The following is a 72,089-nucleotide window of genomic DNA, read 5'->3' as shown; positions in this document are numbered from 1 at the left end:
ACTATGGGGGATGAATTACTATGGGGGATGAATTACTATATGGGGGATGTATTTTCAGTTTTAAAAATGTGGCTCTCAAAATAAATTTCAATCGTGGTTTTGGCGAGATTTGGCTCAGTTGAAAAAAAAGGTTGCCCACCACTGGTATAGGGCACTGCTTGAGTGGTTGTTGGGTAATTGAGCAGCAAGAATCCCGGACGAGCCCCCACGTGTAGCACTGCCCCTTGGGACAAGCTGGAATATATTATGGGTCCTGCGCTCAATAGATCCAACCCTAAGCAAACCCAATCCCTCTGGCACAACTGGTAACGAATAGCAAATACCCCGCCAAGAAATTTGCTGACACAGGGTTAAATGAAACAAGAACAATTTTATGGAGAATGAAATGCAGTGTAGAGGGGTGGGGTTCCCCTTTCAACTTCAAAGCTTACTTTTCTTCTTTTATGCAATGCAGTAAATTTGGTCTGCTACTAGAGGGCTTCACAGCCAAGAGTCTCCGGATGGCAGAGTTGCACTTTAAGCAGAATACAACTGATATCAAACAAATAAACTTACTTATACTCTATCAATGAAATGTATTACCCACACCGGTGTATGATTCTGCTTCTGAGGGGCGTTAGCCAAAAATCACCTCAGAGTCAGAACAGAATGCAATAAAGAGGTACCTCTAATAAGGCTACTAAGCCAGATTCCCCCACTTCAGTCCTTGTAATGGTGGAGCTCTAGTTGGTGCACGTTTAGTCCTTGCAATGAAGTAAATAGCAGCTGAAGGCTTCTTTGGAGTTTCAGCTGGTGTGGGTTACATCCGATTTCACTAGGTTTCTGGGCTGAGAGGGTCCAACCTGTGTCTAAACGCAACACAAAGCACCCCAAGACCAGGGGCAGTCGCAGGATGCAATCTCCCAGTATGTGTCAGTCCCCGGGGCAGACAGTCTCAATTACACTGGTGGTGAGGGGCAAAGCAGGCAGAGGGATCTGTGGCTTGCACAGGGCCCCGGATGGGTGAGATCCCAGCAGTGGGGTGCGGATGTCCCAGTCTATATGCAAAGTGTAAATGGTGTGTCTTACTCTCTCCAGGGGGACAGCTCACCAGACTCTGAACACACAGCAGGGTCCCTCTATCCGCGCTGAGTGCTGTAGTGCCTCCTCCTCTGCTTGGACGGGCTCCACATGTCCCTGTCTTTTCTCCAGCCTGGTGTCTCTCTGTTCTCCCCTTCACTTCCTGCTTCCTCCCCCTCCCAGCGTTCTTTGCTGTGTAGTGGATGAGTCATGAACTTGGCAGAATGCCCAGGTTTTACAAATAGGGGAGAGAGAGGAAGGACTGACTGCTGAACATGTGATTCCTTCTGAATCCTCTTGTACAAGGAGCCTGCTACATGATGGACAGATTATACAAGTGAAAGCAAAGACCTGAAAGACAGCATGTATAATGGACTTTGTGCATTCAGGGGTAAGTTTGTTTCTGGGCTGTCTGCAGTGGGCTCCCTGATTAAATAAAGTATTGGCTGGGTGCCTGGCTGCTGGTTATACTTACTGTTAATTAGATCATGGTTAGCTGTACTGTTGTGATCAATCTTAACTAATCAGTGTGGGATGTTTATCTCAATGTGTAATATTTGTGTTATTGTTCATGTGGGGGCACTGCCCCTATTTCTGCAGTGTATAAATACCTGTGTTGTGTTCAATAAAGAGTTCCACTTTGGCATCTAAATTAGTCTCGTCTAGTCTTAGGTGCAATGCCCGGCTAGAATATCTTGCTCCTGTGTGAGGAAGCGGTTCTCTAACAGAAACGAAAATTCTGGGTGACAGGCGTTCCATCAAACCCTTCCTCTCCTCCTCAACCCCTCCCCCCCCGACACCCACCCCTATCTCCTTCTTAGACCCCATTGCACCTCCTTTCTCCTCCTCAGATCCCCCCATACCCCCTCTCCTCCTCAAACCCCCCAAACCTCCCCTGCTTTTCAGATCTCTCCACATCCCCTTCTCCTCAGAACCCCCCCCCACCTCCTTCTCCTCCTCAGAACCCCCCACACTCCCCTCTCCTCCTCCGACCCCCCATCACACCCCCTCTCCTCCTCCGACCCCCCCCCCCCAACACCTCCCTCTCCTCCTAATGGCCCGTACACACTATACGAAAATCGTACAAACGTATTCGTCCGACGAACAGTTGTGCAATTTTCTAACGGTGTGTACATCGTTTTTGACAGACGATTCCGATCTTATGAACGAAAATTAACGATGGTGCAAACAAACATTTTTGTCGTTTGTGAACAGAACGAACGATTTTCGTTTACTATGTACAGTTATCGTACGAAAAGAATTGGATACGAAAGACTGCGCATGATCGGAAGCTGCTCATGACTCGGAAGAACCCGAGTACAGTAAACACGACGGAATATTCGTAGCCATTGATGTAATTAAACAGTTTTCTTCACCCAACACCCAAAAAACTATGTTGACACTTCACAAATAATGTGTGTTTGCATGTTGTTCAAAAAAAATGTCACAATTAAAAATTATATGTTTTCAAAAATAACTTTATTATTCACAATATTCGCAATACAACATTTTACAAAAATAACCAAAAACCAAGATGAATAAAGTGCACAACATAGTGCTTTATGTCATGTGAGAAAACAAATTTAACAGAACATTAAACATTAAACTACAGATTGGTATAATGATAATCCTGGCAATCTTCGGAAAATTCGGATATGGTATCCATACTGTTCCGACAATTTGTCACGAACGATCCGTTGCTGTGGGAAAACCAATATGGCACCGAAAGGCGTGGCTACAGGTCACACGTACATTACATCATTTCTTCAGCTACGCTGCGACGTCCATACACAATGCCTTTTTATCGTACAATATTCTCATGCATAAAATCACATCGCTTTCGACCAGCAGCGAACGATCGATGATAACCGGACGATCGTTCGTTCGATTTTTGTATAGTGTGTACGGGGCATAAGACTCCCCCAACACCTCCCTCTGCTCCTAAGACCCCCCCCCAACACCTTCCTCTGCTCCTAATACCCCCCCAACACCTCCATCTCCTAAGACCCCCTCTCTTCCTCAGACCCCATCATAGCCCCCTCTCCTCCTCAGACCTCCACTCTGCACCTCCCTTCTCAAATCATTCCACACCCCCTCATGTCCCCCTCTCCTCCTCAGACCCCTCCACATCTTCCTCTTCTCCTCAAACCCACACCCCCCCTTCCTCTTTCTTCTGCACCTCTCTTCTCCTCCGATCACTCCACACCTCTCTTCTCCTCAGACCCCTCCACACCTTTATCTTCTCCTCAAAACCCCCTACACCCCCCTCTCCTGCTCAGACCTCCTCACACCCCCTTCTCCTACACAGACCCCCCCCTCTCCTGCACAGACCTCCTTGCACCCCCTTCTCCTCATCAGACGCCCCACCTCCCTCTCCCTTGACCCCTCCACACCTTTCCTCTCCTCCTCAGACCCCCCTCCTCCTCCGTAGACCACACCCTCTCTCCTCCGCTTAGCCCCCTTTCTCCAATACAAGGTGGAAATTTGTGCGTTGCAGCAATGTATACAAAATCATGTTTCCCTGCAATGCACAAAAGCACACAGCTCTTTTTCAGCTGTGGCTTCATTAATTCTTAATGGCACCCCCAAAGCCCCACCTTCTGCAATCATCTGCATGCATTAAAATGCTTAGCAACAAAGTACCATGCATTTTGTTGTGTCATGATTTGTAAAAGGGCTCTTTTGTGCATGTTTTGCACATCGAAATGAATGGGCTGCCCTACATATGCTGCACAAAATCCCACACCTCATCACATCTGCAAAGGTGTGAATGACAATTCCTCTGAAGAGCAATTTGCATTGTATCACTTTTCAGAAGGCATTTGACAGGCAGTGAGGACACATTATGTCTCCTCTTCACTGTCATTTTTAACCCCCTAAAATCTGGCATCACTGTGCCAAAAGTGCACACCTTGCAGGCTACTGCAGCTCAGCCCCATTCACTTACATGGGTTGTGTTCAGCAGGCAATACTGTGTGTCAAACATGACAGGGGATAACTTTTTACACACGTGTGTACATCACCATACAGCTGTCTTTGCAGCTTGGGAAGGGAGAAGGCAGTAAAAACAGGGCCCAACCTCTTGTTTTTACTGCCCATCCCAATCCCCACTGAACAACAAATGTAAACAAGGCCTTCGAGTTTGTTCACGTGAGTGGATGGAGGGCGGTAAAAGCAAGCAGTTGAGCCCCATTTTTTATTCCTCCCAGGTGCTGAGGTCATTATTAGAGGGAGGATAAGGATATTAATGGGGAAGCATAGGACATTCATTGGGGAAGGGAGCACATTCATTGAGGGGTCTGAGGACATTCATGGGAAAGTGGGAGCTGAGGATATTAATGGAGGGGGGGCTGAGGACATTAATTGAGGTTGGCTGAGGACATTCATGGGAAAGTGAGAGCTGAGGATATTAGTAGAGGGGGTGCTGAGGACATTAATTGAAGGGGGCTGAGGACATTCACAGAGGGGGCACTGAGGTCATTAATGGAGGGAGGGGCTGAGGACATAGAGGGGGCTGAGGAAATTCATGGTGGGGAATGAGGACATTAATGGAGGGAGGCTGAAGACATTAATGGGGGGGGGGGGGCTGAGGACGTTAATGGAGGGAGCGGGGTCAATAATGCACATTTGCATGTGTACTACATGGGGCAGCCCATTCATTTTAATGCTCTACACTAAGCCACATGGTGCTGCAGCACCATGTGGTTTGGCATGCAATAAAATGTGCTGTAGGTGCTGATGTGTGGGGGTGCTATGAAGAGGTCAGTGTGGGAGCTCCAGGCCACACAGAGTCTGGCGGGGCCGTCAGTCACTCTGTGGAGGGGTCACCAATTTAAGGGGGGGCACTGATATAAAGGTTCCCCCGTATATCAGTGTCCTGGATCCCCTCTTACATCAGTGAACCCCTTTACCTTAGTGTGTTCACTTTGCAGATTTTAATATAGGGGGCAGCTCTGGTGACCAGAGAACCGCTTACATCAGAGTTCCCAGCATCCCTCCTTACATCACAGTTAGCAGTGTTCACCCTTACAGTGCAAGGGAAACCTGGCATTCCTTCTTACATCATGGTCCACAGAGTTCCCCTTTACATCAGGGTCCACAGAGTTCCCCTTTACATCAGGGTCCACAGAGTTCCTCTTTACATCAAGGTCAGAGGAGTTTCTCCTTGCACTGTAAAGGAGACTCTGATGTACTGTAAAAGGGACCTCTGATGTAGAGGCCTCTGGGGATGCTGGGAACTGTGATGTAAGGGGGACTCTAATGTGAGTGCAGGAAGGGGGCCCACTGCAGAACATGTGAAAGGGTCACTCTGCAGAATGGTAATAAAGGGCCCCACAACAGTAATAAAGTGGCCCAGGATCAATGGGAAGGGGCTTAGGTCAGGTGGGCCCTTTGTGCTTTCTTGCACTGGAGCCCTGAAGGTTCCAGTTACACCTCTGGGGGGCGCAGTTTGCCACCTTTGCCCTGGGTGCTGCAGCATGGAAGAGCATAATGAGAGCCATATACAAGATAAAAAATTAATAACTATCTACACCTACTATGTAACTTTGTAATATATGTAATAAACTAATATAAATATGTTAATTGGATGTAATTTTGTGACCATACATACACGTTTAAAACGTTGAAAATACAAAAAGAGAAAGGGGTGTCAAACAGCCTCATAGCTGTATTACTTTATTCAATGAAGAACAAATAAAAACAATAAGTCGTGCACTCACAAGTCCAGGGGGGTCTGGCATGTAAACTAAGTGGAGGAAGTCCATTGAAAAAATAGAAAAAATACATAAAACAAAACACTGCCTGTGGGTGTCTGCACTTCTTGTACAAGGGCTGATCTATTTGTGTGGATACAAAACGTATGGTAGGAATTTACATGTACACACAAGTATATCTGGTCATGGGACTTCCTCCACTTGGCTATTTGCCAGTTTCCCTCCTAAACTTCTGAGTGCATGACTTATTGTTTTTTTGTGTTTCATTGAATAAAGTAATACTATGGTATAAGGCTGCTTGTGCCCCTTTCTCCTTTTGCATGTTCAATTTGCAGCACTATCTTTTGGCATATCCTCAACCCCATGGATATTTTCTAGGTAATGGGGAAAGTTCTGGCACCTTTACAACTTCATGTTACCTTGATAGCCCCTTACCCTGTATGATCTGCTCCTGCCAGCTTCTTTTCAGTGTCAGTTGGAACTGAATATACAGTTATGCCAGGATTGACTAAAGAACCAGTGGTGGTTGACCAACTTGAAGAAGTCAAGTCTGATGTCTTCTTTGGTAGACCTTTTTGCTTCTCAAGTAAAGGTGAGGACAAAAGTTGTTGTTTTCTCTGAACCCAAGAGACCAGGTAATCACAATGGACATACTCAAGAATCCTTCACAGTTCAGTCTTATGCCTTTCCTTTATTAGGCTTCTACCAGCATTTATTCAGATTTCATGCAGGAGCAAACAAATTTGATTGATTGCTTTTTGCCAAAGAGGTCATGGTTACCTCTTCTCTGTCTAGTTCCTCCTGGACAGACCAGATCTAATCTCCAGTTCTGCATCCTCACTTTAAGACTGCCAGTCTGATTTCTGAGGAAAAATCCTAAAACCCAAAAGGTTTGCCAGAGTTGTCAGAAACACACAACACAACAAACAACTCTGGAACGGACCCCGATATGCCATTTATTTTGGAATTTTTGCAGGATGAAGCAGATAAGGGGAGGAGAACTGGGACTTGTCAACAGGGCTGCTGTCAGAAACCATGGGTCCCCATACAGCCAACCTAACAGGCCCCCCGCCAAACAATACAGTTTATTAAACTGCAGTTATGAATGAACACAGCAAGTAATCAGTACTGATCACTCATTGTGTTCATTCAGGAAAAGACAGGTCTGGTAAATGTGACATATTTACTGGAACCTTTCCCCATTCTTCATCCTGAAGGATCCTATTGTCCTAGTGTTTGCAGCTGCTGGTGGCAAGGAAAGGAGAGAAGCTGTCAGCACTGTGGGCGTAGAGGCACACGGGGGGCCGAGGCAGCAGGGGGAAATGTATGGTGCACAGGGAGGGTAATGGGTGCGGTGGTGGTGGTAGGGGGATTTGGAACTGATCCCCTGTATAGCTCTCTCTGCAGCAGCTGAAACCAGAGAGGAAAGAAGCCAGCTTTCAGCTGCTGCAGAGAGAGCAATACAGGGGATCGGTTGCAATAATTGCCCTCTCCCCAGCCATGCTGATCACCCTCCCTGCCCACATTTGATTCACCCATCTGCCTGGGCCCCCCTGCTGGCCTGGGCCTCGTACAGGAGGACTGGTGGTACCCCCTTATCCATGGCCCTGCTTGTCAAAGAGAGATAAACCCACACTCACTGAAGTTCTAAATACACCCATTTGCAGGAGTTTATGCATATCCTTAGATCAAGTGAAGTAAGAACATATATAACAACAGAAAAACATGAAACAAACACTGGCAAGACAGAAGAAACCATTTATGTGCATAAAACACATCTTACCCAGGGAGTGGTAAGGAGAGTAAAGACCTGCGCTCACAATGAAGGACAAGTTGCATGGTCAAAGATACTGTACATCAAATAAACAAAGAAGAAAAGCTACATAACTAGCCACCCAACTAGTGAGTATGAGAGGCTAGTATAATGAGAGGCTATATGATGTGGTAAGGTAAAGTGTTTCTAAACCCAGTTCCCTTCATTCTCTATATCCGGTCCTCCACAGTACACAGAACATGGAAATGCAATTATATTAGTAAATATAAGCTGCTAAATACCTTTTCTCATCAGCAGTTAGAGCAGTCTTGTGGCTTCTATCAATGTCCGGCAGAGCACTGGTTAGACTTGTAAGAGGAGTTTTGATTCTCCTCTGATAGTCCTATGAGGCTGTATGACCCCTGACCCTTGGTCTGGACAGCACGGTTTAGCCTTGTGCCGATCACGTGCACCCTCCCCCCCCCAAAAAATAACAAACTGGCAATCCGTCTAAATCAAATACTGGTGAAGCACTTCCAATATGACATAACCAATCAAATATCTTATATCTTCATACCATAACCCTTTATCATAAATAGATTCTCCTAGTATTCAGTATCCTTTTGCGAATGTGCAAAAAAACCCCCAAAAAACATATATACAGTGGGGATCGAAAGTTTGGGCACCCCAGCTAAAAATTTGTATTAATGTGCATAAAGAAGCCAAGGAAAGATGGAAAAATCTCCAAAAGGCATCAAATTACAGATTACACATTCCTATAATATGTCAACAAAAGTTAGATTTTATTTCCATCATTTACACTTTCAAAATAACAGAAAACAAAAAAATGATGTCTGCAAAAGTTTGGGCACCCTGCAGAGTTAATATCTTGTACTGCCCCCTTTGGCAAGTATCACAGCTTGTAAACGCTTTTTGTAGCCAGCCAAGAGTCTTTCAATTCTTGTTTGAGGTATCTTTGCCCATTCTTCCTTACAAAAGTCTTCCAGTTCTTTGAGATTTCTGGGCTGTCTGTCACGCACTGCTCTTTTAAGGTCTATCCATAGATTTTCAATTATGTTGAGGTCAGGAGATTGTGAAGGCCATGGCAAAACCTTCAGTTTACGCCTCTTGATGTAATCCCCCATGGATTTCGAGGTGTGTTTAGGATCATTATCCATTTGTAGAAGCCATCCTCTCTTTAACTTCAGCTTTTTCACAGATGGCATCAAGTTACCATCCAAAATTTGCTGAAATTTTTTTGAATCCATTTTCCTTCTACTCGTGAGATGTTCCCTGTGCCACTGGCTGCAACACAACCCCAAAGCATGATTGATCCAACCCCATGCTTAACTGTTGGACAGAGGTTCTTTTCATTAAATTCTGTGGCCCTTCTTCTCCAAACGTACCTTTGCTCATTCTGGCCAAAAAGTTCAATTTTAACCTGATCGGTCCACAGGACTTGCTTCCAAAATGCATCAGGCTTGTCTATATGTTCATTTGCAAAGTTCAAACGATAATTTTAGTGGTGAGGACGTAGAAGAGGTTTTCTTCTGATGACTCTTCCATGAAGACCATATTTGTACAAGTATCTCTTTATAGTGGAATAGTGTACCACAACTCCAGTGTCTGCCAGATCTTTCTGGAGGGATCGTGCAGTCAAACGTGGGTTTTGAATTGTTTTTCTCACAATCCTGCGAGCTGTTCTGTCTGATATTTTTCTTGGTCTTCTAGATCTTGCTTTAACTTCCACTGTTCCTGATGACTGCCATTTCTTAATTACATTCCGAACAGAGGATATTGACATCTGAAAACACTTTGCTATCTTCTTATAGCCTTCTCCAGCTTTGTGCAATCTTCAATCGATATATTAATTCTTGTCAGAACAGCAATACGACTTTCTTCAGCATGAACACACACCACCGTTCCCTTCACCACACCTCATGGGTATCTCCTTACCTTATATCATGGATCCCACTGCAAAAGGAAGCAAAGAAACATCCAGTAGTGCAGACTCCTAGTTTATTTCCATAAGAAAGTTAAAATTCCACTCACATGTTAAGTTCATAGAGGCATGCCACAGGCTATTAGCATACTTGACTTTCCAAAATGGCATCAAAGCTTCACCCAATGTGATGAGGTCAAAGCCCCTCTGACGCATTGCGCCCCAATTGTCTTTCTCAAAGGCTCAACAACACCATGCTCTTATATATCTACTGCAGCCTGATTAACATATGTATTTTACCACACCCCCACCGCCATCTTTGTGGAGACAAGCTGCTCACAAACTAACATCTAACCACAGATAATCACTAGGCAAGAAGTAAGGGCGGTTCTAATCAGAATGTCAGAGATATTCCCTAGTTCTTATGGCAAATGAACAAAGGTAAAATGTAATCTGATTAAGAGCCGAATAAGCAATGACTAATACCTTACAATGCCATAAAAAAAAAAACAGCATTTAAAAAAGGCATATCACAGTATACAATTAAATAATTTAAAATACACACCAGAGTATGTGCAGACTTGCCACCTCTGTTCTGTACTATGACAGAAGGATTGGGGAGAGTAAAAGAAGGGGGGATCAAAGAAGACAGGATCAAAAAGGTGAGGAATCAACTCACTTGGTTTGGTTGATTCAGGGATTCCTCAAAATTTTATATTGTTCCGCCTGGAATGATCTTCCAGATCAGCAATTTTGACCCTGAGATACTGGAGTTCCTCTGTGTTATCATCATAAGCATCAACAATTTTGTTAGATGCCTTAACGTGTTCTCCCAGTTGCTACTCTAAGGAATCAGTGCGCTCCTCAATTTGGTCAATTCTAGCACTGAGATGAAGTGCACAGTTCTCTTTGGAGCTCTGTAGTGACGGTAGCAGGGGCGGACTGACAACTCATGGGGCCCCCGGGTAATAGGGGATCATGGGGCCCCTGTGTCCTTGCCCAAACTCAAAAAAGCCTATGAATAGGGTACCAGGGGCATCTCATGGGGCCCCCTACTGACCCCGGGCCCTCGGGCAGTGCCCAAGTTTCCAAATGGTCAGTCCGCCCCTGGACGGTAGCATGTTTTTGAGGGCATATTTTGAAGCTGAACTACACTATATTACCAGAAGTATTGGGCCAGCCCTCCAAATCATTGGACTCAGGTGTTCCAATCACCTCCATGGCCACAGGTGTATACAATCAAGCCCCTAGGCACGCAGACTGCTTCTACAAACATTTCTGAAAGAATGGGTCACTCTCAGGAGCTCAGTGAATTCAAGCGTGGTCCTGTGATAGGTTGCCACCTGTGCAATAAGTCCATCCGTGACATTTCTTTGCTACTAAATATTCCACATTGAACTGTTGTTATAACAAAGTGGAAGCAACTGGGAACAACAGCAACTCAGCCACCAAGCAGTAGACCATGTAAAATGACAGAGCGGGGTCAGCGCATGCTGAAGTGCACTGTGCGCAGAGGTCACCAACTGCCTGCAGAGTCAACAGCTAAAGACCTCCAAACTTTGTGTGGTCTTCAGATTAGAACAACAACAATGCATAGAGAGTTTCATGGAATGGGTTTCCATGGCTGAGCAGCTGCATCCAAGCCTTACATCACCAATTGTAATGCAAAGTGTCGGATGCAGTGGTGTAAAGCATGCCACCGCTGGACTCCAGAACAGTGAAGATGTGTTCTCTGAAGTGACTAATCATGCTTCTCTGTCTGGCAATCAGATGGACGTGTCTGGGTTTGGTGGTTGCCAGGAGAACAGTACTTGCCTGACTGCATTGTGCCAAGTGTAAAGTTTGGTGGAGGGGGATTATGGTGTGGGGTTATTATTCAAGGGTTGGGCTTGGCCCCCTAGTTCCAGTGAAGGGAACTCTTAAGGCCTCAGCATACCAGGACATTTTGGACAATTTCATGCTCCCAATTTTGTGGGAATAGTTTGGGGATGGCCCCTTCCTGTCCCAACATGACTGTTCACCAGTGCACAAAGCAAGGTCCATAAAGACATGGATGAGTGAGTTTGAGGTGGAGGAACTTGACTGGCCTGCACAGAGTCTTGACCTCAACCTGACAGAACACCTTTGGGATGAATTAGAGCAGAGACTGTGATCCAGGCCTTCTCTTCTGACATCAGTGCCTGACCTCACAAATGCGCTTCTTGAAGAATGGTCCAACCTTCCCATAGACACCCTCCTAAACCTTGTGGACAGCCTTCCCAGAAGAGTTGAAGCTGTTATAGCTGCAAAGGGTGGGCCAACTCAATATTGAACCCTACGGACTAAGACTGGGATGCCCTTAAAGTTCATGTGCGTGGAAAGGTAGGCAGCCCAATACTTTTGGCAATATAGTGTATCAGTAGCAGATAGTGCAGCCAGCGATGTTACTCAGACATGCTCTCCCTCTGTATGAGGCATGTCTACAGCAGCCCAGTGTTGGTTTTTGCAGAGAGGAGCTTTGTCAGGTTAGTGTACAGGGGAAAGAGTGTCTCTTGTACCTCTGTCAGCTGTGGGCAGTAGAGTGGCAGGACAGCTGAGAGATGTTTCCTCCATCTCCTCAGGGCTGTCAGAGTCTGGTGGTGTGGCTCCCTGTATCTTGTGGCCGTGTGCAGCTCCAGCGCCATCTTGAACCAACTGCATGCCCAAGGCTATGAAGAAGTCGTTCACGTTGCACAGTCCAACTGCTTTGTTTTTCCTTTTGGACATTCTGTACAGATCGTCCGCTTGTTATCTCCCTCCTAGAAGCACCAAGAACTCTGTTGAGGCATCAGTAGCTCAGGATTGCAGTGCGTCTGGTGTGTGAGTGGAAAAAGAAGCACACGGGTGGTGCAAACACCTAGCACATTATCCAAGGTTTATTAACCACTTGCCCTCCTGAGGATTTACCCCCCTTAATGACCAGGCCTCTTTTTGCTACTCGGCGCTGCACTAATTCAACTGATAATTGCGCAGTCATGCAATGCTGCACCCAAACAAAATGTACGTCCATTTTTCACACAAATAGAGCTTTCTTTCGGTGGTATTTGATCACCTGTGCGCTTTTTATTTTTCACGCTATAAACAAAAAAAGACCAGAAATTTTGAAGAAAAACTATATTTTTTACTTTCAGCTATATAAAAATATATAGTAAACTCAAAGTTAGTTATAAATTAAGCCAAAATGTATTCTGCCATATGTTTTTGGTAAACAAAATCCCAAAAAGTGTATATTGATTACTTTGTGTGAACGTTATAACGTCTGCAAACTATGGTATAGATACTGCAATTTACGCCATTTTTTTGCTATACAGCGCTGCGCTAGTTTAACGGACAATTGCGTGGTCCTGCAATACAGTACATAAATGAAATTTATCTCCTTTTATTACACAAATAGAGCTTTCTTTTGGTGGTATTTGATCACCTGTGCACAATATTTTCTCATTTTGGTCATAAAAAATATCCAAAAAAACTAAACTTTTGCCATAAATGTAGGCCAAAATGTATTCTGCTACATGTTTTTGGTTAAAAAATTCCCAATAGGTGTATATTGATTGCTTTGTGTGAAAGTTATAGCATCTACAAAATATGGTATAGATAATGGAATTTACACAGCTTTTACTTTCTGACTGCTTATCACATTTCTTGAGATGCTAAAATACCAGGATAGTACAAACACCCTCAAATGACCCCTTTTAGGAAAGTAGACACCCTAAGCTATCTGCTGAGAGGCATATTGAGTTCATGGAAGATTTATTTTTTTTCCCACAAGTTTCTGGAAAATGACAAAACTTTTTTTTTTTTGTTACACGAAGTTGTCATTTAAATGATTTATTTCTCGCACAAGCCATGTGTATATGTGGAATTACACCCCAGAATACATTATGCTACATCTACCGAGTATGGGGATACCACGTGTGTGGGACTTTTTGGGAGCCTAGCCACATACAGGAGCTTGAAATCCAATGACCACTTTGAAAGCCTGAAGGTGCGTAACTTCCTCATTACACTTCCTCACTACCTATCACAGTTTCGAAGGCCCAGACATGCCAGGATAGCACCAAACCCCCCCAAATGACCCCTTTCTAAAAAGAGGCATGGTGAGTATTTTGCAGATCTAATTTTTTCTCACAAGGTTTTGAAACATTTTCCAAAAACTTGTGGCAACAAATGAGATCTGCAAAATACTTACCGTGCTTTTTATCAAATTCCTTGGGGTGTCTACTTTCCAAAAAGGGGTCATTTGGGGGGGTTAGGTGCTATCCTGGCATTCCAGGGCCTCCGAAACTGTAATAGGTAGTCAGGAAGTGTAATGAGGAAATAAAGCTTATTGGATTTTGGGGTCCTGTGCATGGCTAGACTGCCAAAATGTTTCTCACATTTGGTACCCCCATACTCAGGAGAAGTAGCAGAATGTATTTTGGGGAGTAATTCCACATATACCCATGGCATGTGTGAGCAGTAAATCATTTAAGTGACAATTTTGTGTAAAAAAAAAACAAAACTTTTTTTTCATCATTTTCCAAAAACTTGTGGTAAAAAAATAAATTCTTCTATTGATTCAACATGCCTCTCAGCAAATAGATTGGGGTGTCTACTTTCCAAAAAGGGGTCATTTTGGGGGGTGGGGGTGTTTTATGCCCAGTATTAGAAGTTTATGCTACACATTACTCACTCTTCTAACCACCTGAAGACCAAGCCTTTTCTGACACTTTTTGTTCACATGAAAAAAATCAGTATTTTTTGCTAGGAAATTAATTTAAACCCCCAAACATTATATATTTTTTTAAAGCAGACACCCTAGTGAATAAAATGGTGGGTACTACAATTTTTTATGGCACATAGTACTCGTGCAGCGATTTTTCAAAAGCAAATTTAAAAAAAAAAATACACTTTTTTTTACTTTTAATGCACAACAACACAATATATTGGCCAATTATTACATAAAATATAAAAGATAATGGTATGCCGAGTAAATAGATACCAAACATGACATGCTTTAAAACTGCGCATGCCCCATGCAATGGCGACAAACTGCAAACATTTTTAATATCCATAGGCAACGATTTAAAAGCCTTTAAAAGCTACCATTTTAGATTTACAGAGGAGATCTAGTGTTAGAATTACAGCCCTTGATCTGACGTTCACGGCAATACCTCACATGCATGGTGCAACCGCTGTTTACATACCGCCACAGGGTCAAGGCTTGTGCACACAGGTGTGCGCGCATGGGAGGGGCAATTTTTTTTTCTTTATTATTTTTACATTTGTACCTTTCATTTTTTTTTTGATCACTTTTAATGCTATAACAGAGAATGCAAATATCCCCTATAACTTCAATGGGCATTGTCAGTTATTCTTTTTTGAGAAATCTGGGGTCTATCAGGCTCTAGATATCTCCTCTGCCCTTGCATTGTCTAATCAAACCAAAATTGGTGTGATCAGATGCGTTCCCAATTTACAAATGGCGCTGTCTATATCCTGCGAAACTGAAGTGATGAAATGCTTGTAACTTCCGAATTCTTAGGCTATAGAGATGATTGGCACCACTCTGGTCTCCAATCAGGTCTATGGTCAGCTGGCAGAAACACCGGTTGCATTTTCAGGTTCCCCCGATGGCACGAGACTGCCTGAGAAGGCCGTGGAAGGCAGCAGGGGAGGGGGGGCATCATCTCCCGATGCTTGTAAAAGCAATCCTGCAGCTAATTAGCCACTAGGATTGCTTTTACATGAAAGCCCATCGCCGGCTGAAAAAAACGATACCAGAATGATGCCTGCAGCTGTAGGCATCATCCTGGTATAACCATTCAAAGTCCAGTGATGTACCAGTACGTCGCTGGTCCTTGTTGGGTATATATACTATGTTCTTTTTTTTTGTATGCAGCATGACAAAAATAAGAAATCTCTGCAAGAAAAAGTGTGTGGTGCGTCCACCATTAGAACATTTCCAAGATTGAACAAATGTCTAAATAGTGGCACGCTTGAATAAAAATTGTCCACGTATAAGTGGTACCCCATATGAAAAAAGGATGACACCAAGTCCTAAACTATCTTGCCACTGCTCCCCATGTAGTCTGGGCATCCAGGGGGCTCCACGTGACTATCTTTTCCCTTGTAAATCCAAAACTTATAAGTATAGCCTGTTGCCCTCTCAAAGGTCTTCTGCATCTTGACCCCATATCTGGCACGCTTGCAGGGGAGAAATTGTTTGAATAAAAGGCGGTCAGAAAAATTAATGAGGGACTCATCACCGCAGATGTTTTGCTGGGGAGTACAGACATCTGCAAATTTTTGGTTAAGGTGATTTGCGAGGGGCTGAATTTTGTGGAGCCGGTCAAATTCAGGGTTACCCCGAGAATGACAGAGTGTATTGTTGTTGAAATGCATAAAACACATTATACTCTCATATCTATGCCTGGCCATGGCAGCAGAGAACACGTCATATGATGAATCAGATCTGCGGACCAATACAACCGCAATTAATTTTTTTCAGTAATGCCCATGTTGAGGGTTAGGCCCCAAAAAAATGTAAATTCGAAAACCGTAATGAGTTTCCATGCGACTGGTCTGGCAAGGTTAGAATTTGGGTTGGCGGCGATAAATTGTTGTGCATATAAATTGCTTTGATCCACAATCAAAGCATACAGATATTCCGTGAAAAACAGCTCCAAAAATCGAGGAGGTATATGAAAGACCAAGATGTACTAGACCGCTGGTACTCGCCAATTCACCAAAAGGTAGAGCGGCACTAGTACTGGCACTCTGCTGCATATGAGAGTCATCAAAATTTACCGACAAGTGCTAACAGAGATCAGGCCTGATTCTGCGAACACTGCGGTTTTGTGTGCAATGTATCAAGTGACAGGGACCTACTGACACTGCACTTGCTGGGGGAGAAGGGATGGGGTAAGGGTAGGGGCTAAACGCAGGTGCCGGGGCTGATCCCGCTAACGCTGCGTTTTTGGGGACGCTATACTAATGTGAACGCTGGTATAGTGCTGATCTGATCAAAGATATTGATCCGTTCAGACACTATACTAGTGTGAGATGGGGAAACAGCTTTCATTGAACACTGATTGAAGTAAATTAAAAACGTTCTGACTGACATTCTTCAGTTTAGCCACAAGATGTCACTGTTTTTTCTAACACAGCCTCAGACTGCATAGAGATTTCTATATTCATGAAAGGGTGGTATTTTTACACTTGGAGAGTGAAAAGGAGAGGAGAGCAGCCATGCTTGAGAGAGAGAAGGGGGCTGTGTGATCTGAGAATCCAATGCCATCCAGATGTGAGGACAGCCCTCCATAATCAAAAATTCAGTTGAGTGAAGCGGATGGTGTTCAAGACACTGATCCTGTTCAGAGAAAAGAAGATCGCTGCCAGGAAGGCTGATGAGATCGCATGCTTGTTGGAGAGACATCTGTTCTGAGTCACCAGCGGATTCAAGGCAGACCCGGGTCGGTAAGATCGTGCACGCACCTCATTTCAGTATTGGCGCTTTCAGAGACTGAGACAGGCCTATAGTTAGTTAGTTAGGGTCTCTGTTTGTGTCAGGCCACAAGTGTTGTTACTGATCATTGGAAGGACTCCACAACTTAAAGTGACATTTCACATTGGAGAGCTGATAAAATCCTACAAACTCAAGCCAGACTGGCGTTTTGCTCAGACGGAATACTCAGGCACGTGCTACAGGACCAGTTATGGGAGGGGGAATACTGCAGATTTGTGTAAGATTGTAAGCTGTTGTGCTGCACCGCAGGCTAGCCCATACCGTACACCCATACACTGATTCCTGCTCTTTTAGGGTAATAACAGGTAAGGTGTGGCAGCTTAGTTGTGCCCGCCAGTAGGTAAATTACTACACTTTGTACCTTCATCCGTCAGAAGGCGCCGTGCTATGCAGCACAGGGGTCTCAGCCTTTGGGCTGGGTGTATGTAAATTTATTGTATATTCCAGCATTTGTGGTTTTGTTTATTTGCCACATCTAAGTAAAATTCTGTTGTGACAAAAGCTTGTGTTGGGGTTGCTTTCCTCGTTCGTGACTTCACTGTATCCTGGGGAGCCAACCCCGGTACACGGCTTACAACTTGGCGTAGTTGGCAGGATACAGCGACCGTTATGGACGGGAATGCGGCTGGAGATCCTCCCCCGGCGCCAATGGCACCGGTCCAGGACCCAGTTCAGGATGCACTGGTGCAGGACCAAGTTGTCCCAACACCGCTGATACAGCTTGCCCCTGCCCTGCCCGTACCAGTAGGGTACATCCCCTTAGGGGCGCTGTTGAGTCACCTGCCAAAATTTGACGGTAAAAATATGATGTTACTGGACTGAAAGAGTGTGAAGTGCGGTAAGGATGTGTAACCCGACGTCTGAGCTGCGGGCAGAGGTTGCATTGGGGGCTCTAGAGGGTGACGTCAGATGGACAGTAATGGTAAGGCCCGAATCTGAGAGAGATACCCTAGAGAAAATATTCTCCCTGCTGGAGAGAGCCCAAGGGGGGCGTGCTAAAGTAGTGTAGCTGTGGAGCCACAGCGAGAGGGCGAGACCCTGATGCAGTACTCAAATGCCCTACAGGAGACGCTAAATGAAATACAGCAGCGAGATCCAGAGGCCATGGGAGCTTTGCAGGAGGTGGACTGGCGACTACGAGACCAGTTCATAGTGGGGCTCTCCAACAAGTTCCTACAGGACAAATTGCAAGAGATGACCTGGACGGGGCCCAACATGACATTCTACAGCATCTATTTATCCACCGTGGAGAGAGAGGAAGAGTGCATACCTGTGACGGCGAGAATAGTGAGTAGTACCCATGTTACAAGAGGTCAGTCTGCATCTGAAGACCCAGAATCCTTAAAGGATGTGGTCCAGGCCCTGCGGACAGAATTAAGAGAACTTCGGCTGGAAGTGTCCCAGATGAAGGCAGAATCTCCCCGGTCTCCGGAAATGACCTCAGCACCTTGCGCCACCCCACTCAGGATAACTCAGCTGCGGGGGCACGTCAAAAGGGGACCCCTCTGTTGGGCTTGTCGACAGTACGGCCACATGGCCAGAGAGTGCCCAGAACAGATGAAGTCCGAGCCAACGTTAAACTTCCGACCGCCGCAGTAGCTGGGCGTCCTGTGGCGGTACACCACAAGCTAACCCTAACCATGAGGAACACGACCTGTATGCCAGCAGCCTCGTTATGAAAGCCGAGTTGGAAGGCCAGAAGGTACGCTGCCTAGTTGATACAGGGTCGGAATGCACCCTTATGCCTCTGGAGTTCGTTGAAAGACACTTTGGACATATGATGGAGCCGAAAGACAGGAGTGTCATCAAGCTGACGGCTGCCAATAACAGAGAGATGGATGTCCGAGGAATAGTCTGGATGCGGGTCCGGCTGTGTGGGCAAGATGTCGGCAAGAAGGGGGTCGTGCTGGTGGATCATTCGTCCAGGAGAGGGATGGACGTGACACTAGGTATGAACGTGCTGAGGGACCTAGACCACCAACTCTATGCCAAAGAAGGGCCGAGGTATTGGCAACGGGCCACCACACACCGGCCAACCCGGAAGGTTCTACAGCAGATGGTGAGGAGCTGTAGTCTGCAAAGGGCGACATGTCTGGTCGGCCCATTGGACACGTAAGGGTGCCGCAGAGGACCCCGGTGAAGATCCCGCCTCGACATGAGCGAATATTGATGCTGCTGGTTGGGGCTGGACAATGACTGAATGGACTGGAGGTCCTGATCAAGCCCGCTTCCCAAGAAGAAACGCAGACTCATCCACTGGTAGCCCGGGCCCTCGCTATTGTGACGGATGGATGTGTGCCTGTACGCTGCCTCAACTCTGAAGACTGTGAGTTAACCGTCCCTGGGAATACCTTGCTGGCTGAAGTTTACGTGTCTGAAGGGGATATTCCTTGACGGAGGAGCTTCACGCTACGGGCAGATAGGAGATCATCCTGGATCTATGCTGTAGAGGTCCATCAAAGGGAGACCCCGACAGCGGAGTGGAACGGTCGAGTGATCATTGCCCGGATGGGGGTGGACTGCAATATCCTGACTCCAGGACAACAGAAGTTGCTGAAAGACACCCTTTGGGAAATTCAGGAGGCCTTCTCGAGACATGATGAGGACTTCGAGTGTGCCTCCACCATCGAACACGAAATCCCCACCAGCAATGCTGCAACGATCAGGGAACGTTACCGGCAAATCCCGCCTAAAATGTACCAGGAGGTGAAGGATATGGTGGCCAGCATGTTGGAAAACCAGGTGATCCAGGAGAGTCAAAGTCCTTGGGCTGCTCCAGTAGTCTTGGTGCGGAAGAAAGATGGGAGTCTCCGTTTCTGCGTGGATTATCGGAAGCTGAATGCTCAGACCGTCCAGGATGCCTACCCCCTTCCGCGGATTGAGGAGTCATTGTCCGCCCTGAGTCCTGCGAAGTTCTTCTCGACTCTTGACCTGGCTAGTGGGTATTAGCAGGTACCGATGGCCAAGAAGATTTAAGCGAAGACGGCCTTCATCCTACCTATGGGTCTCTACGAGTTCAACAGGATGCCATTCGGCCTGTCCAATGCCCCGGGAACATTCCAGCGGTTGATGGAGCACTGTCTGGGAGATCTCAACTTCGAGTCGTTATTGATATACCTGGACGATGTAGTAGTGTTTGGGGCCTCTTTTGAGGATCACCTCCAGAAACTGCGACAGGTCTTAGGACGGCTGCGAGACCAAGGGCTCAAAATCAAGCCCAAGAAGTGCCAACTGTTTCAACAACAGATAGAGTATTTGGGACATTTGGTCACCCAGGAGGGGGTAAAGCCAACCCCCGATAAGGTGGAGGCTGTCCAGAAGTGGCCCCAGCCGAGTACACTACGAGAGGTGCGGGCGTTCATTGGACTGGCCAGCTACTACAGGAGGTTTATACCCAAGTTTGCTCGTTTGGTGGGCCCGTTAAACGAGTTATTAAGGGGCACTGCAGGGAGCCCGAAGAATCGTCCCATCGAGTGGGGACCCCGGCAACAAGGGGCCTTTGAAGCAGTGAAGGGGGCTCCGATTAGTGCCCCGATTCTGGCTTATGCACAGTTCGACACCCCATTCCTGTTGTACACTGACGGAAGTCTACATGGTCTGGGGGCTGTGTTATCCCAAGTCCAGGATGGACATGAGAGAGTCATTGCCTATGGCAGCTGGGCTCTGAGGGAGTCAGAGCGCAACCCTGACAACTATAGCTCCTTTAAATTGGAACTATTGGCACTGGTGTGGGCCATGACCGAAAAGTTTGCGGAGTACCTGACCGGTGCAGAGGTGACCGTTATGACTGACAACAACCCTTTAGCACATCTGGAAAATGCCAAACTTGGCGCGCTTAGCAGAGGTGGTTGGCTCGCCTCTCTAAGTACCAATACCGCATCAAGTTCCGGTCAGGTAGGGAGAACGGCAACGCTGACGCACTCTCCCTAGTCCCTGTAGGGTTGTCGGCTCAGAGTGCCAATGAGGAGCTAGAGGACACTGAAACTCCTGACCTTGGTCGATTACCCATGTTCCAGGACATGGCACATTCAAGTGGGGTGGCGTCCGGGATGCCAATGGTGCTGGGAAAGACGTTGGCTGATTGGGAGATGTCCAGGATAGCTGCCCGGACCTGTGGAATGTGAAAGAATGGGTCCGGACCAAGATCTAGCCTCGGTCAGAAGAGCGGGCTCGTCTAACTCCCGGGGCCAAAAGTTGTTGAGGCAGTGGGATAAGCTAAGTGTTACCCAGGGCCTCCTGTGTCGGACCATATACTTGCAGTCAGAGTTGCAGTACCGGTGACAGATTGTCATCCCCATGTCATTGGGACCGGAGGCTGCCCAGGAAGCTCATGAGAGGGGTGCTCATTTTGGGAGCGATAAAACGCTCAAGTGGCTCCAACGGCTCGTGTACTGTCCAGATTTGGCAGACATGGTGGCCGAGGCATGCCTTAAGTGTCAGCCCTGCGGGCTGAGTAAGAGTACTGAACTGCGGGCTCCTGTCCAGGCCATCCGGACATCAGCACCCCTAGAGTTCCTTATGATCGATTATGTACAGATTGGGTATTCTACCTTGGGACACTCGTACTGTCTAGTCATGACAGATAATTTCACAAAGTATGCGGTGGCTGTACCCACTAGAGACCAGACGGCAGAGTCGGCCGCTGAAGCGGTCTGCAAACACTTTATACAGGTGTTCGGGTGTCCACAGAGAATACTTTCGGACCAGGGGGCATGTTTTCAGGGTACTCTAATGAATGAGTTGTACCAACTGTATGGGATCGAACGTTCCTGCACCACCCCAGGGAAACGGGGCGTGCGAGCGGTTCAACCGCACCTTGCTCCAGATACTGCGGACTCTGGAGGACCGCCAAAAGGCTCAGTGGCCCGATTACCTACCCGAACTGATGTGGGCCTATAATAACAGGGTACACAGTACCACCGGATACTCCCCACATATGCTCATGTTTGGGAGGGCCGGATGGGAGATTGAAGATCTCCACATGCCCAGTCCGATGGAGCCACCACCAAGAAATACTACCGCATGGGTGCAAGAGCACCGCCGCCGAGTGAGTGCAATCCACAAGGTTGTGGGGAAGCGCCTTAGACAAGTGGTACACCCCAATCCAAGTCCAGTGCAGAAAGAAGGGTATGCCCCGGGTGTTCGAGTGATAATCAAAGCCAAGCATCCGTCTGGAAAGTTGGATGGGCGGTGGGAGGCGGTCCCATACACGGTGAAGAGGAGGGTAGACCCTGCCATCCCGGTCTATGAGGTAGAGCCAATAGGGACTGGGGGGCCCTCACGAAACTTGCATCGTAACGTGTTGAGGCGTTGTAATTTTGATGAACCAGTGTGCGTGGAGGGGATGGCTCCTCCTGCTCAGAGTACAGAGGAAATCCCCTTAGAGGAGGGGGAGGAATGGTGGGTTGTCCCTGCCCCGGTACCCACAGAGGCTCCAACCTTAGCAAGTTTGCCACCAAAGGAAAGTGTTGAGCAGTCAGCAGCTCCTCTCCCATTAAATGTGCCTGACGTCCCCAGTGCTTCTGAGCCTGTCACTCTACGAAGGTCAACAAGGCCCAATGCTGGTGTGCCCCCACAGCGTTATGCCCAGAATGAGTTTGTATGGGGAAGGTTGCCGAGGACGACAACCTCTAGTGGGGTGGCATGTGAGATGGGGAAACAGCTTTCATTGAACACTGACTGAAGTAAATTAAAAACGTTCTGACTGACATTCTGCCCAATTCCCGGATCTTAATCCAATAGAAAACTTGTGGGGTGACATCAAAAATGCTGTTTCTGAGGCAAAACCAAGAAATACAGAACAACTGTGGAATGTAGTCCAATCATCCTGGGCTGGAATACCTGTTCACAGGTGCCAGAAGTTGGTTGACTCCATGCAACACATGTACAGCAGTTCTCAGAAACAGTGCTTATACAACTAAATATTAATTAAGTGATTCAAAGGAAAGCAAAATCTTCAAACATTTTTCAGTTTATATAGTGAATGTTTGAGTTTGTAAAGAAGAATACAAACACTGCTATTTTTTTTGAACAGTCTAATATTCACTTTTCTTCAATTTTTTTAGAGGAACAACACAAATTTGATCTATTTTTCTTCATGTTAAGATTTGGAATAGAATGTGTAGTGTTCCCAATGCATTTGTGTGTGTGGAAATAAAAGCTATTAGAAGGATTTTCAGCTTTATTCACTTTTTTCAACACACTGCTATTATTTTGAACACAACTGTATGTGATTTTACGCACCCATGCTGCACTGTAGCAGTATTTCTGCTATAGGGTGGTCAGGAGGCGGTTACAGAAGAGGTTTCTGTTACGGCTCTGCGTTACTTTTACAATTGCGCAGTCGTGTAACACTGCACCCAAATTAAATTTATGCCCTTTTTTTCCCACAAGTTGAGCTTTCTTTCAGTGGTATTTGATCGCCTGTGAGTTTTTATTTTTTGCGCTATAAAAAAAAAAAAGGCTGACAATTTTGAAAAAACAAACAAACAATATTTTGGACTTTTTGCTATAAAACATGTCCAGTAAAAAAATTTAAAAATCAAATTTCGTCATACATTTCGGCCAAAATGTATTCTGCGACATGTCTTTGCTGAAAAAAAACCCAATGCATGTAAATTAATTGGTTTACGTGAAAGTTATAGCATTTACAAACGGCAGGAAAGATACTGGTATTTTTAATTTTTTTTTTTTCCCTTTAATGGCGGCGATCAGCGTCTTATGGCGGCGATCAGCGACTTATGGCAGGACTGCGGCATTCTAACACTGGGGGGAACTGACTTGGGGTCACTGACATCCCCAGTGACACCAATACAGTGATTAGTGCAAAAAAAAAAAAACACTGACACTGTACTAATGGCACTGGGAAAGAAGGGGTTAACTTTTTTATTCAATGAAAGGGTTAACTGTGTGAGGGGAGTGTTTTAAAAGGGGGCGGGGGTGTGTACTGCACGGGAACACGCTGATCCGGAGAGATAAACTCTTCTCTCCGGATCAGCATGTCAGGAGCTGACAGGGAACTGACAGAAAGCTGAGGTGCAGTGTAAACACTGCAGCTGTGCTCTCTGTCAGTGATTGCCGCTAATCGCCGGGACACAGCAGGTAATGACCGGCCGTGACCCGGCGACTGTGATCCTTAGCGGAGGTAGGGCGGTGGCGCACCTCACGCGCGCCCCCTACCTGTTTTGCAAAAGCACGTTTTAAAACATGGTTTTGCGCAGCCGTGCCGCCCTGCCACCGTATTTCTACAGTGGCTGGTCATCAAGAAGTTAACTGAAAATATTCTTGAAGGTGACAGACTATTTATTTCTGTGAGGTTGGGTTTTGTACCATGGAGTTATTACTCAAGAGTTGGTTCTGGCCAGCTCAGTGGATTGCTTCAAAAAAGGCCTGGATTAATTCTTGGATACACAGAATATAACTGGATACTAACATTTATAGGTAAAGTTGATCCAGGGAATATCCAATTGCCTCTCGGGGGATCAGGAAGGAATTGTTTCCCCTGCAGGAGCAAATTAGATCAGGCTTTGCTGTGTCTTCCTCTGGATGAACTGTGGGTATAGGATTATAACTTTTTTTTTTTAAATGGTTGAACTGAATGGAGTCACAGAATTAGTCTCGACACTTTTTCATATCACCTCGTAGGAGAAACCCATCCAAACAGATGAACATACAAAGTTCCTGCAGAGATTACCCTTGGTGATATTTGAACCCAGGAGCCTGGGCGAGAGTGCTAAATTGTTCACTGAACCCTCAGACCAGACTTTCATGTAGATCTGTATTTGCATGTGTTACTAATGCAATGGGTGGTTGCCTGAAGCCTAGAGGCTTGTAAGGCAAACACCCAGTTTCTGTTTAAAGAGGTGATGGTGGTGGCTTGAAACGTTAGGTGTATAGTGATTACATTATACTTGGGTTGGCAGGATTTCCTATATAAAAAAAACTTGTGGACTTTTACTGATGATGAATTGGGACACTTTCAGTTTTCTCTAGATTTTGTCTGAGACTGATCGCGGTCTGGAGCCTGAGACTGATCGCGGTCTGGAGCCTGAGACTGATCGCGGTCTGGAGCCTGAGACTGATCGCGGTCTGGAGCCTGAGACTGATCGCGGTCTGGAGCCTGTAAACTTTTAACAGATTTGGCTGGAAATAAGTCTCCAATACTGTGTCCAGGTCTAACTGGAGACTGCAGGTTATATGAGTGTGCAGGTGTGTGTTATACGCAAGGACCCGACCATAGCTCAGGGCTCCCATTAGGAGATAGGGGTGTGCTCCATTCAGCAGATGGGAATCCTCCCATTAGTAGGAATTTTGCTCCTGTGTCAGTGGTTACTGGGAGGGATGGTGCCTGATGATATCCCTCTGTCAGTGGGAAGAATGATGTCCCTCTGTCAGTGGGAACAATGGGGTCCCTCTTTCAGTGGGAGGAATAGTGCCTTTGTGTCAGTGGTCAGTGGGAAATGGTGCCCAGCATCGGTATAGTGAGACTCACCATGCAGGCTCCATGTCCTTCACCATTTCTATTATTATTATTATACAGGATTTATATAGCGCCAACAGTTTGCTCAGCACTTTACAAAATAAAGGGAGACAATACAGCAACAATACAGTTCAATACAAGAGGGTTAGGAGGGCCCTGCTCCTTGGAGCTTACAATCTAAGAGGAAGGGGCTGGTGGTACAAAAGGTAATAACTGTGGGGGATGGACTGGTAGAAGGAATAGAAGATTCGGTTATTAGCTGAAGGCGGGATAGGCTTCCCTGAAGAGATAGGTTTTCAGAGTTCCAGAGGAAGGGGGAGGCTCTGAAGAAGTCCTGGAGACGAGCATTGGAGGAGGAGACAAGAGAGCTAGAGAGCAGGAGGTCGTGTGAGGAGCGGAGAGGACGGTTTGGGTGATATTTGGAGACAAGATTGGTGATGTAATTTGGGGCGGAGTTATAAATGGTTTTATATGTGATTGTTAATGTTTTGAATTTTATTTGTATCTCTTGTAATTTCATAGCCTGGACTACATAGAGTAGCTGCCAACATATGAAAATAATTAGACGGGGCAACTTGAAGGGTCTGAGAATAAAAATGCTGTACACGTGGGGGTGCTAGTTTGACCAATAAAGTGGGCGTCCCATCACAGCATTTGACTTGTACAGTAGCTTCATACCTTGGTTTTCTAATTTTTTAAAGGTTTTTTTTTTTAAGTTGTATAGCAGTATATTGTATCTGTAGCTGTAAAAGAAGACTAGTGATTAATAATTGTCACTTGTTACATAGGAAGATTAAATTACTATAGTGCTTAACAACATATACAATGCCTAGAGGTGTGAAATATCAGTCACAGCTGGATGACACAATACATCCTAGCCATGGAAACACCACAAAGCACAAATTGTAACATCAGAAAGTGCAACATAAGGCACAATAAAGAAGACACTTCAAACACAACCGACTTTTGTAAAGGAGAAAAACAGAGCAAGAGGTGAGTTTTGTCTTTTAGCTGTTATGAACCGAAATGATCGCAAACAGTTGAGATAGGTACACAATTCATAAGGTGAAAACAGGAATAATGTTAGCCTTCCAGACCATCTATAAGTAGTCAGATTGATTTACACACCTTAAAGTCACACTTTAGAAAAAAAAATCTCTCAGCCTCCTTGAAATCTCCAAATTCCTTTTTTTTTCGGTGATGTGACTACCTGTTATTGGGTGGCTGTGTTCATTCTTCATGATCCCACTCTAGGATTGTAGCCACTCTCTTTTGCTTGCTCCCAAGATGGACCAGAGACTATGGTATGTTTAGTGTGCAAATAGCACATTCCCGCAACGAACGTGCAATTCTCATTCCAGTTTGGGGGGAAAAGGAAAGGTTTGGGAGCTCCTGGGAGGATAGTACAAGCAGGCAGAGACACATTAAGAAATTATTTAATTTAAAACAGACTACATGGTCATCAAAGTGGTTGTAAAGGCTGAAGGTTTTTTATGCATTCTATGCATGAAGGTGAAAAACCTTCTGTGTGCAGCAGTGCCCTCAGCCCCCTCAATACTTATCTGAGCCTCACCACGATCCAGCTATGTAAACGATAGTCTCAGCTGGCCCGGGTTTCTGCCTCCTCATTGGATGAGACAGCAAGCAGGTGCCATTGGCTCCTGCTGCTGTTAATTACAGACAGTCAGCCAACGAGGAGCGAGGGGGCGGGGCCAAGCCATGGCTCCATGTGTTAATTGGCACATGGAGCAGTGGGTGTCCCCATAGCAAGTTGTTTTCTGTGGGGGCACCCAACAAGAGGGAGGGGAAAGGAGAGCCTAAGGGAGAGCAGAGAAGAGGAGGATCTAGGCTGCTCTGTGCAAAACCACTGCACACAGCAGGCAAGTATAGCAGTAGGTGCCCCTGATGACGTTACTTATGACGAAACGCATAGGGTGGAGCCACGCACACACTCTACCATGCATGCACAACTGGCCAGCGACCATTTTGGAAGTTGGAAAATTCTGATTCTCTACTTGTTTATGCTCATTGATGTTTGCTTTTATTTTATATGAGTGCAACGATATTTTTAAAAAATTCTATTTTAATGGTTTTACACTATGTGGAGCACTCTTCTTTTGCATGTTTCTTACCACAAGTTTGGGTCTCATCTGGAGTAGTATAGTTACCCTAATTAGGGTCTATTATTTGGAGGATCTTTGGTATTTCTCCCTTGGTGGTCCGGAGGAGGATCCGGCTGTCCATGCTTCTGGGTTGTTTTACAACAGAGCATGATTGACCACTCTTAACCCGGGGGGTCATATCTCTCTGGTAAGCCTTTTATGTGAGTGGTTGGTGACACATCAGCTGTCCTTGTATTTTTCTGTTTCATCACGGCCTCTGGGGACTTACCTTTATTTGAATATTTTGGATGGACAATTTTTTTATATTTTTTTGCTGCACTGTATATGTATTAAGGTAAGTATAGCATGTTTGTTATTTTCCAAGAAAAAAAATAACCTTTAGAATTGCTTTAAGTAGTAGAAATGTATAGATTATCTTTGGAGAACAAGGATATCATTTAGTGTTACATTAAGTAATTTGGAATATATTATTAGTTGGTGGTGATGGCAGTCTGTTGGTAGTGATGGATCTGTAAGAATAATTTACTGAGTGCATATTTTGCACTAAGCACACACTCCTGGCAACAGACTAGAGCCATTTAAAACTGGAATCTTTTATTTTGCCAAAATTTGAATGCCTTACCAAATATTTCCTATTTTGGTTAAATGTGATCAATGCATAGGGAGAGGGAAAATATAGATGCTTTTGATGGTTTTAAGAAAGCAACTTTAAATACTTCTTCAAACTGTCCTGGACCTGTTCTTGTGACATACACTCACCAGCCACTTTATTAGGTACCCCTTGTTAGTACCTGGTTGGACCTCCTTTTGCCTTCAGAACTGCCTTACTTCTTCATGGCATAGATTCAACAAGGTATTGGAAACATTCCTCAGAGATTTTGGTCCATATTGATATGAGTTACTGTTGCCTTTATATCATTTCCAACCAGTCTGCCCATTCTCTTTGACCTCTGACATCAACACAGCATTTTTGTCCACACAACTGCCGCTCACTGGATATTTTCTCTTTTTTGGACCATTCTCTGTAAACCCTAGAAATGGTTGTGTGTGAAAATCCCAGTAGATCATCAGTTTTTTAAATACTCAGACCAGCCTGTCTGGCATCAATAACCTTGCCACATTCAACGTCACTTAAATCCCCTTTCTTCCCCATTCTGATGCTCAGTTTGAACTTCAGCAAGTCACCTTCACTATGTCTAGATGCCTAAATGCATTGAGTTGCTGGCATGTGATTGGCTGATTAGCAATTTGTGTTACCAAGCAATTGAACAGGTGTACCTAATAAAGTGGTCTTTATTAGGTGAGTATATATCTCTCCAATCCATGACAGCATGCTAATAAATGTATGCTGCCATGTTGGCGCCAGGAAAGTGGTTCTGCTGTTTGTTGCCTTGTTGAAGACATTTTCCACTTACGTCCAGTTTCATCCAACATCTGTCACCTAGACATGAAATGAGGAAACTCGTCCCAGGGTGGAAACAGACATCAAAGCACTGGGAAAAACTGCTTTTACTGTATTACCGTCTATACTGTAAACAACATACTATGTAAAATAAAATAGATTTTAATATTCCATACTATTAAGATCATGTGCTTCTAATCTCTCAAATAAGTTAATAACATCACACGTTCCTAAAAAATATACATTTCAATAGTCAATAAACACGAATCAATAAATTGAGTATTCACCTGAGTGCTATGCAAACCACATATTTAAAACTGTTCATAAAAAAAAAAAAAAAAAAAGTGTCCAGAAAAATTAAAATAGCCAGTCTCCATGAAGTGCTTTAAATTTCAAATATGTTGGAGTTAGTGACATCATTGCATTTTCATGTATATTATTAGTTGGAAGCTGGCTGGTACAAACACAAGTGTGCCTGTTTTTTGATGGTTGATTTTAGTCTAATAAAAAGGTGTAGCACTAACCCCTTAGGAGTTACTGAAGATTTGGGTCCCCCTATAGTCCTGCACAACCAGGCAACACGCATTTTCCACAGACTTGCATTCCAGAGACCATAAAACTGTTCACTAAGGGAATTGAACTTGGATGGGGTAAGGGATGTATGGAATGCCAAAGAAACAGTAAACTGAGGACAGCTTCCTGGTAACTATATACAAGTCATATATATACATATATATATATATATATATATATATATACACACACACATACACACACACACATATATATATATATATATATATATATATATATATAGGGGTGCTATATATATATATATATATATATATATATATATATATATATATATATACACACACACACAAACACATATAAGCTCTCCAGCCTCTCCTGTTGTACCACCCCATACCCCAGTTAAATACTCTACTTTACTCAGCTGTCTGGAGGAATCCCTGGGCAAGGGTGAACCACTGTCTGTCACTTTAGGTTGAACTGTCCCAGATAAGGATCTTATCAGGTTTCCCACCAGAGTGCTCTTTTGCCCTTATCTGGCTCAGGTGGTATAGGATTAGTCACTCAGTCTCTTTCCTGTGAGCTGGTTTAGGTAGGTTGTAGACTTCGGGCCTCCTGCTGGCCTGGCTCCTTTCCTGGCTCCACAGGTAGTCCTCCCTCCAGGGACTGGTGAGGCTGAGCGTTCTTACTGCCAAGGTCCCAGCCTGTAGGTAGGCCCCTTCCCACTGGGCCTTCTTCCCAGGCCCCTGCATCTTTTCCTCTCTCACATCTTCCACCCGAAGCTGAGCAGGTTAAGTTATGCTTAAGGGCTGTCCTGGCCCCATGCCAAGCCTCCTGCCTGGGTATTGGTCAGGATCACCTACATATGCAGATCAACTGCTCCTCACCCCCACCCACTGCTTCTAGAATCTTCTCCAAGATTCTAGAGCAGGGGGAGGTATCAAGGCACTGATTTAGAGAGTCTCTCAGCCCTGACCCAAATTTAACCCTGCTGACTATACCCAGGCAGCTGCCTTTCTAACAATTATCAACTACAGTAGCTCCCCCTGACTATCTAGAGGGGTGCTACAAAGGTATTTCACTATGAAAGCCTGTCCTGTTCATTTACTTCATTGAAAGCTTCTGGAGCACCTTTTGGAGCTGTTCACTGGACAGTTTATATTTTTTTTTTAGTTTTACAAAAGTGCATATAACTTACTCTTGCAATTAAAGGTGTTGGAGTTGGTGAGTGCTTGTCCAATTGTTCAGAAGCAGGCACAGAATGTAGATGTTTATTCAGACTGTGATACTGTGGAGGCATGGTGTTTTTATTAGGCACATTTTTTGGACACTGTTTGTTTAGGAGAACTTTTATTAATGTGGTATGTATAATGTTCCATTGAATATTTAATCACTTTAGCTAGCACACCTGTATACACCTTATGGACTGGAGCAATTTCTGCTAAGGGCATGTTTATTACTATGTCAGAGATAAAGTAAGACACATAGTAATAAATAATACATGAAGAAACTCATTTTACTCATGTGAAGCTACACCCTAAACTTTAAGTGCCCTATACATAATTACAGAGTAGCTGCAATCGCCCAGTGTCACTCACACTGACACCAATATACTGAACATTTATTTATGAGAAAAACAGTGCTGCGCCACTCCTTTCCAAAAATGCTTATGCATATCCACTTGACCGCAAACCTTAAATATATTTTTAAAGCAGAGGCCCTAGGGAATAAATTGGTGGGTTTTGCAATTTTTTTATGTCACAGGGTATTTGTACAGCAGTTTTTCAAATGCAATAATTTGGGAAGGGGGGGGGGGGGAATACACATTTAAATTTTTCTTTGAACTTTAACACAGTTTGTAACATAACCCAATTTGTAACATATAAAAAATTATGTTACACTGAGCAAGTAGATACCAAAAATGTCACGCTTTAAAATTGTGTAACGGCGACAAACGACGCAAGTTTTACTATCCATAGGTGACATTTTAAAAGCTTTTACAGGTTACAATTTACATGATAAGTCTAGGTCTTGAATTACTGCTCATGATCTGACGTTCGTGGTGATACCTCATATGTGTTGGACGATCGCTGTTTGTCTGCATGCAGGACCGACATGCGCATTTGTCTTTGTGCACAAACATGGGGGGGGGCAGGGCCACTTAATTTTTTTTTTATTTCATTTTTTATTTTTACATGGTTTATTTTTCTATCATTTCTATTGCTGTCACAAGAAATGTAAACATCCCTTGTGACAGCTATAGGCACATGCCAGGTTCCCAAGATTGGTGTTTTCGAATGCTTTAAATTATTTTTAAATACCGCCGTTTAGTTCTGAGTAAACCAGAAGTGATGTCAGGTCATCACTTCCAGGTTACTATAGTGGACAGCCGATCAAAGCTGATCCTGGCTTTGTTCGGCTGGCCAGCCAGCTGGCGGACATGCCAGCTGGTCGCTCAACTCTCCCACAGAGATATATTTTTTTTTATCATTTTTATATGATATATGCTCTTTTCTATCATGTTAGGATTTTGTATTGTGTTAAACTAGGATTGAGGGGGGAGGGAAAATCAGATTATAATGGGGCAGACAGATCAGACAGGGGTTAGTCCTTATTGGTGAGTGGAATGAGAAACATGGGGGGAGAGCTATGGCAGGTGATAAGAAGGTTCCCATATTACAAACAATAATTGGAATTGGTACCATTTGTATGAAAATAAAAAATATTCAAAATACGTGTGCACAAGGTGTCAATGACTTAAAGTCTTCACCAATGCCAGAAGTCTGCCGAGCATGATAGGCGAGTTGGAAGCTTTGGTGCATGAAGAGAACTATGATTTAGTTGGTATTGCTGAATCTTGGCTTCATTCTTCACATGACTGGGCCATTAATGTCCCTGGCTATGTTCTCTTTCGGAGACACAGAGTAAAAAGGAAAGGTGGTGGTGTCTGTTTCTATGTGAGAAGTGATCTCAAAGAGAGTGTGAAAGAGGACCTAGTTGATGGAGAGTGCGGTGAGGCTGAAGCATTACAGGTAGAACTGCACATGAAGGGGAGTACTACAAAGGTAGTCATTGGAGTTCGTTATAGGCCATCCAGTGTTCATGAAGAGATGGAAACTCAGCTCCTTTCACGGGTTGAAAGGGCTGCAAGGGCTGGGACAGTGATAATAATGGGGGCTTTTAATTACCTGTAAATTGACTGGAGTAATGGTACTGCAGGAACAGTTAAAGGGCAAAAATGTATAAACCTACTACAGGACAATTTTATGGTAAAATTTATAGAGGCCCCCAACTAGGAATGATGCTCTGCTGGGCCTGGTAATCTCAAACCATGCAGAGCTTATTACTAATGTCCAAACACAACCATAACATGATTTCATATATTGTTAGCTGTAAACAATAAGTACATATGGAAAAAATAAAAACACTCAACTTTAAGAGAGCTAATTTTCCAAGACTGAGAGGTGCTCTCCATGACTTAAACTGGGAGGGAAGATTGGCATTGATGAACACAACACAAAAACTGGGAGTTCTTCAAAGACTGTATGCACACTGCAAAATATATTCCCATAGGCAACAAGTTAAAAAAGCTATAGATAAGAAAAGAGCTTTTATAAAATAGAAAAATGAAGGAAAATGGGGGCTAAGAATATGCATGCATCATACATACTCGGGGGAGTACAACTGGGGGAATGAATGGTTTAGAAGGATCTGGGGGTCCTCGTAGATCACAAGCTTAATAATGGCATGCAATGCCAAGCTGCGGCTTCTAAAGAGAGCAAAATCCTCTCTTGTATTAGGAGAGGTATAGACTCCAGAGAGAGAGATATAATTTCCCCCGTTCAAAATCATTAGTAATACCTCATCTGGAATATGCAGTTCAGTTTTGGGCACCAATTCACAAAAAAAACATCGGGGAACTGGAGAAAGTACAGAGAAGGACAACCAAACTGATACGAGGCATGGAGGAGCTCAGCTATGAGGAAAGATTAGAGGAACTGAATTTATTCTCTCTTGAGAAGAGGAGATTAAAGGGGGATATGATCAACATGTATAAATACATCAGTGGTTCATATAGTGAACTCAGGGTAGAGTTATTCACCTTGAGGTTATCACAGAGGACAAGGGGGCACTCTTTACGTCTGGAGGAAAAGAGATTTCATCTCCAAATATGGAAAGGTTTCTTCACAGTAAGAGCTGTGAAAATGTGGAATAGATTCCCTCAAGAGCTTGTTCTTAGCAGCTCAGCAGATTGCTTGAAAATAGTCCTGGATTCTTTCCTAGACACATAGACTCCAGAGAGAGAGATACCATATTACCCGGGTACAAATCATTAGTAAGACCTCATCTGGAATATGCAGTTCAGTTTTTGGCACCAATTCACAGAAAACACTGGGGAACTGGAAAAAGTACAGAGAAGGGCAACCAAACTGGTAAGAGGCATGGAGGAGATCAGCTATGAGGAAAGATTAGAGGAACTGAATTTATCCTCTCTTGAGAAGAGGAGATTAAGGGGGGATATGATCAACATGTATAAATACATAAGGGGGGATATGATCAACATGAATAACTACATCAGTGGTTCATATAGTGAACTCGGTGTAGAGTTATTCACCCTGAGGTCATCACAGAGGACAAGGGGGCACTCTTTACGTCTGGAGATAAAGAGATTTAATGTCCAAACACGAAAAGGTTTCTTCACAGTGAGAGCTGTGAAAATGTGGAATAGACTCCCTCAAGAGTTGGTGGCTCAGTGGATTGCTTTAAAAAAGGCCTGGATTCTTTCTTAGATACACAGAATATAACTGGATACAAACATTTATAGGTAAAGTTGATCCAGAGGCTATCCGATTGCCTCATGGGGGATCAGGAAGGATTTTTTTTCCCTGCAGGAGCAAATTGGATCTTGCTTTGCTGTTTTTTTTGCCTTCCACTGGATCAACTGTGGGTATAGGATAACTTTTTTTTTTTTTAATGATTGAACTGGATGGACTTTTGTCTTTTTTCAGCCAGATTAACTATGTAAACATGTAACTATGGAACGCTATCATCATTTAAACATTACAAAAAATATAACATAATATGTATAAAGGAAACCAAGGCCACAAAAATTGAAGACAAACTACAGATTGCAAAAGATAGCAGGACAAACCCCCAAAAATTCTTTAAATATATTAACTGTGAAAAGTGTAGCAATATGTTATATGCTGTGTATGGCCTCTAGGGGTCTCACTACTTAGATACTGGTACAACTGTGTTATTCCCAATCTTTGGTTGTAGTTCTTATGCAGACACATGTATAATGGCAGCTAGGAGCACCTAATAAATGTCTCCTACTAACTACAGTGTGTGAGCATCTGAGCAGGATCTACTAACAGAACAAAAAGGTCCGGTCCGAGCATGTAGGCCCTTTACAAAATAATCTAGAGTGGGTGACTGGGGACAAAGAGAAGGCAAGTTTATTAAATACCTTCTTCAGCTCTGTGTATACAAAGGAGCATGGGGGACCTCTTGTCCATAATAGGCATGGTATTGACACAGCCCCAGATGATCCACAATGGCTCACAACTGATATGATCCAGAAATATTTAGACAGAATAAAAATGAATAAAGCACCTGGACCAGATGGCATACACCCACGGGTCCTTAAAGAATTGATCTCTGCCATTTCTAAGCCATTGTTTCTAATTTTTAGGGACTCTCTAATAACTGGCATAGTACCACTGGACTGGCGTAAGGCCAATCTGGTGCCTTTATTTATAAAGGGATCAAAATCTTTACCAAGTAATTATAGATCTGTTAGTGTAACTTCTATAGTTGAAAAGATATTGGAGAGTTTAATAAAAGACCACATACAGTGGGGATCGAAAGTTTGGGCACCCCAGCTAAAAATTTGTATTAATGTGCATAAAGAAGCCAAGGAAAGATGGAAAAATCTCCAAAAGGCATCAAATTACAGATTAGACATTCTTATAATATGTCAACAAAAGTTAGATTTTATTTCCATCATTTACACTTTCAAAATAACAGAAAACAAAAAAATGGCGTCTGCAAAAGTTTGGGCACCCTGCAGAATTTATAGCATGCACTGCCCCCTTTGCCAAGCTGAGACCTGCCAGTGTCATGGATTGTTCTCAATCATCGTCTGGGAAGACCAGGTGATGTCAATCTCAAAGGTTTTAAATGCCCAGACTCATCTGACCTTGCCCCAACAATCAGCACCATGGGTTCTTCTAAGCAGTTGTCTAGAAAACTGAAACTGAAAACAGTTGACGCTCACAAAGCTGGAGAAGGCTATAAGAAGATAGCAAAGCGTTTTCAGATGTCAATATCCTCTGTTCGGAATGTAATTAAGAAATGGCAGTCATCAGGAACAGTGGAAGTTAAAGCAACATCTGGTAGACCAAGAAAAATATCAGACAGAACAGCTCGCAGGATTGTGAGAAAAACAATTCAAAACCCACGTTTGACTGCATGATCCCTCCAGAAAGATCTGGCAGACACTGGAGTTGTGGTACACTATTCCACTATAAAGAGATACTTGTACAAATATGGTCTTCATGGAAGAGTCATCAGAAGAAAACCTCTTCTACGTCCTCACCACTAAAATCATCGTTTGAACTTTGCAAATGAACATATAGACAAGCCTGATGCATTTTGGAAACAAGTTCTGTGGACCGATGAGGTTAAAATTGAACTTTTTGGTCGGAATGAGCAAAGGTACGTTTGGAGAAGAAGGGGCACAGAATTTAATGAAAAGAACCTCTGTCCAACTGTTAAGCATGGGGTTGGATCAATCATGCTTTGGGGTTGTGTTGCAGCCAGTGGCACAGGGAACATCTCACGAGTAGAAGGAAAAATGGATTCAATAAAATTTCAGCAAATTTTGGATGGTAACTTGATGCCATCTGTGAAAAAGCTGAAGTTAAAGAGAAGATGCCTTCTACAAATGGATAATGATCCTAAACACACCTCGAAATCCACGGGGGATTACATCAAGAGGCGTAAACTGAAGGGTTTGCCATGGCCTTCACAATCTCCTGACCTCAACATAATTGAAAATCTATGGATAGACCTTAAAGAGCAGTGCGTGACAGACAGCCCAGAAATCTCAAAGAACTGAAAGACTTTTGTAAGGAAGAATGGGCAAAGATACCTCAAACAAGAATTGAAAGACTCTTGGCTGGCTACAAAAAGCGTTTACAAGCTGTGATACTTGCCAAAGGGGGCAGTACAAGATATTAACTCTGCAGGGTGCCCAAACTTTTGCAGATGCCATTTTTTTGTTTTCTGTTATTTTGAAAGTGTAAATGATGGAAATAAAATCTAACTTTTGTTGACATATTATAAGAATGTGTAATCTGTAATTTGATGCCTTTTGGAGATTTTTCCATCTTTCCTTGGCTTCTTTATGCACATTAATACAAATTTTTAGCTGGGGTGCCCAAACTTTCGATCACCACTGTAGATGAGTTCTTACTGGAAAAAAATAGTTTAAGCAACAGACAGCATGGATTCATGAAATACAGAAATTGTCAAACAAATCTGATTTCTTTTCATGAGGAGGTGAGCAAAACCTTGGACAGGGGTGGCGGTGGACGTGCTATACTTGGACAGAGGGGTGGCGGTGGACGAGTTATACTTGGACAGAGGGGTGGAGGTGAATGTGTTATACTTGGACAGAGGGGTGGCGGTGGACGTGGTATACTTGGATTTTGTAAAAGCGTTTGACACAGTTCCCCACACACGGCTAATGTGTAAGGTAAAGTCTACAGGCTTGGAAAAATCCGTATGTAAATGGATAGAAAACTGGCTACAAGTTCGTATTCAGAGGGTATTGGTTAATGATTCATACTCTGAATGGTTAAGGTCATCAGTGGTGTACCCCAGGGTTCAGTGTTGGGACCCTTACTTTTTAATAGATTTATAAACGATATAGGGTCTGGATTTATAAATCCCATTTCAGTCTTTGCAGATGACACCAAGCTGTGCAGTGGAAGAACGTCCTTACAGGATGTCTCCAACTTACAAGCCAACCTCAATGCATTGTTTAATTGGGCAACTATGTGGCAAATGAGATTTAATGTTGATAAATGTAAGGTTCTGCACTTGAGGGCTAAGAATATGCATGCATCATACATACTAGGGGGGGTACAACTGGGGGAATCAATGGTGGAGAAGGATCTAGGGGTTCTGGTAGATCACAAGCTTAATAATGGCATGCAATGCCAAGCTGCGGTTTCTAAAGAGAGCAAAATCCTCTCTTGTATTAGGAGAGGTATAGACTCCAGAGAGAGAGATATAATTTCCCCCGTTCAAAATCATTAGTAATACCTCATCTGGAATATGCAGTTCAGTTTTGGGCACCAATTCACAAAAAAAAAACACTGGGGAACTGGAGAAAATACAGAGAAGGGCAACCAAACTGATACGAGGCATGGAGGAGCTCAGCTATGAGGAAAGATTAGAGGAACTGAAATTATTCTCTCTTGAGAAGAGGAGATTAAAGGGTGATATGATCAACATGTATAAATACATCAGTGGTTCATATAGTGAACTCAGGGTAGAGTTATTCACCTTGAGGTCATCACAGAGGACAAGGGGGCACTCATTACGTCTGGAGGAAAAGAGATTTCATCTCCAAATATGGAAAGGTTTCTTCACAGTAAGAGCTGTGAAAATGTGGAATAGATTCCCTCAAGAGCTTGTTCTTAGCAGCTCAGCAGATTGCTTGAAAATAGTCCTGGATTCTTTCCTAGACACATAATATAACTGGATACTAACATTTATAGGTAAAGTTGATCCAGGGAATATCTGAATGCCTCCCAGGGGATCAGAAACAATTTTTTATCTCTGCAGGAACAAATTGGATCATGCTTTCCTGTGTTTTTTTTGCCTTCCTCTGGATTAACTGTGGGTATAGGATTATAACTTTTTTTATGGTTGAAATAGACAGACATTTGTCTTTTTTCAGCCAGACTAACTGTTATTAATCACATGTGTATATGTATAGGCATTCTTGGTAAGGAATGGCGCAGCATTGTTTTTCACATATATAAATACATAATACATATATTTTTTTCAGGTGAAACAATGCTTTCTTCTGGTGATACACAAAAAATTATTTTATTGTCTACAGAAAAAAAAATGTTAAACTTAAAATGCACTTTTTTACTTTGATATGTTAAAAATTAGTGTTACTATAAATATAAATACATTTTAATCTTTAATTTGGTATTTTTATAATTACACTAAAATTATGTTTCCTTTACAAATCAATGCATAGATATTTTCTTACTTAACTTTTTCAAACATCTTCTTTAGGCTGATCATGTGATGCACACGGTCCTCTTTTTCCTCTGATCTCCTTTTCAGTGATGAAAAACATTGTGCCAGTGTGATTGTGATAGGGCCGCTCTTTGCATTAATATACTGTGAATGAAGGATGGGGTCTATTTTATGCAGAAATTAAGACAATTGTAGGCAGCCATTGCTGACTTATTTATGTCTGGTTGTCTTTGCATTAAACAAATGAAGTAAATGAAGTCAGAACATCTGATCTGTATATTTATTCCAGTCCACTAGCACAAGAAATCTTTGAATATATTGAATCACATAGCTAGATAATTATCATTAGGAATGAACCAAACTGCCCTGGATTCAGTTTTAGGGTTGTTTGGTGGACTTCACCTGAACCCCACAGGAGTCGAATCTGTCAAATTTTCTGGGCTAGCAGGCAAGGGGGTGTCAAGAAAATAGAATGGGGTGTGGGGACTGCCATGGGGAGCATGTACCAAAGTGAAAAAAAAAAATTCCATTCGATCAGGAGCAGTGAATTTGTTTAAATGCTTAAATGGAAATATTAAAAATGCCCAATTCCTTAAAAAAAAAAAAAAATATTCCTGGGGAGTGCTCTCATCTTTCCTGTGAAGTGACACCTCTCTGTATTGTGAATGTCAGTGCTGCAACAGCACTGACAGTTACAAAGGAAAAAAGTAATGAAAATATCTGGCAAATGACATTTCACTGCCTGCTTCTGTCTCTGTGTGCTGTTTTTTTTTTTAAAGAGAAGTTTCCAATGAAATGTCATTTGCTGGCATATCAGAGGATAAGTTCACCTTTGGTAACATGTTACATGTTCCACCCATTTTTCGTGTGGAACATGTAACATGTTCTCAATGCTGCAGCCGCCTCTCGATCCCCCCTCTCCCTGTGACAGCAGTACGGGGAGATTATCAGGCTGAATAATAACTAAAACGAGGCTTGAAGTATATTATGAATTCCATTTCTGGTCATATATAGTTTTATCTACAGTGAGGCTTGAATCACTCAAATCAGGCTGAGTGTAAGCGAGGCTTGAAGTGCATACTGCACTCCAGTTTTGGCCACGTGTGGTTTCGCTCAAAGTGAGGCTTGAATCACATCACATACAAGCTCTCATTGATTGCCATCTTAAATAAGAGACAAAGACTGGACATGGCTCCTAAGCCCCACACAATGTCAATTATGACGAAACGTGTCGGGTGGAGTCCATATCCATGACATAATTGTGTATTTGGATCCAGGAAGTACTCTGTGTGGTTCCCCGGATGGACATTTGTGAACAGTGCTTTTATCCTTTTGACTCTGAGTGCATTACTTTTATAATAAAGATGTCTTTTGGCAGTTTTACACTATGTTCCTGATGTTTTCACATGTGTCCTTGCTACCTGATGCCAGTTTATGATTGCTATCCACGCTTATATGATGTGTATGTGGGAGTTTCTGATCTGGGGAACAGATAGTGGTGGAAGTCCATCTTGATGGGTTTAGCCTGTTGATCGGCGGATTTAGAATTACATATGCTGGTTTGACTCCATACCTACTGTATGTGGGTCCCTTTGCTCTGGTGAGCATGCATGGTGTTCAGAGGTGGTGGATAGCTGAGCTAGTTCATTAGCCATGTCACGCCATAACCATCATGGTGACTCCTTTTAGAATTGGACTCTTGAACATTACAGTGGTGTTCACACAATTTGGTCTTTATTTACGTTTAATTGTCCTTTAATTTGTCAGTGTTGTGTTTTTGTTAACTATATTATTTTCACATTTAATTTGACACTTTTCACTGCTTGTGTTATGTCACATGTAGCCCTGCACTATATACTATATATGCTTTGGTCAATTGTGTCAACTGATGTTCTAGCAGCTTTAATTTACCGCTACGCGCAATTCCCTATTTTCTTTGGTGGTGACTTAATAAAAATAAGAATCGTAAAAAATCTCACTTTTCTCAAAAAACACAAGCAAAAATGATTTATTGGTAATGAACATTACCATTAAATCATTGTTTCTTGTATTTGTTGAGAAAAGTGAGATTTTGACAATACTTTTTTTTTATTAATAGTAAATAATACTTTAATAATATCACTGAAAATAATAATACTTTATTAGTAAGTTAAATTTAACAGATTTTTTTTTTTTTGCTGTACAGGAAATGTCTAACATGTCCTTGGCAGGAAATGCTCCAAGGATGGTTGCTGCTCCTGGTACCATTTGGAACGGCCCTCTATCAGCTCCACAACCAAAATCAACATTTCATTTGATATTTCTGAAAGGACAACCAAAGGCTCTTGGGGTGAGTTTACTGATGAAAAGCTATCTTTTCAGAGGTGGTGGTATAGGTAAAAGCAAATATTTATACATTTTTAAAATGTGTTCAGTGATTAGTATTTGAAAGGATGGTGGATGCTAATGGTGATTTTATTGATAAATACACATAGTGAAAACAAAAGTCTTTGTGAAAAATGGATTATCTATGCCAGAAGATGGGCTTTAAAGGTAAAGTTCTATTTTGAAGCTCAATATCATTCACAACTCCTTTTGTTATGAAACAAGTAAGGAAGAGTTAAAGGCTCTGTAGGGATTGGTATGGTGGTTTCACCAGGGCTGGGACGAGGGGTGGGCAGGAGAGATGGCTGTCCTGGGTGCAGTGGTTTACTGTAGGGAAGGGGCATTTTATTTCTGTTAAAGAGCTGACAAGAGTAGTGACAGTGTTGGGTGCAGCGAGGAGAGGAGGAGAGAGCCGAGACATGGTGCAGGCTGTGTACTCACTCCCAGTACAGTGCTCCTATATTAACAAGCAGGCAGCGGTGTTCACAGACACACAGGAGCTGTACTAGCAGGAAGGAGGTGGGGAAGAGAGAGCACAGCCTGCACCACCGAGCACAGAAGTGTCCAGGAGAAAGCCAGAAGTGGACAGCCAGCATGTGCACAGTTTTAAAAGTGAGCTGCACAATGATTTTGACAAGCAAGAAACTGCTGGGCATAGGATCCCATAAACTTACACATCATGAATAGGGGTGGGGCTGGGCGCAGTTTGGCATCTTTGCCCTGGGAGCTGGATGACCTTGTCACGGCACTGCCCATATGGAAGAAAAATCTATTTTTAAAATCTATATTTTAAAAATAATCTTCCCAAATATAATGACATATATTTGAAAAGCTACAATTTTGGCCATATTCAATATATTTAAAAAAAAAAAAATTACACACACACACATATCATGTTGAATTGCATTTTTATTACAAAATATTTGAAAAATATTTTTAAACATACATTTCAAATATACTATGTGTCTTTAAAAATACAAATCTACATTTTTGGAACATTTTTGGAATGCATTTACAAATATATTTAAAAATATATGTTACAATGACTTCTTGATATGTTACAAAAAATCTGAAGAATATATTTAAAAAATGTATTTTTTTTAAATATATTCTTCAAATTTTTTTTACATATAAAAAAGTCATTTTAACTTATATTTTTACATATATTTTGAAATATATTGAATATGGCCAAAATTGTAGCATTAAAAATATATGTCAATATATTTGGGAAGAATATTATTAAAATATATTTCAAATATATTTTTCTTCCATGTGGGTGGGCATTACAACTGGAATATTCTCCTTAAAACACAAATTGTTGCAAAAGTTTAGACTTTGATTTCATTAGTTTATGTACTGCTGTTCTCATGAGCACCCTGCTTTTGCTAATTATAAATGAATTTGAGTAATTGCAATTATTGCCCTGCAAGGGCATTTATTCTCTCTGCCAGTGCATGAAATGCAGGTAGATCTCAATAAAGGGGACATAGCCTAAAACTCATTATAAGTAGAGTATGGAAGAGTTATAACCATTGAAAAGGAGCCAAAACTTCACCTGCTGGCTAGAGTTGGAGATGTAAATTATTAATCATTAGTTTTGACTCACCTGAGTCTCAGAGCGTTATTCTACCTAAATCCCCTTGAGTCACACAGAGCATTTTCTTTTTTTTTCATTTTGGTGATATCTCTCTCCCACACATTATACCTTTTAGCATTTGTAGTATAGCCTAACATATTAATCTTTTTTTTTTTTTGGAGGGAGGGGTGTAGCTGAAGCTTACATTTTACAGCAGATACATTTGTATCTCATTGGCTTTTATTGGGAATGTGCTTACTGTACAACTTTAACAGAATTTGTGCTTTCCCATCAATTTACTGAAAAAAATAATCAACTTAATCTGCTTAATAAAATAATATCACACTAGTGAGACTTTTATGTAAAGTAAAGGACATGGTAAAGCGAGCATACTGTATGCATTTTACTTTAGGGGAGCTTTTCCCCTCTTTTAACACTACCTTTTTTTTTTCAATCCAAACAACTTTTATTGTCAAGGAAATTTAAAAGTGGAAACAGTGCTTACAGAATCTTGAAAACAGGAAGATACAAATAGAATTATATGCAGTGTTACAACTTGGATGCACAGATCCTGTGTCATATAAAAGACTAGAAGCATTAACCAGACAGAAAATGAAATACAAGGAGCCATGACCACCTTGACAATACATAACATAAAAAACAAAACCAAAGACAAGTAATTAGGTAGTTCACCTGAGACTCCATGAAAAGGACTATGGGTATATGAGAGCACCACCTGAAGGATATATGGGGTTATCTGCCATAAAGTAAAGTATCACACCTGCAAGAGCCTGTCTACTAACAATAGAGAAGGAGCAAGCCCAGGTACATCTAGCCAGCTCCGCCACACAAGCTGAAATTTGCGGTGACCGTTACGATGTTGATAGGTGTGTTTTTCCCGTAGGAGTAGTGAATTGACATAGTCTATCCATTGCTATTTAGTTGGTGGGACCAAAGATAGCCAACACTACAAAGGGGAAAAAATGAGCAGATTGTTTCGGTACCTGGGCTTAGAGCTGGACCCCTGTAGTTCCAGCACCAGAAGCTGTCGAAGCTGTGATTTTTAAATGCACAATTTTGCCATGATTGCCGCGATAATCTGTCACGGTAGAATCATACCACATCTAGGGTGCCAATAGGAACAATGGTACCCATAAGTGCATCGTGCAGTTTGCCACAATTTTGAATCAGAGGCAGAATCACTCAGGCACAAGAGCAGAAGTAGCAGGTAAATTCCTGTTATAATCTAAGACTATGAGAAAAAAAGCATAATGTCAAAGTACATATGTTATGGTGACCTTGCAAATGACTGTGTAATTTTTTTTTACCTGGAAAGAAAAACTTTAAGCTATTTACTTGATAACTATACTCACCGGCCAATTTATTAGATACACCTTGCTAGTACTGGGTTGGACCCCCTTTTGCCTTCAAAACTGCCTTCATTGTTCATGGCATCGATTCAACAAAGTGTTGGAAATATTCCTCAGGGATTTTGGTCCATTTTGATATAAGTTACTGTTGCCTTTCTATCATCCCGTCTGACAACAGCAAGGCATTTTTGTCCACACAACTGCCGCTCAATGGATATTTCCTCATTTTTGGACCATTCTCTGTAAACCCTAGAGATGGTTGTGCGTGAAAATCCCAGTAGATCAGCAGTTTTTGAAATACTCAGACCAGCCCATCTGGCACCAACATCCATGCCACCTTCAAAGTCATTTAAATCCCCTTTCTTCCCCGTTCTGATGCTCGGTTTGAACTTCAGCAAGTTGTCTTCACCATGTCTAGTTGCTTAAATGCATTGAGTTGCTGCCATGTAATTAGTTGATTAGCAGTTTGTCTTACCAAACAATTGAACAGGTGTACCTAATAAAGTGTCCAGAGAGTGTATATTGCATTAGGTAATCATAACTATGCCTGTTGATTTTACATTTCAGATAAGTCAGATTTTGATGGCCTACCTGCAGGTTGCATTTGGGATTGTGCTGGTGTTCACAGATTACGTTTACTTCCAGAGCATATCCGTGCAAATTGCAGTCACCTTTTGGGCAGCTGTGGCAGTAAGTATGAAAAGTTTGTCTTTAACTCATCATATTATTAGAGATTGTTAGGTTCAGGTAAGGAAAATTTGTAAAAGTCTATCTTAAAATGTAAGGCGCTTGCAGTGGTGTTCTGAGAAGCTGTAAGGATGTGAAGCTACAGAGCTGAACCTGGGGGATAAAATGGGGCTCAATGGCCACATTTGCATTCAAGTCAAATGGACGGTTGCATCTAAACCAACCATTATTACAATTTACCTGTAGGGGCACTTTGAGCAGGTGGGAGGGATGCATGTTGAAGGCAAGGCAAGGAGAGCGGAATGACCTGTAAACAGCCTGTAATGCAGGTGGGATGGTTGTGCTCTGAATTGGGGGGAGGGAGAGTGGGTGGAATTAATGCTCTGTGGCCCCCATTTGAGCTTTATTCCCCCCAGCTTTGTTACTCCTCTGCAGGCTTTCTATCCTTAGATCTATGGCAACCACCTGTAGGCTCTTCTTCCCCAGTTCTGAGAACCCCTTTGAGCCTTTTTCCCCCCACCCATTCAACCACAGAGACTGAGGGCAGACTAAGACCACAGGGTTTCATAGATTTGCCCCCTAGAAGGCATCACCATGGCCCCCTGTACTCTTAGCGTATTGATGCATAGAGTGGTGCTGATGCAATCACATAAGTGCCAATCTCTGCATCATCCAGAACTTACCCCAATGGGAGGAAACCAAAGTGGAAGAGGACCCAGTGTGTCGTTTGCCTGGCCAAAAGACAACAGAAAAAGGTAAGTATAAAATAAATCAGCATATTATACTGCTTGGATGGGGGGGCTAAAGGGGGAAGAGGAAGCACTGAGCTCAGAGTTCGGCTTTAACATCTTTATGGCCTATATAACAATTTTTGCTGATTTACACATAAAACACTTAAAACATTACACTACATAAGTCATAGCCAAAAATATTGACACCCCTGCATTTCTGTCAGATAATGCACCACTTCGCACAGAAAGTTGTTGCAATTACAAATGTTTAGGCATTCCCATGTTTATTTCTTTTGTTTCTATAGGTATGACAAAAAAAGCTGAGAAACATAAAGCCAAATCTGACACATTCCACTCAAAACCCCAAAAACGTTTGGGATGCTCCTGTAATTTGTAAATAAACTCACCTGTATCAATTAACAGATCTTAATGTTCTTGTGTCCACTGTGCGCAACAAGATGTTTACAGCCCATGGCACTGTAGCTAATCTCCCTGGACATGGATGAAAGAAAAACTTTATCAAAGATTGCAATGAAGGATTGTTTGAATGGTGGATAAAGAACCTCGATCGACTTCCAGACAAGTTCAAGCTGTTCTTCAGAAACAGAGTACAACTGGGTCAGCTCACACTATACGTAACCATCTGAATGAAAAGGGACACTATGGTAGGAGACTCAGGAGGACCCTACCGTTGACAAAGAAACATAAAAAAGCCAGAATAATGTTTGCTAAAACTTACCTAAGGAAGCCAAAATCATTTTGGGGGAATGTGCTGTGGAGAGATAAAACAAAATGACAGCTTTTTGGTAAAGCCCATCATTCTACTGTTTTCAGAAAAAGAAATGAGGCCTTTAAAGAAAACAATACAGTCCCTACAGTCAAACATAGTGGAGGTTCATTGATGGTTTTGGGGTTGCTTTGCGGCTTCAGGCACTGGGTATCTTGACCGTGTGCATGGCATTACGAAGTCTAACAACTACATAAGAACTCTGGGGTGCGATGTAGGGCCCAGTGTCAGAAAGTTGGGTCTCCGTCAGAGATCATGGGTCTTACAGCAGGTCACTAACCCAAGGAACACGTCAAAAAACACCCAGAAATGGTTTCAGACAAAGCGCTGAAGAGGACCGAACTGGCCAGCAATGAGTCCAGATCTCAATCCCATAGAGCACCAGTGGAGAGATCTCAAAACAGCAGTTGGAAATTCCAGTCAAGAAGTGTAAGAAACTCATTCATGGTCACCGGAAGTAATTGATTTCAGTTATTTTTTACAAGGGGTGTGCTACCAAATATTAAATTGAGGCTGCCAATAACTTTGTCCAGTCCATTTTTGGGGTTTTGCGTGGAATGTGTCAGATTTGGCATTTTGTTTCTCCACTTTTTTGTGTCATGCCAATACAAACAAAAGAAATAAACATTAAAATGCCTAAACATTTAGAATTGCAACAATTTTCTGGGCGAAGTGGTGCATTATCTGATAAACATGCAGGGGTGCCAATATTTTTGGCTATGACTGTATAATGAACAGGGGTCTAATCTGTTTTGATCTGTTTTGCAGTATATTTTCTCTGGATCCCTGTCCATTGCAGCAGAAAAGAGTGAATCACGCTGTCTGGTGAGCCATCTTAATGTAATTTAAAGTGAACCTATCCTTAACTCATTCACTTTTTTCACTTTAATCCTCCCCAAAAGCATACAGCATAACCGCTTTCCCACTGCCCTATAGTACAACTACTGCTACAGGGTGGCAGGGCTGCTCAAAATCACATATGTGATTTGAATTTCTGGGTAGGGGGTATGCACGTGCCGCCCTAACTGTGCTGCCATTTGCGGCTATGAATGTCATTCACTGGGTCCCGGACGGAGATTCCCCTCCAGCGCCCGGCAATCGCTGTGTAAAATTGACAGGGGAAAGACCTGTGAGTAAACAACACAGGTCTCTCTCCGGCCAGCAAGGGCATGCTGCTTTGTATTTCTCTGCACATCATGTCTCTCTAGTAAAACAACCACAACACATAATGTTAAACAGCACACAGTTAACCATTTGATCGCCCAAGATGTTAACCCCTTACTGCCCAGTGTCATTAGTATACTTTCAGTGCTTTTTATTAGCACTGATTACTGTATTGGTGACACTGGAGATGTCAGTGGCAGTTAGTACGTTTCCCCCCAGTGTCAGAATGCCCACCGCAGTCCCGCTATAAGTCGCTGATCTCCGCCATTACTAGTATAACAAAATTAAAAATACAAATTCCAGAATATATACCTCCATTTGTAGATGCTATAACTTTCACATAAACCAATTAAAATACATGTATTAGGATTTATTTTAGCAAAGACGTGTAGCAGAATACATTTTGGCCTACATTTATGATGAAATTAGATTTTTTTAAATCTTATTGGATATGTTTAATAGCAAAAAGTCAAATACATATTTTTTTTAAAATTGGCAGTCTTTTTTTGTTTATAGCGCAAAAAATAAAAAAAAAAGCAGAGGTGATAAAAAACCACCAAAAGAAGGCTCTATATGTGGGGGGAAAAGGCCAAAAATTTAATTTATGTACAGCGTTGCATGACCGCGCAATTTTCAGTTAAAGTAACAGCGCCGTAGCGCATAAAATGGCCTGGTCAGGAAGGGGGTAAATCCTCTGGAGGGCAAGCAGATAAACCTGTTTCATGTGCACCTGCGCCATTTGTGCCAGTTCCTCCAGAGTAAAACAGACATTAGCGCAAGGGTCTGCACCTAATTAACAGAGAATATGGCAGTTTTCCATATAGAACTGCCACAGATTCCTGACAGGTCTGACCTGCCCTGATTTGGAACAAAGTCCCTCTTTTCTCCTCATTTGTCCCTCATTTTGTTCTGATCTATATAGTTGTATATAAAATGTGGGTTCCTGATTTTTTAAAAATTCTTCTTAAAGGGGGCATGGCAGGGGGGTGTCCTATGCCCAGGGGCGGACTGACAACTCATGGGGCCCCCAGGCAATAGGGGATCATGGGGTCCCCGTGTCCTTGCCCACACTCAAAAAAGCCTATAAAAAAGGTACCAGGGGCATTTCATGGGGGCCCCTACTGACCCCAGGCCCTCGGGCAGTGCCCAAGTGCTTGAATGGTCAGTCCACCCCTGCCTATGCCTACATACTTTTGCAAATAGGTGTCCCTCATTCCCATCTCAAAAATTTGGGAGGTATGCTTGTAATACAAGATGTGAGCTGTGAGACAGGTTACATCCCTCCTCTGCTCATGCAGTGATTACACTACACAGGCAGAGCCTGCAGGGTTAACAACCCTTTTCTTCACTCTCACTCCAAGCTGAGTGAGGGTGGGAACAGGCATGGAAGAGGTTGGAGTATGCAGCTCAGATTCTCCTTTCTCTGCGCGATCACAGCCACAAAACAGTGAACTGATTTCTCCTAATTAACAATGGGGCTTGCACTCCTTTGTTAATTAGGAGCAGTGTCTGCTTCCTTTTTATGTTTATAGTGGTTATGTTTATGAGTGGTGTAAGCATTGTGCTTGTACAACTCTTTGTTAATTTAATTCAGTATATCTTTTCTGCGATAAAAAAATCTTACTGCTGGCAATTTTTTTCTTACTTGGGCAACGTGCTACTTTAAGCAGTCCCTTACACATGTAGAAAAATTTAATGAGAGTGGACAGCTCAAAGCAGATCTACAGTCAAAAGTGCTAGTTTTGTCCAGGGGCTCACGGAAAAGCTGTACTTACACATTCCTCCGATTCTCTGGAAACCTTCACTCCCCCACATCCTGCGGTGGACTGTCCCTTCCCTCCTCACATCCAAAGCCAGTCTATGAGTGTGATGACGTCATGAACAGCCCATTCCACAAGACTGCTAGTGTGCGCGGGGGGGGGGGGGGCAGGAGTGGCAGGGACCGGTCTGGAGCTCAGAGAATTGCCGAATTAGGCAAGTATATATTTGCTTTCCGAGCCCCTAGACAAAAATTAGCATTTAACCCATGCAGTGTGGGCACAGCCCCACTGCATAGGAGGATAGTAATTTTGCCCAGAATTATGCTTTAGGATGTAAACCTGGTTGTGTTTTGATAATAATATTGCAACCTTATCCTGCTTTGCCATGCAATTTAAATAAAAGATACAAGCTTTTATTGAACATTATGCAGGTGCTTATGTCACCGAATCAGATTTCATCTTCTTCACTATGGCTGCCATGCATTCCACCCCTTTGTTTACCCCACTGTGTTTTTAAATGTTCTTTCCACAATGATAATTCCTGTGATGTCTTAATGGGTTTGGCACAGGTCGGAACTAGCTTGGCCCTCAACATCATCAGTGCAGTGGTGTCCGCGGTGGAGATTGTGATCCTTTTAGTGGATGTGGTTGTGAATCAATATTACGACTGCTATGACGCCTGTGCTACATTATGGGTAAGTACAATAACCAATTTGTATTAAGTGGACCTCCTCATTAGGGCATCACTGTTTGAGAACACCACAAAACATCACCTTGTGCTAAACATGTGCTTTATACAACCCCATCGCTTCTCAAAAATGATCCATCGAGCTGAATGCCGTAATAGAGGAGGATAATTACCAACCTCCACGGCAAGTGTTGAGTCGAACCTTTGTTTCTGTGTTGCTAGCTCTATAAAAAAGAGTGAATGTTTCATTTGCATTATTTTAGGGACACTTTAAAGACAATATAAAGAGAACAACCATATCTAAATTTCCTCTTGTAGATTGTTGTAATTATGCAGCCTTGTACAGTCCACATGTCAGAAGTTTCAGCCTGGATGGCTCTCATGAAGTTAAGCTGACCTTAGAATATTTAGAAGAAGAGGTAATTAACACCAAATGTACACAGTCCAATGGTTGCACTTGCCAATTGCCTAACTGGGAATGTCATATAGTTACATAGTTACTCTGGCTGAAAAAAGACAAAGGTCCATCCAGTTCAACCATTAAAAAAAAAAAAGTTATAATCCTACAACCACAGTTGATCCAGAGGAAGACAAAAAAACCCAGCAAAGCATGATCCAATTTTGTTTTTACATTTTACTACCAGAGCGTATGGCTGCAGCTAGATACCATAACCCCTGTATAAAAAATTTCAGCAATGGCTGCCCTTTCTGCTAAAAGTGATCTGAGTGGCTGATTAGCTTCTGGATCATTTTTAGAAGTGGCGGAGTTGCCCCTGTCGCCCACCACTTTCTAGTGGTTCTTAGGATTACCTGGCTCATTGGGAAGCCTGGGAACCAATAAAGCGATGGAAGCGGCTGGCCACAGAGGTTAGCAGAGGAAAGATGGTCTCCACCCATCTTTATGGTCTAGGACAGGGGTGGGCAAACTTTTTGACTTGAGGGCCGCAATGGGTTCATATATTGGACCTGGGGGCCGGACCAAGAGTAGATGAATGATGTGTATGTGTCATCCATAGTAAGTATAGTAATATTCCCCCATAGTAAGCATAGTAATTAATCCCCCATATAGTAATTCATCCCCCATAGTAATTCATCCCCCATATAATAATTCATCCCCCATATAGTAATTCATCCCCCATAGTAATTCATCCCCCATATAGTAATTCATCCCCCATATAGTAATTCATCCCCCATATAGTAATTCATCCCCCATAGTAATTCATCCCCCATAGTAATTCATCCCCCATATAGTAATTCATCCCCCATATAGTAATTCATCCCCCATAGTAATTCATCCCCCATATAGTAATTCATCCCCCATAGTAATTCATCCCCCATAGTAATTCATCCCCCATAGTAATTCATCCCCCCTATAGTAATTCATTCCCCATATTAATTCATCCCCCATATTAAGTCCCCAAGTCCCCCCTGTGTCAATTCACTTACCTTTGCTCCACACGTTCCTCTCGCCGTGTTCCCGCGCCGTTCCGGTGTAGTATGAAAATCTGTCTCCTATGAGGATCTGTCCCCCTTGATGTATCTGCGCATGTGCCAGTTTCAGGCATTAGTAGCCGATCGGCGATCTCCGGCACATGCGCAGATACGTCGAGGGGGACAGATCCTCATAGGAGACAGATTTTCATGCTACACCGGTCTTCAGGGCGGACTGTGAGAGGAGCCTAGCGGGAGCCTAGCTCCGCGGGCCGGATTAAAAGGTCCGCTGGGCTGTATACGGCCCGCGGGCCGTAATTTGCCCATTGCTGGTCTAGGAGGTCAGGAGCAATGTCATTGACATCACTTCCGGTTCACGACCGATGTAAACAAGGTAATTTTTTTTAAAGCATTAGATCAATTTTTTTTAAATCTGATGCTTTCCATTTTAGAGGAGAGATGTGGGGTCTTACTGACCCCAGATCTCTCAATAAAGAGGACCTGTCATGCCTTTTTTCTATCGCATCAAATTACTGTGGAAAAACCGATGCACAAATACTGTGTGACATAAAATTGCAAAAACCACCATTTTATTCACCAGGGCCTCTGCAAAAAAAAATATATATAAAATATTTGAGGGTTCTAAGTAATTTCTGGCAAAAAAACCCCAATTTTTACTATTAAACAAAAAGTGTCAGAATAAGCGTTGTTCGGAGTTCCACCAAAAGGGAAAGTTCAGCTTTAAAGATTGGTCCCCTGCTCCCCATTTAGGATTGGCACCTTGGGGAGCGGGGGGGACGGGTACCCGAATTTGACAGGTACCCGCTCCCACTTCTGCTGCGATCTCCTACGCGATCGGAAACGGAACTCATCCTCCTACCTTCCCTCACCTATGTCTTGTGGGACACGTGACAGGTCCCCGAAGACAAAGGGGCCATTCAGGAAGCGCAGTGCTACTCACACATGCACAGTGTGCACTCAGCTGTGAAGCCGCAAGCTGTCACAGCTGGGTGCCCACACTGAAGATGCTGGCGCCTTGAATACAGGACGGGCGGTGAAACGGGCTGCAGCGGGGGCAACGCGGGATCGTGGGACAGGTGAGTGGCTATCTTTTAAAAGTCATCTGCTACAGTTTTTGATAACAATTTTCTTTAAAAAAAAACAAAAACACATTTCAAATGGTTAACTATGCTACTAAAATTTGTGTGTGCTGTACTGTATATTGTCTCCAGCATTATTCCTGTTTTTGCTGGCTGGGGGCTGACACTTTGTTGAAGCCGAGAACAGTCATTTCCATACTAGAAACTCACCTCTCTCCTTGGTCTCAAAAGCTATATGTCACTTCTTGTAATCAAACTTTGTATCCTTGATTGTATGTCTTGGCTCAGATAGAGAGAAAGGCTGACAGAAGCTTTACAATGCTGAAGTTCACAGGCTGCCATTGAGGGAGAGAGGAGAAAATTTCAGGGAAATAAGATAATTAAGTCTTGCGTGTCTCTCTGCAGCAGAGTTTGTCCTGTCACCTCTCCTGCTTTTATTTTCTCCTTCCCTAATCTGTTTCCTCAGATCAGTACTTGTTGTCCTCTGACTGACGTTGACAATTTATTTGCCATGTCACGAGGTACAGTATCTTGTGGAATCTTATGCCACTCTTCATACAAAAATCTGGCGCAAAGGGGGGAGAAGGGGAGAGAAGGGGAGAAGAGAGAAGAGAGCTAAGAGAGGAGTGATGGGGAGAATAGAGAGAAGAGAGAGAAGAGGGGAGGGAAAGGGAAAAGGGAGAAGAGAAGAGGAGAGAGCTAAGAGGGGATTGAAGGGGAGGGAAGGGGAGAAGAGGGGAGAGAAGGGGAGAAGAGAGAGCTAAGAGGAGAGGGTAGGGGAGAAGAGAAGGGGAGAAGAGAGAGCTAAGAGGAGAGGGAAGGGGAGAAGAGGAGAGAGCTAAAAGGGGAGGGAAGGGGAGAAGAGGAGAGGAGAGAGCTAAGAGGGGAGGGAAGGGGAGAAGAGAAGAGGAGAGGAGAGAGCTAAGAGGGGAGCGAAGGGGAGAAGAGGAGAGGAGAGAGCTAAGAGAGGAGGGAAGGGGAGAAGAGAAGTGGAGAGCAGAGAGATAGGAGGAGAGAGAAGGGGAGAAGAAAGAGGAGAGAGCTAAGAGGGGAGCGAAGGGGAGAAGAGAGTGGAGAGAAGAGAGCTAAGAGGGGAGGTAAAGGGAGAAGAGGACAGAGCTAAGAGGGGAGGGAAGGGGAGAAGAGAAGAGAGGAGAGAACTAAGAGGGAGGGAAGGGGAGAAGAGAACTAAGAGGGGAGGGAAGGGGAGAAGAGAAGAGGAGAGGAGAGAGCTAAGAGGGGAGGGAAAGGGAGAAGAAGAGAGAGCTAAGAGGGGAGGGAAAGGGAGAAGAAGAGAGAGCTAAGAGGGAAGGGGAGGAGAGGAGAGAGCTAAGAGGGGAGTGAAGGGGAGAAGAGAAGAGGAGAGGAAAGAGCTAAGAGGGGAGGGAAGGGGAGAAGAGAAGAAGAGAGGAGAGAGCTAAGAGGGGAGGGAAGGGGAGAAGAGAAGAGGAGAGGAGAGGAGAGAGATAAGAGGGGAGGGAAGGGGAGAAGAGAAGAAGAGAGGAGAGAGCTAAGAGGGAAGGGGAGAAGAGAGCTAAGAGGGGAGGGAAGGGGAAAAGAGAAGAGGAGAGAGCTAAGAGGGGAGGGAAAGGGAGAAGAAGAGAGAGCTAAGAGGGAAGGGGAGGAGAGGAGAGGAGAAAGCTAAGAGGGGAGGGAAGGGGAGAAGAGGAGAGGAGAGAGCTAAGAGGGGAGGGAAGGGGAGAAGAGAAGAGGAGAGGAGAGAGCTAAGAGGGGAGGGAAGGGGAGAAGAGAAGAGGAGAGAGCTAAGAGGGGAGGGAAGGGGAGAACAGAAGAGAACTAAGAGGGGAGGGAAGGGGAGAAGAGAAGAGGAGAGGAGAGGAGAGAGCGGAGGAGAAAGGAGTGAGGAGGGCATCCGAGTGCTGCATGGAAGACACAGAGCAGAGCAGCAGCAGTGTTGGGGGAGGGGGTCGCATATAAGATAAATAGCTGCAATCAGCGTATTTTCAGCCACTGATCACAGCTATTGGTTTGTTCAGCAGAGCATGTTAAACAGTTTTTCTATAGGTTCATGGTCACTGCAGTGACCATGATCTTAACCAAAAGGAGGAATGCCACATCAGTATGGAGTACTGACCTGGCCAGTTCTGTAGGCCAGTACGCCATACTGTTCTGGCAGCGAAAGCTGTGACAGTCATTTTAGCAATGGATAGCAAAAAGTGTAGATGAGTATTTTTCCTAAAATATGCTGCAGCATGATACTTTACTCAAAGCATCTACCAAAAAAATCACACGAACATATGGAAAAATACAAGGTGCAAACATGCAGATGATGTCCCTGCTAGGATTTAAAGTCAGTGCAAGAGCCCCTCAGTAATTGTGGTACCCAAATGATATGCAAGCAAAACTTTGCACCTCACCTCCATTATGCCTCATTTAATATTATTTTTTAAAAATGGAAAATTTATAATAGTACCTTAAAGCGTATCTAAACTCAAAAGCAAAAATGAAAACTATTGCAGCTTAACATACCTTGGATATGGTGGCTGATTGAGTTCTCCATTTTATGGTTCTTTTTCTCTTTATTTTTACCTGGTGATTCAGCCAGTAACACACTCCCTGTCTTAGGGTGGCTATGCTCAGTCCTCCGCTCTCTCTATGGAGGAGCAGGGTAGCTACACTTGGACAGCAGCATTGTCAGCTTGTAAAGAGAGTGGAGTTAGATGGACTAGTAGATTTAGATAGACATAATATAAGTGACTAACTAATTTAAAGCTGAACTCCAGCTAAAACATTTCAAGCAATTGCAGAACAGTTTTGTTCCTGTTGGGATGAAAGTTTTACACAAGTTAATAAAAGCTGACTGTTGTAAGCACCCCTGTTAGTGTTAAATGGTTCGTCTCAAACTACTTTCACTTTTGGTGGACAACTAAAGAAAGTTGAAAAATTTAACAGACTTAATGGCACAACCAACAGGTGAAAATAAGGGGGAAAAAAGTCTTAAAAAAAAAGAAAACAAATGCAGCCACCACATCTAAGGATTAGCGAGCTGCAATATATTACATGTATGTTTCTGGGTTTAGGACAATTTAAAGTGTTACTAAATCCACAACCGTAAAATCAGCCTGGATATGCAGTAAAGCATGTTTTTGTAAAGCATGCTCTCACTGTTCAACCTAAATGGTTAATCCACTGCATTGTGTAAAAAGGATGTTTGATCCTGTTTTTTCTGATCCCCCCTTCTTCCACAGTCAACAATCTATCTGCTGATAGAACAGAGCCTTGGGGGCAAGATGCACATGCTCAGTTTGGTGTGTGTGGCTAGAGAGTTTTTTTTTTCTTGGGAGGGTGCATGTGATCAGCACAGGGCCAAATCAGAGCTGTCCAGACAGAGGGTCAGGGGTCATGCAGCCTCATAGGACAGTAAGAGAATGAAAACTCCTACAAGCTTTAACCAGTGCTCTGCTGGACACTGATAGAAGACTGCTCTAACTGCTTATGAGAAAAGATATTTAGCAGTTTATAAATAATTGCATATCCATGTTCTGTGTACTGTGGGAGACCAGATATAGTGAATTCATGGTCCAATGAGACCAGATATAGTGAATGCAGAGTCCGGGGAGACCAGATATAGTGAATGCAGGGTCCTGGGAGACCAGATATAGTGAATGCAGGGTCCGGGGAGACCAGATATAGTAAAGGCAGGGTCCTGGGAGACCAGATATAGTGAATGCAGAGTCTGGGGAGACCAGATATAGTGAATGCAGGGTCCGCGGAGACCAGATATAGTAAATGCAGAGTCTGGGGAGACCAGATATAGTGAATGCAGGGTCCTAGGTTTAGTAACACTAAGTATTAATGCTGCCCAGAGAGAGATAAGATAAACACTGATATTGGTTCCCTTAGGAGACTTTTAGTAGCCTGTGCAGAACTTGAATTGATGCATGAACATGAAATTTGAAATACAATTATGCCACATATTATTACCATGCTTCTTGTGGCAGGCTATCAGAGAGACCGTGTTCATATCACTGATCATCGCAACCATGCTACAATTGTGTGTGTCCATCTCCATCTCATCATTTGGATGTAGCTCAATGATTGGAAATTCTATTCCACTGCAGGTAAGAGAGGCTTTTTGTAAGAAGCATCATTTTTTATCTCATCAGACCTCCTTGCCTTTTTTCACTTTCTAGGTTTGTGCACATCATGTATATACTTTAGGTTTATTGGTTTAAAGATGTGTTAAAGTGGAACTACAGGCAAAAGTGACAGGTATGATACAGTCTGTCAATAGCATTAACATGACTGTTAACACATCCACAACTGTTGGTTTCATACATGTTTTTGGTTGCACCAAACCACAGATTAGTGGTTGCCAACCACAGTCTCTAAACCCCCCCAACAGGCCATGTTTCAAGAATTCCTTCACCGTGCTCAAGTGCATTAAAGTGGTTGTAAACCTCAGACATAAAATAATGGACAAAGCATATCCCTCTATAGTGTTTACTTGTCTCAGTACTAAGTATTATATTATTTCTGTCTGCTGCTTCATTCCTCTGCTATCTGCATGAGTCACTACTAATGAGTTTTCCTGACACAGAGAGAAAAATGGTGATGGGGAGGGACCTCCAGCAGATTGACAGCCTCAGTTCTTTTCCTGTGTAAGGGGGGGGGGGGTGTTGTCCCATCCCTCCAATCAGCTGTTAGAGCTCTCCTCTCCCCACCCACTGATTTTCAGAGCTGAGAGATCCTGTGTAAATTCAGCAATTTCAATGGTTGTAGAGAAAAGAGGGCTGAAGGTAGACAGCTAAAACATAAGGAGGAGGATTTGTTTAATCTGTATGTATCACCCGAGGTCAGTCACTTCACTGGGTATTTGTAAGGGTTTACAACAACGTTTAGTCCATTCAAATGACTTGGTATTTATGACAGCTATTTTATCTAAGGGAATTCCTAAAACATGGCCTACTAGTGGTACTTGAGGACAGAGGTTGTGAACCATGGCCAAAGATCCCTGTAGGAAAGCAAACACTGAATTTTCTACTTAGCGGAAGATGTTGTCAGCAAAGGGCCCTATGACAGCTATATTATCCAAGGAGAATTCCCAAAACATGGCCTACTAGTGGTACTTGATGACAGAGGTTGTGAACCATGGCCAAAGATCCCTGTAGGAAAGCAAACACTGAATTTTCTACTTAGCGAAAGATGTTGTCAGCAAAGGGCCCTATGACAGCTATTTTAGGGGTACTTGAGGACAGAGGTTGTGAACCACAGGCAAAGATCCCAATAGGAAAGCAAATACCATGCGGAAGATGTCATCAATGCGGAAGATGTCACCAATACTTAGCGGAAGATGTCATCAGCAAAGGGCTCCATGACAGCTATTTTATCCAAGGCGAATTCCCAAAACATGGCCTACTGGGGGTACTTGAGGACAAAAATTAAGCAGCACTGTCATAGATCCTTGTAGGAAAACAACTAAAGAGAATTTTCTACTTAGTGGAAGATGCAGTCAGCAAAGGGTCCCTATGCAAGAAACATTTTGACCCCATTCACTTACAGTTCAAATTAAAAACACCTATTCACTTTGTATAGATAGATGCAGATAAAGACTAGTCTTTGTGATGTCCTATACTCTCTCTAGGCCCTGGTGTGCTTCATATTCAGTCTGAAAGGTATACAGAGGAAATGAGAAAAACTTTCTGTATAGCTCATGACCAATAGAGTGAAGGCTGGTGCACGAAGGCCAAATGTCGTGTGACATACAGCCAGTGTGTACAGCAGCCTCTCTGACAAACGGCCTAACGTCTGGCTTCTGTTGAATGGGCATGCTGGAAAACTGAACAGCTAATCTGCATCTGATCAGTGCTCGCAGCCAATGGCCGGTGTGTTCTGAGGAGTTGAAGGAGCACAATAGCTCAGCAGGGAGATCATACGAACAATGCATAATTAGTACAGAAAGCTCCTTAGTTTTTTTTTTTTCTCAATCAGCACGCTGGGTTGACGAAAAAAAAAACCCATCAGTGTGTTTCCCGGGCTTAAGGATCTCTCTGCCTGTCAGTACTCAAATAATGCAGACATACACAGCACAAATAGCATCATAGAGAAAGCCTTCTGCTTGTTGCTGCCTTAGATGAACAAGTTTATGTGACAATGGTAGGAGTCCCAGCACTTGCTACACCCATATCACATGTAAATAACCCCCTAAATCCCAGAGGGGCCTTATATAGCCGCACAATCTCCTAAAATGGTATGTAACAAAAATTAAATTTGAGACACCACACCACCATTGAGAGGTCCACGTACTATTCTAGTAAAAGTCAAGGGCATAAACTAAAAAGTAGCCCACACATTTTAGGGGTCCAAGAGCACACTCATCATCAGGGGGTGTTTCACTAGTGATAGGTCGAACACCCCCTGTTCGGTTCGCGGTCAAACATCCGAACCTACAGAATGTTCGACCGCAAACTTCGAACATGAACAATTTACTAAGCAGTACATTACCACATCTGAGTATGCGGTAAGATACCGCTCAGTTACTAAAATACTGCATAAGTTATATTATTAGGTCAGCTGAATGTAAAATAGTTGTTGGCATTGCTCGACAATTACAGTAAAACATGTTTTAAAAAACGATGTGGGGTCCCCCCTCCCATCATACCAAGCCCTTCGGATCTGGTATGGATTTTGGGGGGATCCCCACACCATTTTTAAAAAACTTTTGGCATGAGAGTTCCCCTCAAAATCCAACCAGACCCTTATCCTTGGCAGGTCAGCGCTCGCTTATTTCCCCCCCCTCCTCCCTCCCAGAGCACCTTGTCCCTATGTTGATGGGGACAAGGGCCTCTTCCCCTCATCCCTGGGCTGTGGGAATCTGTGGACGGGGGGCTTATTAGAATCTGGAAGCCCCCTTTAACAAGGGAGCTGCCAGATCCCACCATCCCCCCCCCCCATGGTACCGCAGCCCATTCACAAAAAATAAAAAGGTTAGTGTAAAAAATGACAGGAGACAGTCCTTTATTAAAAATAAAAATTAAAAACCTCCCCCACCCCGAAGTAGATCCAATGTCAATCACGATGCCCACCGCTACTTGAAAAAGAAAAAAACAAAACAAAACGCTCCACTCGCGACGCTGGCTCCCTGTCTGACAGCTGCCCCGCGATGACAGTTCTTAAATATGGTCATGACATCATAAGGGGGTGGGGTTTATCCTGCCCCCTTGTGGTGTTATCCTGTGTTATGATTGGCCAAAGTATTGTGCCTGACTTGTGGTCAGGTGTATTGCTTTGGCCAATCACAATGCACTGTCAGGGCGCAACGCATTGCAGCCCGCCGAACGCCTGTATCGTTCATGTGTTAAGCAAACACACAAACGGTCAGTGTTGGAGTCTAACTTAGGTACAACTCGAACATTCAGCCCAACACTGTGTTTGACAACAATATGAATAGACTAGAAAGTGAATTCGACTTTTTAACCCCTTCACGCCGGATCGTCCCGGCGTGAAGAGGAGTTTAGGCGCCGGGAGATGGGCGGGACGGGGCAGGGCTTAATGTCATGTGACCGCTGTGACACGACAAACAAGAGATCCCTGTGCTCAAATCCCAAGAGCTAGTGCATGCATTTATCCATCAGGTGCTAAAGGGGTGTAAAGCCTCTAAGTGCAATAAGTCTTTTAATTCAAGTCTAAATGTAGAAACACTCACATGTGTGAAGTAATCATAAGCATAAAAACCGCGGTTAACAATAGTTAACGGTGGGGTGGTAACCACCCCACAGTTAACTATTGTTAACCATGGTTTTTATGCTTATGATTACTTCACACATGTGAGTGTTTCTACATTTAGACTTGAATTAAAAGACTTATTGCACTTAGAGGCGCTTCTCTCCTTTTTCTCATCTACAGAAGTTGCTACAGCTTATTTGGAAGCCTTGCCCTCAGTGCCACACGGAATCCTACACTCTTCATACAGTAGCCACTAATACCACCATCACCCCATACTACCATTTCCCAGGACTTTGCAGTGTTTGCGCTGTTACAACCCTTCCTCATTTTTGCTAAAGGGGTGTAACCACATATTAACACTAGAAATTCTGAAGGACCCTCTGCACACTGGTATATACCCTTTCAAGCAGACTATGCAATAAATAGGGATATTTAGTTTACACATATTGCAATACATGCTTAAGCTGGCCAACTGCGTCAAATTAATCCCTCTATGGCCAGTCCTACTCTGCTCTGCCTATGCAAATGCTACTGTGGACACAATGCAGAGCAGAGTAGGACTGGCCATAGAGGGATTACTTTGACACAGTTGGCCAGCTTAAGCATGTATTGCAATATGTGTAAACTAATATGTGTAAACTAAATATCCCTATTTATTGCATAGTCTGCTTGAAAGGGTATATACCAGTGTGCAGAGGGTCTTTCAGAATTTCCGCTGTGACACGACGTCACTGCGGTCACATGATCGGGAAAGGTCCCGATCGCAAGAGGAGACCGGGACCTTTCGGTGAGTACAGTACATGTGTGGTGGGAGCGTGCTCTCAGCACATATGTATTTTGTATATTGAACGCAAATGTGCGGCTGCTCGGCGTCTAGGCCCAGATGCCGGGAGGCCGCACATTTGCGTGCAGCCGGCATGAAGGGGTTAATGTATATCTGCCAAATTGTTTGATTGCAAGCACAGGCCTTGTCAGCAGCTGGTTTGGCAGCAGTTGGCTATTTTTTGGATCCTCTCGACTTGTATCTGGACTTTCTAGTAGTGGTGCGGTGCTTCATTTTCAATTTTTGTTACATCACACTACAAGCCAATGAGACCGTGGATATCCTCTGTAGGGTGTAGAAGCTGCCTGCCTGGGAAACAGATCAACACAAATACTTTATGATAGTAATACCAGTGAGATAACTACCTTACAGGTTCCCTCTATGCACCAAATACTCATTTCTGAGTAAAAAAAAAACCTATAATAAAGAAATCAGGTCTGTCTGAATTTTGCAATTTTTTGGTTTGATTTGACAGTCCTTGTAGGGCTTACAATTGTGGATTTTACCTTTGAGAATATACTTGTTTAAACCTTTCATTATTGTTATTGCTCTCCCAGCAGGTGTTTGTAATCGGGAATAGTGGCCTGGAAAGAAATGTACACCCAACTGCTCCCAACCAAGGAATGGCTATTTCTCCTCCAGTGAACCCAGCTCCTCAGTACCCCATGTTTTCTTCCGGTTATCAGAACTAGATGGATCGCATTATTCCCATTAACAACACCCCACAAGAAAAAACTTGAGTAAACTCTTACTCTGTCAGTATAAATGTACTTGTATCCAGCAGCACCTTATTAAATAGTTGAATCTTAAAGCTGAACTCCAGGAAGATATAAAAAGGCACAAACTATTCGAGTTATGTAGTCACTAATATACCATAAGATGTATTTTTAATGCAAGAGTGTAAGTACCTGAAATTCTCTAATCAGCCTCTTGAAGTCTATTGTACCTTTAGCAGCAGAAAAAGATTAGATCCCCTTTCCAGGTCAGACAGAGCTGTGCAAATCTCAGAACTGGTTAAACAAAAATACAAATCCTTTGGCAGGTATATATATTTGGCTCATATATGTATTTCATTGATGTATTTCACAGCATAGCTTATACAGTAACTGTACAAGGTGTGACAATTTAACTTCTGAAATGAACTGTAAAAAAAAAAAAATGAATATCAAACACCTCTGCATTCTTCAAAAGATCAGATGAAAATTGAAGAGGACATTAGAATCTACTGCACAGTTTCTCTGTTCATGTTCAATTCTCCTGCCATCAGTCACACACACAATCTTCGATCTGAGCACTCTGTCCACATTTGTATCCATCCTTTGAGTTCTTAGCTGTCCACTTCCTTCATCATCATGGAGATCTTACCGTCCCTCCTTAAACTGCCTATACCACTCAAAAATACCTCATGGAATGTTCACCTTAAGCCTTGTTGTAACAGATGTAAAACTTTACTCGCACTTTTGCCAATTTTCATGCAAAATTTGATGTTGATTCACTGCTCCAGATCGCTGTCACTCATTTTCTGCAGTACAATGCCTACACATGTTATTTCTTCTACTACTCCATAAAGACTGAGTCCACTGGTCTGCGACCCAGGTGAGTGCAAGTTAGAACATGTCAGAACAAGCTCAAGTGTGAATGGCTGTTTGAATGACCACCATAGTGCTACACAGAGGAAATTAAATTGTCACACATCATACTTTCCATTCAGTGATCCTTTACATGGTTCTCTACTCCAAAATCTCATACTTATCTGCCAATGCTATGTGAGATCTTTACTACGATAACCCCGGGGAGCCCAACAGCCTCCTTTCCAAACATCTCCCAGCCAGTCTCTGCGTTTGCTTTTTCTACACAAGTGCACCATGCACTCTTTTCATTCCTTAAGAAAGGTCTTCCACCTTTTCAGCGAAACAGTGGAAGACCTTTCCTACGAATGAAGTGGAGCTCCACTAGAAGACTTTTCACAGGAACTGTGAGGAGGGTCTCGGTGGGTTGAATGCTTGAGATCTTGAACAGTTAAGAGAAGTGATGGACTTTGGGAGGCTGTGTGGGGGGAGGAGAAGTAGACATATAGAGGATAACTTTACCAAAAGTAAATTTATAATCTAAATATAAGTTTTGGTAGGTAAAAGGGAAATTCAAGATGAATTATTGTTAGAAATATCCTCCTCCACCTATTCTGTCTACTCTGTGTAAAAATAATGTGTGTACTTACCTTTTTTCAGTCTGCTCTGGTCCAGTCACGTGATCCTGCAACTGTGGCTTCTATGCAACAGTGAGCAGCAGCTCCAAGGGAGAGAAGGGAGCACTGACAATAGTTGGGCAATGGGAGTCTATAAGTGACCTCATGGCTCCTTGAATTCCCAGCCATTATTATGTGCTGAGTGACACAGGGGAGCCAGAGCTACAGGGTCACATGATTGTACTGAACTAAAAAAAAAGGTAAGTATAAACACGGTAGGCAGAACAGATAGGAGGATGGGGTATGGAACATTTTTAAGAATAGTTAGTGTTGACCTTGAATTCCACTATAAATGCTAAATTCAAACTAATTGGTATATGGCCTACCTTTTTAACCACTTACCCGCTGCCGTATAGTAGATATACTGCTATACAGCGGCACGAATCACTGGGTCCCTGCTGGTGATTACCCTTCGGTGACCAGTGATTACCGACAATCACCGATGGGGAGGAAGACTGTTTTGTTTACAAACAGTCTTCCTCCCTGTCAGCTTGGACACACTGCTCAGGATGGCTGTGCACAGCACAGCCATCCCAATCAGTCTGCTTACAGTGAAGCACACCCCCCCCGCCCCCCAGTAAAACACTCCCTACACACAGTTAACCCTTTGATCACCCCTCACATTAGCCCCTTCCTGCCCAGTGCCATTAGTACAGTGTCAGTGCTGTTTTTTTAGCACTGATCACTGTATTGGAGTTACTGGGGATGTCAGTGACACCAAGTTAGTTCCCCCCAAGTGTCAGAATTTCCGCCGCAGTCCCGCTAAAAGTCACTGATTGCCGCCATTACTAGTATAAAAAAAAAAAAATCCCAGTATCTATTACTCCATTTGTAAAAGCTATAACTTTGATGTAAACCGGTTAATTTACACGTATTTGAATTTTTTTTTAGCAAAGACATGGTGCAGAATACATTTTAGCCTAAATTTATGACGAAATTTGATTTTTTAAATTTTTTTTACTGGACATGTTTTATAGCAAAAAGTCCAAAATATTTTTTTATCAAAATTGATGGACTTTTTTGCTTATAGCGCAAAATATAAAAAACGCACAGGCAATCAAATACAACCGAAAGTTGTGGGAAAAAAAGGACGTACATTTCATCTGATTGCAACATTCCATGACCGCACAACTGTCAGTTAAAGTAAAGCAGTGCCGTAATGCAAAAAATGGCCTGGTCAGGAGGGGGGGGGGGGGGGTAAATCCTTTGGAGGGCAAGTGGTTAAAGAATTTAAGTAATTGTAATATATTGTTTGATAGTTATATAATAAATCATTTTTAAAACACATTTGTCAATTTGGAAAGTCCAGTGAAGATGCCAATTAGGTCTCTTCTCTGTTACAGCAAAAGTATGGTGTATTTTCAGTTGGCTTACTATACTATATATTGTAATGGAGTATATTATTTTAACATAATTTCTGATAGGACTTTCTCCTTTTACATGCTTGTTCTTCTGTAATCCAGTTTTTGTATTAAATGTAGACATTTGTAGATTAGTCACCTTACTATTTACCAACAGCTAGAATAAGATACCAGCCACACAGGGAGTAAATTGCTTTGAATGAGTTGACCATCTCATAGATTAAGGCAAGCCATAGATGCATTGATTTTTTTTTCCTTCCAGAGAAAAATTGCTTGATTCCCCAATCAACGTAGTCAGTGTTGATGAGGAACCCCTCCCACAGCGCTATTGTGTTCTACCAGCATGGACCCTTCCCAGTAATTGCATATGAAAATAACAACAGGCTCTTTGTACGCAAGTCAATCCATAGATCGCCTTGGGAAAAATGGGCCTGCCCATAGATGTATTGAATTTCGGCTGCTCCTTTCTGAACAGGCCAAGATTTGATCATTGAAGGGCCCGGCTGTACAATATGAGATGGAGAAAAAAGGCACAACCTTTATGTAGCATGGGAAAAAGGCAGAACATATAAAAGAAATATGGTTAATTGAAAAGCAAAGCATCACCCTGGAAATGTCAATCAGTAAGACTATGAATAAGTCCAGTCAGAGTGAAACGTGTCAGTGAGGTGTGGCCTAGGGCATGGACAGGGGCAGACTGACAACTCATGGGGCCCCCGGGCAATAGGGGATCACGGGGCCCCTGTGTCTTTGCCCAAACTCAAAAAAGCCTATGTAAAAAGGTACCGGGGCATCTCATGGGGCCTCCTACTGACCCCGGGCCCTCGGGCAGTGCCAGAGTTTCCAAATGGTCAGTCTGCCCCTGGGCATGGATATTGTCTGGAAGCCTGCATCATAATGTTACAGAGTGACATTTCCAGGGTGACAATTTACTTTTTATTTGCTATTACGCTGAGACCTGGTGCAGTGAAGGACCTGGACACTGAACATGGAGCTTGGAGCAGTGCAATGTTGTTTGGAACTTCTTGTCCATATAGATTTATGATATTTTTTAACACTACGCATATTGATAAACGCATTGCATCATGCTGATTTTGTATGTTTATATAAAACATGGTAGGCCTATAACCAGCTTTGAAGTGTGTGGAATAGCTCTGGACCGATATAAGTGAGGTTTGGTTCTGATGGATATACTGTGAAAGTTGGTTATTATAATATATTTATGAAGGTGGTCTTTATTTCAAACTGTTATAAAGAAAACAAAATTGCATATCCTTGGTTTATTGCATGAGCTATTTTGTTCTTTAAAGTACCACTTCAGCCGTAACTTTTTTTAGTTTTGAATTGAATGGGGAAGGGTTTTTTTGGTGTGTGAAAACAAAAGCCCAGAAGTTGATTTTAATTAAAGTAACATCCATTTAAATCCAATATGTTTCAGGCGTTCAAAGGATCTCCCTTCATCAGGGCTATAGGAAGACAACATAAAAGATGCAATAAATGCATTATCTGGATAGCAAGTTTAAAATGCATGTAAAAAAGGGTACTTTTAATTTTTTTTTTTTTACACTTATTTTTAATTTTTTTTCTTTTCATTTAACTTTATTGTTATCACAAGAGGGTGAAGAGGCCTCTTTGTGAAAGCTTTAGGCAGGTGACAGGAATGGATGTTCCTCCATCTACTCAGTGGGAAGCCATCCCAAATGTTTAATGCAGTCCTGGGCTCATCATAAGAACGAGAGAACCTGGGAACCACTGTGAGCAGCAGCAGGAGGGGCATTCCTTTTCAGCACTGTTAAAAGTGATCAGGAGTCTGTAAATCCACCAGGATCCCCTTTTCACAATCCTGGCTGGCTGAAAAAAACAGTACCAGGGTCATGGCTGCAGCTGTAGTCATGATCCTGGTATAATCATTTGTTGATAAGACGCTTTAATATGTACATCGGTCAGCAAGTGGTGTAGTTCCACTTTTGTAGTCAAATTTGACAAAACCCCACTATATGTTTGTTATGTGATCCTATTCACACAGCATCCCTGCAAGGAGAGGAGAGAAAGCCACTTCACAGGTCTGGAGATTTGAAATCCCTTTCTCTCCGCGCAGGGATGACCGTACGGGCTAGACAGTTTCTGATTGGTCAGCACCGTGACAGTGCTGACCAATCAAAAGCCGTCTAGCCCGTACGGTCATCCCTGCACTAAGAGGACATAAAACCATGGGGATTCAATGTTTATGTCCACTAGGTTTATATGTTCACCAACATCAAAAATCGAAATATATTTATTGCATCTTTTATGTAACTTGCACGGGTTTATTGCTGTCTGTGCTGCCATTCTGAAGATTTCTCCTTAGTTCCTAACCCACTAACAGAGGGTCACAGGTACAGGAAGTGATGGATAATTTCTCCAATGGAGATACAGACAGCAAAAAAATACATTTCTGTGGAAGGGAGGTATTTAGAAGCTCTAAGATGTTTAATGCTATCTATGCCTTACTGTCCTAGTGACCCCCTTCCTGTCAATTTGTGTCCTGCTGTCAAAGGTTGTCCTTGGATAAACAGTGAGGGGAAATCTCGCCAGTAAGGTCACAGATAGAATGAAACTGACAGAAGTTCCAAACCTTCCCAGCTCTATTTACAACTAACTCGATGGTACATGCACCATTTAAATGTAATTATCATTTCCTGCCCTTTGCATAATAAAAACAATATTAAAAAAAAAAATCGTACTAAAGTGGTGTTTTACTGTCATATTTCATGTCTGTCATTTTATACATTCACATCATTAGTCCTGGTATAATAGTTATCTGCAGACAAAATCAAAATATTGTTTATAAAAAGGGAGAACAGTCTGATATCCAGTCTGCAGAACAATATCACACACATGTAGCGCTACGTCCTTGGGAGCCGCTGGTTTTGGGTGCCCCTTATTTCTTGCACAGCCAGGCAACATGCATTTTCTGACTTGTATCCAGACACAAGAAACAGTCCTTGGGTGTGTTTTTTTTTATTTATTGGGGATTTTAACTTGGCTAGGGTAAATGGATTATGGGATGTCCAACTTGATTGAAGTATAACAAAAAAGGAGGACAGCTTCTTTCTCTAGTATACTGCAAAAATGACAGATATTTGACTGCGTTCCAGATGGAACCACAACAGTCTTTAGCAAAGTAAAACCCTTGTTATGTTTCACATGACTGTCATATGCTTTTAAGTGTTCTCTGTATTTTGTTTCTGCTCTTCCTTTTCCTTTGGTTTAGTTAATGCTGTATAGATAGCTCACCCCCTTCCCAGTAATGCATTTCAGCAAGCCTCATGTCTCATGAAGCAGAGCACATTATGATCTTTTGACCTATAAGATGTTAATTGTTGAAAGATTCTCTCAGTTTATGGAATAAACTTCACAAGATCTACAAGATGTCATCTCGATTGAGTCACTGACTGTGGTATCCAACTGAGATTGGAGTTATCGCTATCTCATCACAACTGTAAGTTACAGAGATCACACTTTCAATGCTTAGATTGGAGAGACAGAACAACCCTCCTAGTGACAACTTATAGGAGCTCTGGGTCCCCTTTGTGAATAAAATACTAGCCCAGCTGGCTACAGTATCTAATCCCAGGACAAGGAATAAGGTAAGCAATAAACTGTCTTCTGAAGACTTGCCAAGAACTTGCATCTAGCAGACTTTTCCCTTCTAGGCCCTGAGGGTGTAGAGGTACTTACACGGTTATTGTCCTGCAGCTGTGGATAGAACTGCTTTCAGGCCTTCTGCTGGGCTGTTTTTTTCCAGTCTTTGCGGGCTGCCCTTCCCTGGTGGACTTCAGGACAGTGGAGCTCCCTCCTTCAGCTTTCCTCCTTCCTCCAGCCTGGAGACAGAACCCCCCTTCTCTGGGGTCCCCTCCCAGGCTATACATCAGTACTTCAATACTTCAGCTTCCACCCAATTCCCATGCTTGCCAGGCTCTGTCATATTTATGGGCCAGTTTGCCTCACTGCAAGGCCTCCTGCCTGGGATTGGTCAGACTTCCATAAATATGCAGATCAGCTCCTCTTAGCTTCTGCCTACTGACATCTAGAATAATCTTGAAGCTTTTAGAGTGGGGGGGAGGCACCAGAGGACTTAGTCCTCCAGCTTGACTTGAAGTAACCCTCTCACACCCAGGCTTCTAGAAAGCCTTTTAACTACAACCAACTATGTTCACTAGAGGGCGCTACATACATATGAACAGTAGTTTCAAGTGAATATCAATTTTAACATGGTAGATTTTTCTCCGGATATTTATTGTGGGTGTACTGAATATGATGCACATTAGGTCTGTAGTTTATATATATATATATATATATATATATATATATATATATATATATATATACACACACACACACACACACACATATACATACACACAGACATACCTCAGTTTAGGACATACCTCAGTTTAACGCCTTGGTTAACGTAATTTTCGGTTTATTATAATGAAAATCCATCGTCTCGGTTTACAAACTTTTTTCGCAATATGAAGTAAGTTTCCCCAGGATGCATTGCACCTGGGAGGTTTATAGGGCCGGCCCCGTGCCTTTAAAGTGCACTTTATAAAGAGTTTTGAACAGATAAAATACTTTTTTTTCCCCACTTTTTTCTGACCTCTGGAACGGATCAATTGGTTTTCAATGCATTCCTATGGGAAACCGCATTTCGGTTTACGAATTTGTCACGGAGATTGCATTAAATTCATAAACCGAGGTATGCCTGTATATAATATATTTATTTTATTCACCGTTTTGAACTTACTTCTAAAAATTTTCCAATGCTTCTGTGGGCTTATATACTCATTTAAACAGACAACCTATGCTGAGATTAGCACATACTTTTCATTATTTTACAGTAACTATATTTTTGCAAGAAAAAAAAAAAAGTGAAGTTATTCTTTCCTATAAGATCCTCCTAAATAGATCCATTTATGGAAACAAATAGATACAATGTTCCTCCTCCTCCTCCTCCTCCTCCATGATTGCTGCAACATGTAACCCTAAATACAGATGTAACATGTTCCTAAAGATGAACTTATCCTGTAAAGAAGTAGAAATATCACACACACATACAGTGGGGATCGAAAGTTTGGGCACCCCAGCTTGTATTAATGTGCATGAGCGTCAACTATTTTCAGTTTCAGTTTTCTAGACAACTGCTTAGAAGAACCCATGGTGCTGATTGTTGGGGCAAGGTCAGATGAGTCTGGGCATTTAAAACCTTTGAGATTGACATCACCTGGTCTTCCCAGACGATGATTGAGAACAAGCCATGACACTGGCAGGTCTCAGCTTTGCAAAGGGGGCAGTGCATGCTATAAATTCTGCAGGGTGCCCAAACTTTTGCAGACGCCATTTTTTTGTTTTCTGTTATTTTGAAAGTGTAAATGATGGAAATAAAATCTAACTTTTGTTGACATATTATAAGAATGTCCAATCTGTAATTTGATGCCTTTTGGAGATTTTTCCATCTTTCCTTGGCTTCTTTATGCACATTAATACAAATTTTTAGCTGGGGTGCCCAAACTTTCGATCCCCACTGTAGCTAAGTGTAGATGCCTAAAAAGTTGACATTAACTGCTTGCTGACCTGCCACAGTACATTTACAGTACAGGCACAATTGCGCACCTCTACATCGTAGCTTTCTTCCGGGCCAGCTTGTGCATACACATGCAGAACCAGACGACTGTGCTGTCATTGGCTGCAGCACAAGCCGATCAGTGGATCCCAGACAATGATTTATAGCTGGGACCTGGTGATTGGCTCAGTGAATCTTGGAAGACAGCACTCTTCATACAGCAGTTATGTGCCGTTTTATGTGCCACACAGCACACACACTAAACATTGTTAGGAACACATTTAACCCCTTGATCGCACCCAATGTTAACCCCTTCCCAGCCAGTGCCATTAGTACAGTGACTGTTCTGTCCCTTACTTCCCTGTGTGTAACTCAATATGCAGCTAAAACCTTCTATTCTGCAATAGGGCAAACTGAATGTAATCTTGAACAAAACAGGGTAGGCTCCCAAGATGCATCTCTCAGAATTATGGGAATTTTTCTTAACTCTCATCTAAACAGTCTCTAGTTTCTGTAAAACAGTACATTTTTTACTGGCTCCACCTAGTAGTCAAATTTGATATTGCAGGCAGGACAGGCGTATTATATTCCCCTGCTTGAGGCAGAACAATGACAGTGTATATTATTAGCACTGATCACTATATTAGTGTCAGCGGAGATGTCAGTCAGTTCCCCCCAGCATCAGTTATTGTCAGTTTGCCCTCCACACTATTGCAGTCCCACCACAAGTCTCTGAAAAAATTCCAGTATAAATACAATATTTTGTAGATCTTATAACTTTCATGCAAACCAATCAATATACACTTATTGGGGGTAGCAGAATACATGTTGGCCTAAATTAGATTTCTTTTATTTTTTTCGTTGAGTATGCTATATAGCAGAAAGTAGATAATATGGAAGGGGGGGGGGTTCCAAATTTTGGGTCTTTTTTAGTTTATATCACAAAAAAAAAAAACAACTCAGTGGTCAGCGGTACCATGAAAAGAAAGCTCTATTTGGGTGAACAAATTATGTAAATTTAGTTTGCATACAGCATTGCATGGCCGCACAATCACTAGTTAAAGTAGCGCAGTGCCGGACTACAAAAAATGTCCTGGCCATGAAGGAGGCAAAATCTTCCTGAGCTCAAGTGGTTATAGGGTATGTAAACCCTAACAATGGGATTCCCTTACAGTATTTGTTCCTTGTTGACCTGATAAAAATGGCACTAAGTGTTTTGTTAGATCTGTGAGAAAAGTGCAAATACTACCGGTTGATGCTGCCAGAAATCTTGTGAGCTTATAACATCCTATGCACTCTGCTTGTGCTTGCACTCCTATCAGTTTCATACTGTAGTTAATCTGACTGAAAAAAGTCAAAAGTCCATCTAATTCAACCATTAAAAAAAAAAAAAAAGTTATAATCCTATACCCAGAGTTGATCCAGAGGAAAGCAAAAAAACCCAGCAAAGCAAGATCCAAGTGAAGTAGTTCTGCTACTCTCTCTGGATACCTCTCTGATATGTTATAGGGATGAGGAGAGGGAGAAGTGTTCTGTACTCCTAACACACGTCTCAGGGTGACAACGCGGCTCCCGCATAGATACAGTGCAGTGATTCAGTGTTGTCCCCATACTGACAAGATCACCAGGTGAAAATAAAACTAATGCAGCCACCACCAGGGGCGGACTGACCATTTGGAAACTTGGGCACTGCCAGAGGGCCTGGGGTCAGTAGGGGGCCCCATGAGATGCCCCTGGTACCTTTTTAATAGGCTTTTTTGAGTTTGGGCAAGGACACAGGGGCCCCATGATCCCCTATTGCCCGGGGGCCCCATGAGTTGTCAGTCCGCTCCTGGCCACCACATCTAAGGACTAGTAATGTGCAATATATAGTTACAAAGTTACATGGGTTGAA

General features: G+C 42.9%; 1 protein-coding gene across 1 annotated transcript; it reads left to right on the top strand.

Annotated features, from left to right (window-relative positions):
* Positions 1-41,014: 41,014 nt before the first annotated feature.
* LOC149457456 (membrane-spanning 4-domains subfamily A member 4D-like) lies at positions 41,015-62,527 on the top strand. Its single transcript, XM_089683672.1, has 6 exons — positions 41,015-41,146; positions 44,695-44,817; positions 47,101-47,157; positions 49,826-49,951; positions 56,438-56,557; positions 61,542-62,527. The coding sequence occupies exons 1-6, from the start codon at positions 41,015-41,017 to the stop codon at positions 61,674-61,676; spliced, it is 693 nt and encodes a 230-aa protein (XP_089539798.1). The 3' UTR covers positions 61,677-62,527.
* The last annotated feature ends 9,562 nt before the right edge of the window (positions 62,528-72,089 follow it).

This window comes from Staurois parvus, unplaced genomic scaffold (genome assembly GCF_062004578.1).
Source record: "Staurois parvus isolate SC_StPar_1 unplaced genomic scaffold, SC_StPar_1.0 ptg000320l, whole genome shotgun sequence".
Taxonomy (NCBI): Eukaryota; Metazoa; Chordata; class Amphibia; order Anura; family Ranidae; genus Staurois; species Staurois parvus.
Note: the sequence above shows the minus strand (reverse complement) of the source record. Positions and strands in the feature narration are given on the sequence as shown.

What these genes read in the sequence shown, in the direction of transcription:
- LOC149457456 (XM_089683672.1), top strand. Translation starts at nt 41,015, where the DNA reads ATGTCCTTGGCAGGAAATGCTCCAAGGATGGTTGCTGCTCCTGGTACC. An exon ending in GACAACCAAAGGCTCTTGGG is followed by an intron (nt 41,147 to 44,694) that starts GTGAGTTTACTG and finishes TTTACATTTCAG; the next exon opens with ATAAGTCAGATTTTGATGGC. An exon ending in ACGCCTGTGCTACATTATGG is followed by an intron (nt 49,952 to 56,437) that starts GTAAGTACAATA and finishes TTCTTGTGGCAG; the next exon opens with GCTATCAGAGAGACCGTGTT.